Source organism: Thamnophis elegans, chromosome 5, assembly GCF_009769535.1.
Source record: "Thamnophis elegans isolate rThaEle1 chromosome 5, rThaEle1.pri, whole genome shotgun sequence".
NCBI lineage: Eukaryota > Metazoa > Chordata > Lepidosauria > Squamata > Colubridae > Thamnophis > Thamnophis elegans.
The window spans coordinates 39832517-39893464 of NC_045545.1; the positions used below are offsets into that span (position 1 = coordinate 39832517).

The 60948-nt window shown below is 38.1% G+C and overlaps 1 protein-coding gene across 2 annotated transcripts; it reads left to right on the plus strand.

Moving 5' to 3' along the window:
* The first annotated feature begins 6226 nt into the window (after positions 1-6226).
* Positions 6227-60590, plus strand: LOC116509707 (phosphatidylinositol 3-kinase regulatory subunit gamma). Of its 2 annotated transcripts, none has more exons than XM_032218970.1 (11): positions 6227-6449; positions 6691-7021; positions 44836-44947; positions 45990-46088; positions 49829-50009; positions 50964-51089; positions 54174-54316; positions 56154-56330; positions 57096-57170; positions 57665-57835; positions 58475-60590. In XM_032218970.1, exons 2-11 carry the CDS (start codon positions 6916-6918, stop codon positions 58671-58673), a joined length of 1389 nt encoding a protein of 462 aa, XP_032074861.1. In that variant the 5' UTR covers positions 6227-6449; positions 6691-6915; the 3' UTR covers positions 58674-60590. The 2 variants fall into 2 exon arrangements, with proteins under 2 accessions (XP_032074861.1, XP_032074860.1); XM_032218969.1 differs by having other exon boundaries at positions 6694-7021.
* Positions 60591-60948: the final 358 nt, after the last annotated feature.

Consider the following 60948-nt stretch of genomic DNA (forward strand, 5'->3'; position numbering starts at 1 on the left):
ATTTAACCACTGCGCCACCTCGGCTCTCTATTGATCAGACATTTATGGGAGTCTAATATCCATTGTACATAAAAGATGAAAAACTGTAGCTAAGCTAAAAATACAGCGATAGGAAATTAATTACAGTGAAAATGACCTGACCTAAATTCAGTGAACATTTCTAGGGCTAGTACAGGACATATGATATGTTCATAATAGGTCAATAACAATTCGATGCAAATTATGTCAGTTTTCCTATTATTTATTATATTATAGTGAAAAGGACATATTATTACTAAATAAGCAATAATTACATGATATCTAAAAATATCAACAAATTGTGATTTTAAAAAAAATCAACATAAAGGCACTTGATCTTGCATGGATGAATCATATATGGAATTCAAATGCAGGCTCTGAAGTTTATTTTTATTTTTAAAACATGTAATCCTGCTCTTTCAGCAAAATAGCTTTTATTGTAGTTACACATATAATTAATAACAGTAATCAGTTAGAACTAGATGTAAAAAGTAATAAAAATAATATAAGTTGAATCCTTCTTCTATGGAAAAATGAGACCAGACATTGAGTGGTGTGGAAGCGATGCCTCTGTTTTACTTTCATCTCATATGAAGTAATCTCCACCTTGCAAACATATTTTTTGCCTAGTAACTAGTATCCAAATTAGCATAAAGTAAAATATATTCAACTAATGATTAGCATTATTCTTTCTACCTAGGGTGTATAGTCTACAAGAGCAGTGGGAGTTATAAAAACAGTCTTAAAAAGATATCAAACTTGCTTAAGAATTTTATATGACTGTGTTGTACAAATATATACTGAGGTCCATATATTAGAAAGAGTATCTCATCAATGTTATCTAATCTCAGAAATATCTTTGCATTAACTGTAGTTTGCATTAGAGAATGACAAGTAGAAAAACACTGAAATAATTTCTGAAGAATGTACAAAAAAGAAGACTTGGTAGCCAATCAGAGATTCACTAAACAGTAATTAATGATACATAATTTATTTAGTGGAATTATTTTGAATCAAACTCTGAACTTTTAAGCAATTCTGTAAATAATCAGTTTAGTATAGCAACATAGTTCTTTTAATAACTTTCTAAGTGAATTATTTAAGTAGTAGTTTTAAACTTCAAATTCTCTACTGGCATGATTTTGAAAAGTGAACGCAGGCTTCTAAATATTCAGCAGAATATTTGCTCACTTTAATCATACATCAAAACTTAGCAAGAGGCTTATTCACTCACTATATCTTGTTGCTTTATGTTTCCAGAAAAATATGATTGGAAAAAGTATGGATTTCTTAATTTTCACAGCAATAATCTACAGTGCATAAAGAAGCAACACTTTTAATGTTTGAAGAAACATGTGGACATTTCTTTGCAGGTAAGTTGAACAGAGATGTACAGAAATACATTCTGTGAATTTTGCACGTATTTCAATCAGGAATTTTCAGACAACTATAAAATTATAAGCTGCGCCCAACCCTGTTCAACATCACTTTGATTACACCTCTTGCCAAATAGATGCATTCAATCTACAATCTGCTCCATTATTATTCAGACATGTCCAAGACTCCTGCTTTTTTCTCAGAGTTAATTTATTTAGACCCACCTATACTGTGGTCATAGAAACATTCTAATATTAAATTGAGATTGATTAGATGTTCAGCTTGCACCTTTACTTTTGGTTTAGCCACAATGAGATAGCAAAGGGTATAAATGCTGCGTAAAGTTGCAATGTATTCCAAATATGCTTTTTTACAGTTACTATTGAATTCAGTGAAATTTACTTTGAAATAAATATACTCAGGCCATAAATTTGGGATACTAGCAAAAAAAAAGTACATATGTATATGAAGGAGGCTGCAGTTCTGCATTCAGAAGTATCTCTCTGTGAACTCAAATTTACTTCTGAGGAAACATGACCAGGATTATCTTAGTTGTCTCCTAACTATCAATCTATTTCAGACCTGTAGGGTAAAATGCAGAATATCTTCTTTTCTATCTTTAGTTATTTTAATTGAAGATATTGTTCTTTCCAAAGCACCCTATTTAAGGCTCCATGATTAATCTTTCTATTTTTGAAATCTCAAAATACATTAAAGAAATCTCTCTGTCCCAAGACGGAATTCAATTGAAACCGTAGTGGGATTTAAGATTATCCCGCTAGAACCGAACTTGTCACTTTCCATAGAGTTTTATCATCACCATCTCTGTTGTCAAGGGCACCAGGGCTACTAGGAGGAGTGTGAAACGGTGGAAAGCGAGGCTATAGTGTAGACGGAGCCATCTGACGTGGTCCCCGTCAACACTGCCCTCCACTCACCATTCAGGTACTTTCGTATCTCTTATATGGGACGGTCCGATCAGGAAGGCTACCAATGTCCAGGAGTATTCAAATTTCATGGCTGCCATTCGACACGTATAACTTGGTCTATTTGTTCGCGTTGCTGCTGAAACACCTTTGGATAAAACGGGACAGAAAAGAACTGATTGAGGACAAGGGGAGATGGGCTCCGTAAGCATTTTCGCTCCTACTTCTACGCGCCACCTCCCCACCACCACCGCCCCGCGCGCCTTCATCCTCCTTTTCGGTCCCGCTTAGTAACCGAGACTGCCAACCAATCCTCAAACTGCCAGCCGGCTCTGCGGCTTTGCTATTGGCTGCTTCTGTTGGAGGCCTTTTAGCGAATCCCCGAGCTCGTTGCTTCTTCCCAGACAAAAGACAAGCGAGGGGGCTCTGGCAAACGGGGCTAACTAATACGCGCTCTACCCCCTTCTCCCTTCCGACATTCACTTTCCACGGCCACCACCCCGCCGACCTGGCGTCCGTCCTGGAAGTGAGCCAGGAACGGAATATGCAACTTTGCCTTTTCTTGAAGTAAGGAGAGCAGAGAGGAAAAGTGAAAATGCACAAATATATTTAAAAAAACCTCCTCCCTACCGAATAATGCCGCTGTTCCATATACTATAATAAAGCAAGCAGGCCCTCTTCTGTAACAAAGAACTTGAAAGTTTTAACAATGTATCTAAAGCTATTTGAATATCTGTTTAAACAACTAATCTCCACCTTGAGCATAATAAGACATCTGGACTTAAAAATACCTAAACTCTTTGTTTACTAACCCTAAACTAGTAGAAATATTCAAGGATAGCAACAAGCTGGTCCTGGAATTGAATTTTCTGACAACTGTCATTGTTAAACTAAAGCAGATCTCCTCAAGAGACTTTGATATAACCTTGGTAAAGTGAGGATATTAGCTAGAAGATATGTTAAATCTCAGTTACTAATTAGAACCTAATTAGAATGAGTGCAGGTGTCATTGACTTTACTCCAGTTGTAAATAATAGCATGATAGGCCGCCACTTCCATCGTATATATTTTGTATAACATTAAGTAAAATAAATATACATGTACCAGATGTGATTGGGCAGATAATTCTTCCATATGATAACCTTATTACCACAAATAATCCTGCAAAGCTTGGCTATGGATCACAAATATTACAGTGAATAACCATGTCAATAATTCATAATGTGCTGCAAGAGAATTGTGGTTATGGGTTATGGGGAACATTCTGATTCTACTTATACAGAATATATCACAAACATAATGGATGAAAGCAAGTGTTGTTGATACACTATTCTCCAGTACTTTATAGCCATTCTTCCAAATATAATGCTTGGGCAATGTCTTATGATCATATCATGAACATGATTAGATTTTGAATTTTAAGGGGCACAGCACTGAAATTTAACAAACCTCAGTATCTGAATAGGGAGATCAAATGTGTTTGTGTGTGTGTGTGTGTGTATACATATATATATATATATATATATATGTGTGTGTGTGTGTGTTTATTTGTGCTGATAAATAAATAAAGGGAGACTAGTATAGATCTATTTCAAGCTATTTAGCTCACATCAGCTAGCCACACCCTTACTGGGATTCGAACCTGTGCTGTATTGCATCTTAGGCAAACGTCTTAGCCATCAAGCCACAGGTCTCCTCCTTATCAGCTGATATATGCATATATGCATATATATGTATGCGCGCACACACACACACACACACACATATATATGTGTGTGTGTACATATATATATGTATGTATGTATGTATGCAGGTCTTGGTGTATTTGGGTCTTTTCCCATGTAAGATTGAGAGTACCTTGGCGACATTTTGCCGCGGTCCCACACGCCATCTTCAGGCTGGTGCCTTCGGCTTCGTGTTTGTGCGAGCAAAGCTGCTGTCTTTCTATAAATATTGAGGGGGGGTGGAGTGCTGGCTTTGTTGCTGTAAGCGGGTTGGTTGGCTGTGTTGTTACTTCTTGATTAGTTGATGGAGTTGACGTATGCAGATTAGTCGGCTGTTTTGTAACATCATGTGTGGCTGAGGTACTAGTTGTGTGCTCATTGTTATTTTGTGTTGTAAAGACCTGGGTAATGGGCTGTGTGATGACATCCTGAGACTTTGCGTTGTAACCTCCTGGGTTCTGTGATGTAATGTCCTGAGCAGATGGCTGCAATGTGACATCCCGGGCTTTGGTTTGGCTCCGAGTTTGCCGTCTGCCATGTATTCATGGCGTGTGTCAGTTTGTTTTGTGTGGGGGGTTGGAGGAGGGTGCAGCAATGAAACCGCTGACTAATCTGCATACATCAACTCCATCAACTAATCAAGATGTAACAACACAGCCAACCAACCCGCTTACAGCAACAAAGTCAGCACTCCACACACACCAATATTTATAGAAAGACGGCAGCTCCGATCATGCTTTGCTCGCACAATATATATATATATATATATATATATATATAGATAGATAGATAGATAGATAGATAGATAGATAGAGATAGAGATAGAGATAGAGATAGAGATAGAGATAGAGAGATAGATAGATAGATAGATAGATAGATAGATAGATAGATAGATAGATAGATAGAGATAGAGTAGAGATAGAGATAGAGAGAGATTTTGTAGATTTTCACGGGTGTAGGTATGCTGGTCTTGTTGTATTCGGGTCTTTTCCTGTGTAAGATTGAGATTGTCTTGGCAACATTTCGGCGAGGTCCCACTTGCCATCTTCAGGCTGGTGTTTTCGGCTTCATGCTTGTGCATTTTATATAGATATAGATATAGATATATAGATATAGATATAGATATAGATAGATATAGATATACATATAGATATAGATATAGATATACATATAGATATAGATATAGATAATCAGATTCTGTGCTGGAAAGTATTTTAACTAATATAAGGTGAACATATACTTTTTATATTTTGTTTTTATATTTTGGAAAATCATTAACATATTCTGCCAATTAATCACACTACTTAAATTTGACAACAATCCAAGGAGACAGCACTATCATAATGAAACACCAATCCTACGTCTTCAGAGTAACCCAACTGATGAGAATCAGATTTATAGTATTGATAATATATACATAATTCCATACTGAAATATTAAGCACATTCCAAGTTGTCCCTGCTCTTTGTGTATATTAAAGAGCTATAGAGTCGCCCGTTCAATAGAACATCATCATCTGCAAACAGTCTGAGCCCCAGCAGCAGGCACACAACCTCCGAAATATTGTCTATATACCAACCGAAAATGCAGGAAATATGTGGTGAAAGATAAACCTACCATTTACTTTGCATTGTCAAATCATGACAGGAATCAAGTGGACCCTTTGGGGAGGGGGAGTTTGCATCTTTTGTGTGCCTTCTGAGAAAAAATGGGGGGGGGGGACCAGGAAGAAGGATCTCCTATCTCTGAATATGCTGGCTGGCTCTACCGCTGAACAGGGGGTATACATTCACATAACGCAGACGGGTGATGGAGGGGCATCTGTCGCCAGCTGCTCCAGCTGGAGGCATTGCTTCCTCACATCACTGCCACTTGCACTACACACACACACAAACACACAAACATATATATACACACACACACACACACACGAGAAATCTCAAAAACAATTCGAGGTAAAATTGGAAGCCGACTCTCCCCGCTTTCTAGCAGCTTTTGTTTCCTGGCACGGCCAAGGTACTTCGCCAGAAGCAAAAAAAAAGAAAGAAAGAAAGAAAGCCCTTCGGCTCAGTCTCCAGGCCGAGCACGAGCGAGTTAAACCGAGGGGGCGTGGCCTCGCTGTCGCTTGGCCCTGTCTTTTCCCACCTCGGAGGCGGGGCTTATCCCCGGCACAGAGGCGGTTAGCGACGGTTGGGGCCTCCGTGCCTCTTTAAAATGAAAGTGGCCGGGGTTGGGAACAGCCGAGCACCAAAGTGCGCGCGAGAGCTGAGGCTGGGCTTGCGTGGAGCGAGAAGCCGGTCGGGAGCCGCTGCTTGCAGCAGTGAGAGCCGCCGAGCGCTGGGGCTTCGAGGGGGACGGAAGCGTCGCTAGACCGGCGGCGGTGGCGAGCTTTGCCCCTGAAGAGGTAGAAAAGCCAGGCGTTTTCTGCCTTGCTGGCTTTAGGGAGATCATCGGGGGGGGGGGGGTTGTTATTAAATCAGCATAGACCTGTCTTAAAACTTTGCTTTTTAAGAACAAGCCACCCCCCTCCCATCTTCCAACTGCCTCCAAGCAGCTCCGTTTCCCCAAATTTCGATCTCTTTCATCTTAAAACATTCTCTCTTTTTTTTGTCTACCCCCCCTCTTTTATTTTGGATCTGCGAAAGAAGATGAACTTAGCGGCTCCGTTCCCTCGAAGCAAAGGGGAAATTGAAAGAGGGGGCATTTCTTTTGCTTCCTGAGAGGGGAGTAGTTTTCCTGAAGAGGAAGCCATCGAGCTATTCTTAAGAAAGTTTCTTCTCCAGTGCCAGACTTTTATATTTTTAAAAAAGTAAAAGAGTCCCGGCAAGAGAGCTCCCGAGCGATCGTCGCCCACCTGCCTGTTTGTTACAATGTACAATACAGTGTGGGATATGGATCGCGATGATACGGACTGGAGAGAAGTGATGATGCCCTATTCCACGGAGCTGATATTTTACATCGAAATGGACCCTCCAGGTAAAGCAGTTTTTTTTTTACTTTGTGTTCAGGTTTAGAGTGGTGGTGCTTTTTTCCCTCCCCCCAGTGTCAGCCATCTGCAGAAGTTCATTGTTCTCTTTCCCCCAATGGTGCAGGCTTTAGCTTTCCTTTCTGAAGGTCTGTGCTTGAATGGAAGCCTGTAAACTTTTGCTCTTCTTCTGTTGTAGTCACCGTTTTCAAAGGACTATATTTTGTAAAAATGGAAAAATGCTCTAAATTCCAAAATATTGGGCATTCGATTTTCCTGTCCTTCAAAGTTCTAATTACCCAGATTGCATTGTAATCTAACCTGCAACCTTTTTAAAAGAGTTGGTTGATGTGCCAGCTAATTAAATATTTAGTTGTAAATATTTAATATTGCTTTTTTCTAACACTTTCTGTTTTTAGTTTTCAATTCTAAATTAGGTGTTTTGGGCAAAATAATAATAATAATAATAATAATAATAATAATAATAATAATAATAATAATAATAATATCTGGTGTCTAATCCTGTGCTTGTTTATTTGAAAAATCTGTCCCAATAAGTTCAGTGGACTTTTAAGACCAAGCAAGCATGCATATCATCACAGTTTAAGTATCTTAGAATAGTTAAAGACGTTACAACATTTAATGTTGAGTATTTCCACTGTTTGAGAAGTATTGTTCTTACTTTGCTCTCACATAGTGCTTCTTTTGTGCCTAGGAAGGAATAAGATACAAAAGGAGCCAGAGGTTGGTTGACTCTCTGGTGATGTGTTTAGAATTATGATTGTGAGAGTTTCACAGTTCTTGAAGCTTCTGCTTTGGTAAAATCCTCAATATGAAAAATGTATCTGTATACATTTTCTTAAATATCATTTTTGTTTAGAAAAATACAATATTGAAATAAAAAAATTAAATAGAGAAAACATTCTTGCCATTACTTGGTATAGCATGGGGGGTGCAGATGTGGAATCATTATATTGTAAAGCAAAAGTAATAACAGAAATCATCCTTGTGAAGCAGATGTAATAGTATTGTACAATAGACTTTAACCATGGTGATGATGCTTTCTCCTTCATTCATTTCTGTAGAGAAAAGCATTCAGTAGGTTACTAAGAAAACTTAATTGGCTGAATGCATGTTAATAAGAGAATTTTTGAGGTATCCAAAGTTTATAAAACTAATGCTTCAATATTTCAGTGAGATTTAAGCCTCTGATTCTTATAAATTTTCTGGTTTTTTTTAAAAAAAATAATCATCTAGATACTGAAAAACTATCACTCTGGCTCTTTCATTAATATAGTATTATATAGTCTCAGTGTTTGAGTCCCATTGAATTAAGAAGAATTTTCTTAAAAGTAATTATATGTAAGAATGTTGCTGATAACTAAATCAAATGTGCTTAGTTTTTCACTGTTTTCTTACATACCATGAACTTTACAGGCAATTATCTTTGTTTTATTAATATTTGGAATTTGATAGTTGTGGTACAGTATGGTAACAAAATTAGGTACTATGGAAGTTTAGACTGTCAGAACTCAGACTATCAAAACTCTAGAAATTTTTATTTTAAGATATTATTTTTAATATATATTTCCATTTCAGTTAAATCTCACTTTTTAAACAAGGATACATCACAATGCATCACTGAGATCTGCAAATGCATCTAAATAATCCAACAAAGCTAAAATTCATTGTAAAGCCAGACTGTTACATTTATAGTCTTTCTGGCATACAAGCTTTTATAACCTAGAGAGAAAAAAAAGTTGTATTTCTTGGAAATAAAATGCAAATGAAGCAGATTCTGCATGGGATAATTTTTCAGTGTGCACTTCAACTTGAAGATGTCTTAAGGGATAATACAAGTTTAGATAGCAGGATGTAACAGCTGGTAATGGAGAGTGGCATTAAAGTACTAGTTATAAGTTCATATTTTTAGCTATGAGCAGGTAATACTGCTTCTAATAATAGAGCAAGCAAATGATTAGAATCCTGCTTATTCATAGTCAAATTTTGATGCTTCATCAGATATTTATCTTGTTTCTTTAAATCCATAAGAACAAGTAACTTGTTTCATAGGTTTTAAAGAAATTGTGTTCTCTGCGGGGTCCATCTGTATGCAGCAAATCCTATGGCTGTGTGAAACAATACGGTTCTTCAAAATAGTTCTTATGCTAGGTAACTAGATAGATAGTTGCAGTTCTGATAGGCAGCATGGTATATCTGTATCTATAGGTGTATCCTTAATGCCCCTCAACTCCTTATGTTCTCTGAATTTTTTAGATTGTTTGAATTAAAAATGGGAAGCTGTAATGTGAAGCTCCAGTCTGGGGCATCATATTTGTTTAGAATAATTTCTCTGAGCTGAGTAGGTATTCAGAGGATTAATAAAATGATAGATAGTATAGCTCAGTGTTTTGTTTGGAAGTTTGCTCACCTGTTCAGAAAAAAAAGACAAAGATAGGTTGGAGGGATAGAGAACGTTCTGGGGAATAGGGGAATAGTGTGGAGATCAACTTCATTTCCTTCTGTTCTGGTGAAATATGTTCTGTGGCTGATTATGAACTACAGCTAGATATTTAATGAATAGGCATACTCACTAGCCATATTAATCATTTCGTGAACATGTCTATAATATGCTCTCAGAATTCCCCCCCCCCCAGAAAAGTTCATTATGATCCATTTATTTGGGTTTAAGCGTTAGTTGTCTGTTGAATGCATGTCTTCATTTAAGCTTTAATTTAATAATACTTCTCTGTAGAGCTGTATTATTTTTTTCAGATCTGAGATGCTTTGGTAGGAGGGGAGTTTTTGTCAAGAAGGTGTTTCATTATAAGGTATAGATCAGAACCTAGAATCATGTACTCTGTTTTACTGATTTGTTTAGAAAAAAGTTTTTGGTTTAAAACGGAATAGTTTTACTAAAGTTTAATATTAGACTTCTTCAGCAAAAAACCACTATATTCTGCATATCAGAGGACTTAGTTGAGTGTTTATTAAATGTTTGAATAGTTAGTACAAGCAGGTTCATGGTAAATGAGATGCAGATCCTAAAGTTTTTTTTTTTAGGTGGATAAGTCTGATATAGAGAAATAAAAACTAAATGCGCAGAATAAAGAAAATAATATTGGAATAATCGTAATGACTATTTGTGAGAATAGGATATTTGTCTGTAAATTATCCTTTAAACATGCATGTTGAATCCTTTAAAATTAAGACTTTTTAAAGCACAGTTTAATGCAGCACATGAGTGGAGAAAAAGGATAACCTGAGTAATTCCACCCCTGATGTCTTGGTTGATTAATTGTTCCTCTGATACCTGTATGTATGATGCAATCATGAAAACCAGTAAAAGCCATATTAGGGATAGATGACTTGAAATGGCCCCATTTCTCTGCTTAATCATTGCCATCTACTTCAGATAATGCCGGACTAGGGCTTTATTGGATTTAAATTTGTATAGTTAGGACAACTTCATATTTTTTTTTAAAAAAAGTCTATTGTAATATTCCTCATTGTTGGTTTCTTTTACCGCACTGTACAAATGGTTTGTGAAATTCAAGACTGAAAAGATGTAGGCCCAATAGTAGTTATTTCCAGTAGTTAGTTTTCTAATAGGTGAAAACTGTTGTGTATTTTAACTGAAGATTTCGAGGATGGACAAGAAATCCAATGATTTTTTGATAGAGAAGCTCCACTAATTTTAGCGAAGTAAAAAATGCATAACTTCAGAGCAGTCTGCATTGCTGATGACGTAATTTACTTATTTACAAAAACGGTATGCCATTTCAAGTACTGACACTAAACAACTTCCTACAGTACAATGAAATAAATACAGTAGAATACAAACTAATAATTATTGAATGAGAAGATCAATTATCAATATCAAAAAAGTTACAAAATCTGTTATAAAAATCAAAATATAAAAAATCTGTTACCTGTTATACCAGGTAACATACCTCTGATTTAAACAGAGCATAAAGCTTATTCCATAAAAACTACATGAAACAGCAGTATTTTAACTTCCTGAATTTTAACAGGAAGAGAGCCGTTAAAATTTAAAAGCAAAATGTTCCAGATGTTGAAGGCCATCTCAAAAGAATAGCATTTTTGGAAATCTATCCCACCTCTTTCCCAAATGGCAGGGAATTATAATTTCAAATCTGCTTGTTGAAATCAAATGAGCAAATTTTACATGATATCAAAAAAGCCCAGGACCAAAATTATATAATCACTAGACAATCTATGACCCATTGGATTATCATTTCAGATATATTTCCTTATCTAAATAGAGAAACAGAATGACAAGAAGAAAAAAAGAAATGGGAATGGGGACCACTTTTGACTGCTTGCTAGCTAGTCTGCAGCTGACTGCCCTAAAGCCGCTGATGTGGGACACTCCTTCCCAGTCTCCAAAGAGCTAGTGTGGGACTGGCCTACATGATCTCCAGAGGCAGAAGGAGGACCCAGTCCACCTGGCCTCCAAAAAATTATGGTAGGACTGATTTACTGAATCTCTGGGTGGTAACGGCACAGCAGCATTGAAGCAATTTCAGTGTTTTCAAATTTCAATTCTGTGGAAGTCGTGGTCGCAGATTTCAGATGTATTCTATACGTTAGCCCATTTGCGGTATCTAAAATTGTAGCTGTATGATGCACTGAAGCACCTTGTTAATGATTACAGACATGAGAATTTGAGTAGTGCATAGACTAGATTGTACTTGGAAGCAAAACTGTAGCCAGTGTAGCTCCCATATTAAAGATGCAACTTGGCTGTAATAGCCCTTCCTTACTACCATGTTTCCCCAAAGATAAGACAGGGTCTTATTTTCTTTTGACCCCCGAAATAAGTGCTTGGCCTTATTTTTGAGAAGGTCTTATTAGTTTTGAGGTGCAGGAGGTGGCGAGCGTGGTCACTACATGGCTGCTGCTGTGTTGCAATATTTTCAGGAAAGGCTTATTTTAGCACATGTGCTTAAAAGCCTGATTGGGCTTATTATCCGGGGAGGTCTTATTTTCAGGAAAACAGGGTAATTATGAGCAGTTGCATTTTTTACCAGCTATAGTCTCCGATCCTCAAAACTAGTCCCATATAGAGTGAACTGTAGTAGCCCAATTACAAGATGAGAAGGATGTAAAATATTGTTCCTTATGCTTTTCATTCCAAGAACAGCCTCACCTGGCATGCCAGCTGAAGCTAGCAAAGACTTTCTTGCTTATGGTTTTAGCCGGAGTTAGCTGCAAGTTAAAGAGCACTTCTTTCATTATTAAAAGTTTTTTATTTTTTATTTTCAAAACAAACACAACACATAAAATCTTCCTTTTTTACATACTGTAGTTGGTTACAAAAGACTTTCGTGCATCTCTTCCACAGTCATCAAGCATAATTCATATTAACTCAAGTATTTTAACTCAGATATTTATACATGTTTCTGTCATCATACCTCCATTTGCATTTGACTATAGTTGTTTAAACATCCTTCATCATAAAATATACCAAGATTTAATACATAACCACATACTGGCATTTCATTTACTATTTCTAAAATCCTCCAATGACACTAAATCCTTATGTCCTATTCTAGCTAAACATGCATAATATTTAATAACAAAGTTTTCTAGCCTTCTTTCCAAATCACTGTTTACAATTTACATATCATTTCCTTATGTTGTACACATACATACATACATACATACATACATACATACATGTTATTATCATTATGCCTCCTTTATTTGCATCATATCATTTTTCCCCTAGTAATCAAGACTTAACTGAATCTAATTTAATTCTATTGTTGTTGTTGTTGTTATTATTATTATTATTATTATTAACTTTTATATATAATCCAAAAGGGTTTCTAATCTTCCTTTCATGGGTACCATTCAATTTTCATATCCAGTTATTACTTATCATAACACTACACATTGTATACATTATTATCATTATTAATTATTTATTTAACTATATCTATTATCACTAAATTTTACTAAGTTTAGCTAGTTTTAAATTATACATCTATCAACCTGTATCTTTCCAGTAATAAAACAGTGTCATATCTTCTACCATTTGCGGCATCAGTCCTCTAATCATCTCCTTAATCAACTTTGTATGGACTCCTCTTAGCAACTCTTTGCTTATAAAATCTCTCATGTAATTTCGAGTTTCCTTAATCAGCTTATCTTTGATTATCGGTGGTGTTATCAAAACTATTGCTAATAAGATTTCTCTCTTTAAATCCATAAATTCTTTTATTTTTTCCTCTTCTGTATCTTCCCATCTGGGGTAGGTTTCCCTTCCATTTAATTCCTGTTTCAGTATTCCACTCTTTCCGTTTTCAGAAACTAATCAATCACCATAAATATCAGCAATTTTAATTTCTTTATATTCATTTTCCTCTTCGATTTTTTGGATTTTAACCACCACTTTTTCCATTTGATGAACATCTTCAATATCTCCGTCATATTTTACTGTTAGATGCACTAAGTAATCTAACTTCTTCTCTATCCTCTCACTTCTATTTGATAATTTCTGTATTTCACCTTTCTCTGGTTAAAAATCTACTTCAAAGGAACATCTGTGTGCTTTTCTTCTTCTTTTTATCACTCTCTGTAAACAAGTTGTGAGTCCTTGAAGTGCCAAGCCAGGATAATCAGTGAAAAAAGTATTTCATTTCCAATACACTAACAACCTCTAGCCTCCAAGTAGCAGTGTTACAATATTACAATGTTACCATTTTTTGTTTCTTTTTGTATCTTTTTGTATTTCAAATTTTAAAAAAAGATCCGATTCTTAAATGAGTTAGAAAAACAGCCACAGTACTGAAAGAGGAGAGTTTTAGTCCACAGATTACAGAGAATAGTCAAAGAAAAAAAAATAGAAGAAGGAAACTTAATCCGTTCATTTTAAAAGACTTGCATAAATTCCATCTGTAAAAATAGCATTTAAAAAGTAAGATAACCCACTGTTCAAAACCAGTCCAAATTTAATTCTGCCTCTTATTTCTTCTGTTCTCCAATTTAAATTAATTTTAAGTTTTTTTATAGGCAGTCACTTTTAAAACAGTAAAAATTCCTCACCAGCTGAAAACACTTTCTCTTTCCATATCCTTCCATTTTGAAGCCGCCCCGACTTCATCAGGCATTTGGCTGGATTTTTTGTCACTGGCTTGAAGAGCTTCTCTTGGATCAATCAGAAACTTTGTGATGTCCCTGTGATCAGCAAGATGTATTCTTTCTGTTCACCGTCTCTGTGGGACAGTTTAGGTACGTTTGGACTACCCAGAGACAAAAGTATCGAGTGCGATCTCAGAGCATTGAGATCGCACGTCGTGTCATCATGACTTCGGCTCCTCCAGTTCAGGAGGACTTCTATTGCAGATCATCTTTTGCGGAACTTCAAACCTGCCCAAAGTTAAAGATGGAGTGGAATACATACTGTATTTTTGGATTATAAGATGTACCAGAGTATAAGATTCACCATGATTTTGAAGAGGTAAATTAAAAAAAAAAATTGCACTCTGCAGATCTCCCAAACTGTCTGCATGCCTCGTTTCCCCCCCCCCCAAAAAAAGGACATGCAAAGCTTTGGGAGGCTTGTAGAGTGTTCCTGGGACCTGGGGGGGGGGGCAAAAATAAGCAAAAACGGCCCATTGTTTGCTCGATTTTGCCCTCCCCAGCCCCCAGGAGTACTTTGCAAGCCTCCCAAACCCCGCATGTCCATTTTTGCAAAGGGGGTGGAGTTTCAGTAGGCCAAAAATGCTGTATTCAGTGTATAAGATGCACCCGGATTTTCACCCTCGTTTTGTGGGGGGAAAGGTGGGTCTTATACTTAACAAATAAATAAAAATAAATAAAATAAATAAATAAATACATACATACAGTATGTATGTACATACTTACATACTGTTTATTATATATCAGCCAATGCCAGCGGATGACCTCTCTAGCAAATTTATGCAACTGTTAAACAATATGAGAGAGGGCTAAACCCTAGAGCACTCCACATTGGAGGAGCCAAGAGCTTGGCTTCTCTTCCACCAGGGCAGCTTCTTGAGGAAATGATTCAATCTCCAAGTGATGGTGATCTTTTTTAGGTCAGATGTATTCAACCCTTGTTTTTAATGACCATTACTTTAGGCATACCATATTTTATCTTCTGGAGGTCTTCAATATAAAATAGAATTTTGTCAATGAATATAATTTGTTCAGAGGCAATTATTGCAAGGATCAAGTATCAATAGCTTTAATTACCTAACTGCCCGCTCTACACTCTTCTTAGAACCTAGAACACACCCAGCAATCCAGCACATAACACCACCATCCCATTTTTAGTGTAAATATAACATTTGTATCCCACTAATTTCCAATTTAATAAAATTTGTATGCCGCCCACTCCTAGGGACTCTGGGCGGCTTACAGACAGATAAAAACATTTAAAAATTTAAAAATAACGGTACATTATTAAAATTGCACATCATCCATTCAGTGTAGGTGGGGCTGGACATTAATCAACAGCCCCAGGCCTGTCGGAACAGCCAGGTCTTGGTGGCTTTACGGAAGGCTGGGAGAGTGGTAAAGGTCCGGATCTCTACGGGTAGATTGTTCCACACGGCCGGCGCAGCTACAGAGAAGGCTCTCCCCCGGGGAGTCGCCAGCCGGCATTGTCCGGTCGACGGCACCCGGAGGAAGCCCAACCTGTGAGATCTGGTTGGTCATTGGGAGGTATGTGGCAGGAGGCGGTCTCTCAGATAGTCAGATCCTAAACCATGTAGGGCTTTAAAAGTAACGACTAGCACCTTGAAGCGGGTTCGGAGACCAATAGGGAGCCAGTGCAGCTCGTGGAGGATGGGTGTAACATGGGTGTATCTAGGTACACCCAATATCACTCACGCGGCTGCATTCTGGACCAACTGCAGTCTTCGAACACTCTTCAGGGGCAGCCCCATGTAGAGCGTGTTACAGTAATCCAGTCTTGAGGCAACGAGGGCATGACTGACCATTCGAAGTGCCTCCCGGTCCAGATAGGGCCACAACTGGTGCACCAGGCGAACCTGGGCAAAAGCCCCCCTGGTCACAGCTGACAGATGGTGTTCTAATGTCAGCTGCAGGTCCAGGAGGACACCCAAATTGCGGGCCCTCTCTGAGGGGTGTATAATTTCACTCCCCAGGCTAAGAGGTGGAATGTCTGGACCATCTTTGGGAGGCAACATCAATAGCCACTCGGTCTTGTCTGGATTGAGTGCAAGCTTGTTCGCTTAAATGCCTGGGGCGGAACCACCTAATTGGTTCCCCCTCCCTACAGTGGGGGATTGGTTTCCAAAAGTCAAGCCTCAATAGGAAGTGATCTGACCATGACAAGGGCAAGATCTCAATGCCCTTCAAATCTAGATCACGTCCACTGTTCCCTCGAAGCTGCGCGGCCGCGCACGTGGCAACAAAACACCGCGCAGCAGTTTCCAACTGCCGCACAGTGGTTTTTGTGAGACGCCTTCCACCATAATAGGAGAGGAGAGCCAGCCTGGAGACAGCAATCAGTTCTAGGTCCACAAGGCAGAAAGTAAGTAGCTCAGAGAAGGGGTGTGGGGGTTGGGAGAAGGCATGGGATGGGCTCCCAGCAGCGGCTGCTCAGATTTGCCAGAGAGGGAGGGAGGGAGAGAGAGAGAGTATCCCTCCTTCCTTCGGCCCAACACTCTTGCTGGCATCCTGGCCAGATGAGAGGGACTGCAGAGGGTCTCCTCGAGTCTAGGGCACCGAGTCATTCAATGGGAAAGTTGCCTCTTGGAAGGAATGACCCGGATTGGCTCCTGCTTCATCTCTCCTGCTTCGTCTCTCCTGCCTCTTTGCTTCTCCATTCGGTCTTTGGGTGGCAGATCGAAAGCGGAAGCCAATCTGGGTCATTCCTTCCAAGAGGCAACTTTCCCATCGAATGATGCACTGCCCTAGACTCTAGAAGACCCTCTGCAGTCCCTTTCGTCTGGCCTGGATGCCAGCGAGTGTTGGGCTGAAGGAAGGAGGGATACGAGAGAGAGAGAGAGAGAGTGTGTTAGTTAGTTAGTTGGTGGGCAGACTTAGCACTTTGTTAAGTTTGTTTCTCTGTGTGTTGTGCATATATACATATCTCCATGGGTGCAATTGTGCAAGCATTTGTTTTCCTCTTTAAAAGAATTTTTGGATTTCTCCTCACCAAACCTTTAAGACTGAAAGAGTTAGAGTTGAAATATAAAGAGATTGTCAATTGCCATACTGTTAGATTGGTAGGCAATTATGGACTATCTTGATTATATCCTCCTTAGAAAGAATATGCTACTGTATGGTTGAGAAAAAGACCAAACATCATTCCATGGAAATCAAACAAAGTTCATATGGAGGGTTTCTTTCTACGATGGGCTTCTTGGGTCAACAGTGAATATCAGTTATCAAAAATGTAGGTAAAAAGTTAAGCAGGCAATAGGCAATTACAAAAAGGGAAGCCAACTTTCTGAATTCTGTTTCTTTGACTTAGTGACTTATAAATAGTAGACTAATGTTCTGAAAACATGACCTAAATTTCTATATATTTTAAATAGCTGTAAAGCTATGCTGAAAAAGTTGTTCTCAAGGTATTGTGATAAATTCAATAAAAAGAAAGAAATTCTTGATGAACTTAAGGAGGAATGAGAGTATTGGATAGTAAATGGACAAATAAAATTACCAATCAAAGAGAATATTTGCACCTCAGGGTTGAAATGAGATGTTCTCTCTTCCTCTTTCCTCTTCCTCTCTTCTCTCTCTGTCTCTCTCATCCTCTTTGTCTATCTTCTCTTTCTTTCTTTTCCATTCTTCTGTCACTTTCTCTCTCCTTCTCCCTTCTCTCTCCTCTTTGTCTCTTTCTGTCTCATCCTTTCTCTTTGTCTCTCTTTCTCTCCTTCTTTCCCACTCTTCTGTCACTTTCTCTCTCCTTCTCTGTCTCTTTCTGTCTCTCTTCCCTCTTTTTTCTTCCTCTCTTCCTCTCTCCTACTCTTTTATTACTTTCTACCGCCCAGTCTGTCCCCATACTTATCTTCGACTGATCATGTTTGCAATAATTTACCTTCTTTTCTTAATAGGCACAGTTCCTTTACCAGATTCCTCGCTCACTCAAACACACACACACACACACACACACACACACAGTCATGCACAAAACCATTTTTCTCCATTCCAATTCAGATCCTATAAATCAATTGCTCTGTGAAACATCAGTGAAAAAAATTCAGGTGCTCAGACATGAAAATGTGCCGCTCAAACACTATACTTTTCCGCACACACTGAAAAAAAATTAGAGAGAACATTGATCACGTCTCCACTGCTCCGAGAGAAACACAAGGTCGAGCGTGTGACCCACTGTATGAGTCGGACCCTGAATTACCTGGGTCAAGTCCATGGCTGTCATGGAAGCCATGAACTCCCGTGCTCCATCAGAGCATTCACCGAGCGACGGCAGGTTGAAGTCCCCCAGCGCTATAAGCCTAGGGAACTCAACCGCCAGCTCGGCTACTGACTCAAGGAGCACAGGCAGGGCTGTTGTAACGCAGTTGGGAGGTAGGTGCGTTAGAAACAGACCCACTTGACCCCCAAGGTCCAACTTCACCAGCAGGGACTCACACCTGACAGTCTCTGGAGCAGGGATCCTACGAGGAACTAGTGACTCTCGGATGATGACTGCCACTCCCCCACCCCTTCCCTTGTGTCACGGCTGGTGGAGCACCTGAAACCCTTCTGGGCACATTTCAGTGAGGGGGACTCCTCCCTCATGGCCCAGCCAGATTTCAGTAATACATGCCAGGTCTGCCCCCTTGTCTAATATTAGCTCCCGGACAAGGGGAGCTTTATGAACCACAGACCTGGCATTTAGCAACAGCAGCCTGAGACCAGGGCCCTGACAACTCTTGCCATCTGGTCCTGGAGTGGAGCTATCAGGGCCGGAAGGAGGGATCGCTGTAACGTAGCGAACCCTCCTTCCCCGGTAATGGCTAGCCCTGTAACTCCCGTCAAACCTGCCTCTCCCAACTATGACCGGGATGCACCGGCCATCCCATCACCCGAAGACCCCTCTTTCCCTCCCGTAGCCTCTGTTCTTCCCAGCAGGCCGTTTCTGCCATGCATTCTGGGATGAGAGGCGGATCCGGGCCCCCATCCACTTCTGCTACAGCATTCATATTTCAGCATTCTACTAGCATTCATTTACTTAATTAGTATTTGGATGGGAGACCACAGGATATATTTGAGGTGCAGAGTAAAACAAAAAACAAAATCAAAGAAGAAAGTAATGGCAAACAACTTCTATATTGTTTGCCTGAAAAACTGTATGAGCATGTCTGTGAAGTCACCAGGAACTAAATTTAAGAAAAAGCTTTGTTTAGACTAGAGGGATCTGTAAACTAGCTCTCTAATCCCACAGAAATTAGCCATGTCTGTAGCAAGCCTAACATAAACAAACTAGCCTTTTCCCAGTTGTGTTCCTCTACAATTAGTATGTGAAAGTAGAGACAATATGAATATGATTTCCAGTTACTTCTGATAATCTTACCTTTAATTCTATTATATATTTAAATATAGGTACAAACTATCTTTTCTGAAAGGTTCCTATACATATAATATGTTCATCTAAATTCAGTATTGCCTTTTATTATAATTGAACTTTTTGCCAATATTTTATCCATAAACTACTTTCAGTCTTTTTTTAAACAGTAAGTGAAATGATAGACAAATATTTTAAATACTATAGAATAAATACATCGACTGATGATATAAATTGCCCAACTATCTTGCTTCGTTAATATTTAATAAAGGGAGGTCTCAAATAATCTTTTGGTTGTGGTTATTAGTATCATATATGAGAGAAGCTACCAGATCTTTTTACAGTTTTTACATTTTTTTACACATTTTATTTACTTAGAACACTTACAAATAGGAATTAACAGTACATTTAAAGGGCTTTTATATATTAATAGCTGCAGTTTTCAATCTTTTGATCAAAAAATTACTGCCATTTAGAATGATGGGATATAATATAAGTTGACTTTTTTTCTACAACCTTCATAGATACTTTTTAACTTTGATATTTTATTTTAAATAGCTATTTTGCAGCTCTTGAATAAAAATCTTCAGAGGTACCAAAATATATTGATTGTTGATTAAAAACACTACTATAGTTTCAATGCAGAGTTTAGGATCTCCTTATTTTATCTTACATGTTTGTATTTCTTCAATTAAAAGCATTTTAAGAACTGAAACTATTGAATGTCCACATAGTGTTAGTTAGAATTAGGAGTTTCCCCAAATAGTCTGCAAGCTCTGTAAACAATGGCGCCAGCTAAGCTTTAAGAAGGAAGTTGGGTTTATCTTTTCTCCTTCCTTCTCCCTAGAGGGCACAACCAGATTCCGGAAGCTTCAATGCTAATCTAAAATCATTGCTTTAAACAGAAGAAAATGTTCATATTAAAAACAGAGGTCAGTTTCCTCACTTTTGGAAGTTCAAGTTAGCTCCATTTGAAGTTAAAGCCTCTGGGGTTTTCAGGAAACCAATCTGTTTGATGTTCAGTTGTCCATAGTTTGCAGACATACTAGTTCCTCTAAGGGAGATATACCTTCTGAGGGAGGCTCACAGATGTGCAACTCTGTTTGTTTGGTTGTTAGCCATTAATTTGCAAAGTTGTTAATTATTCTCTCACAACATGAAGCGTCTCAGTATCTTCCAGCTCTCCCACGCTTTCCTGTGTTCCTCTCATCCAAGGACAGAGCTTCTTGCAAATCTTCTACAATGTTTTCCTTTCCTCATAATCTTTTTTTTATAAATCATGGCTTTATAGAGGGCTAGCTGATTCATTCAGTCAAACATTATTTTCAAATCCAGATGAGAAAGCTGGTGCTTCTTCTCTACCACATCATCTTTTCCTTAGTTCCCAAATAGTCTAGTGGTATGAGTTACTGAAGATTAGTATATCGGAGAAGAATGTATCAGTTGAACTTGTCTTTGGAACTTGGAGCATTTTTTCATTAGATTTATTACAAGGTTTTTGGAGATGTGTTTCTTTCTTTTGAAGTATGGATTGCAGGTCAAGTTGGAACTTTAACTACTTTCAATAAAGTTTTTATCATAAATGACAGCACCTTTCTCTTTTAATTCAGAACAAATAAACTGTCATCATATTCCATTACTTGAATCATGCATAGTGTTGAACTGATGGGGTTAAAGTGCTAAAGACCAACTCATGAGCTGTGGATTTATTGATTGCATGGCCTGCAACCACCTCAGAGTCTCATAGTTGAAGCCTTTCATGCCCAATAGTTATTCTACCACCTACTTAAATAGCTATGCATTCATAATAGGGTATGTAATTCCTCATGTAGTAACTTCTGACTGATTGCCATTAGGCTGTGCTTCTGGGTGGCACCTGCTCAAGTCTTCCAACTTCCAATGTGTGCATCTACATTAAAATATAAAGAGCTGTGAAGAATTGGGCTATTTAGTATTGAAGTTTGAGCAAAGGTGGATTTTGACCATTTTTTCACACTTCCTAGACCATTGCACTTGTGTTGGTTTTAATTTGTGAGTTGGGAGGAGCATTTTACTTGATGAACTGTCTATACCAACCCCAGAAATGTCCAGATATTTAATATGCCAGTTTTAATTTGATGGCCATCTTCCATGTATGAATATTTCATAATTTAGACCCAGTGCACTATATTACACTGAGAAGGCCTTGTCAGTTGTACTAGAAAGAAGCAAAAGAAATACTTTTATGTCCAAGGTGGAAATCTCATAACTTAGTTTTTCACTCATATAGCATTTTCTGTTGCTCCTTCTTTCTTATTCTCATTTGGTTCAAAGACTCCTGCATTTTCAAAATATATTTAGTAACATTTGTAATGGGTTTGGGATTTTTCTCTCAGCTGTCTTTGACCATTGGGAGATATTCTCTGGCTTGTCATGCGTATAATAATTCAAAAGGGAAAAACACCTAAGAATGCTTTTGGTACTTCTCAATAAGCAAATGAAAATAAATCCCACCTGGGTCATTGGAGCTGATTCCAATGGTGTACTTTATAATGGTACTCATTCCTTGTACTCTAATTTTTCTTACATTTTTCTGCAAGCTGCCCAGAGTCACTATGAGCGAGTTGGCAGCTATATAAATTTTCCAAAATAAATAAATAACATAAAGGAGTTTTATAACTTCACTAGTAAAGTTTTTTTAAATTGGAAATCAGTTCCTTCCACATTCTAATCTGTAAGAACAATTCAAACAATGCCAACCAGACTGCCTGCATGGACTAGTTCTGGTACCTAATAACATAATTACATAGGCTAAACCCTCTTTGATTTTTTCATAGACATCTTGTTATGCCCGTAGCTTTTCACTGAAAGGGAACAACCATCACTGGATAATTTATGTTGTACTATGTTGCATTGTTTGTAGAAATTGTCTATCACAATTCTCTATCACAATTATCAGCTGACACCCACAAACCTCTCCAGGCACCAAAACATGTAAACTATATAGGGAGTTGCAGTTGCGAGTTGAGCAGCTATAACGAATGAATGAATGGAGATAGGCATAGGCATAGCCATTGCAGTCCCAGAGAGACTCTGTCCATCTCTTCTTTGACTCCAAAGGTCAGGCTGAAATTTTTCCTGTGGTGGTCCAATTGCCCTCTTCTGTTCCTCGTATCTTCTGCATTTCCAAGGTTTCTCACTTACACTTTTCTGTGGATCTTCAAGTGTATCAAACAATTGACATATTTGGTAATAACTGAGAAATCAGTCGGGGGGGTCATTAAAATCTTTAATAACATACTATGTTCATAAGGCAATTAAGGATACACTCCCACTCTCAAAAAAAATCCTTTCTCCAACTTCTGCTGGTAACCTCACTATCAGATAAAGTCAGTACTCTTTGAACTCAAATCTTTACACTTCTCTTGGGAGAAAGTTTTAATAGAAAACCTATCCCTGATAAAACTGGAAACAGCCTGTATCTAAAAATGCTTCTAATGACTCTTGGCTGTGGTGACCACCATTTGATGTTTAGTTTCTAAAAGATTAGGTGCATCATTTCATTTCACAGAGTGAACATTCTTTTTTAAAAAGGTTACGGTCCTGTCTCATAATTTAATAAGACATTATTCATTGTTTCAGCTACTTAACCTCTTGCTCCCTTATCAGAGTAGTGTTTAATATGTTCAGGGATATTCCTAGTCAGTCAGATCTTACAGATTTGAGTCAGGTAGCCACCTTTTCTATAATCGTACAGTTTCTTCCCATTTGTTGGTTTATGATTTTCTTTTAACCTCCAAGAAGTTCCTTTTCTTCTAGAAATATTTTCCTTTTGAGGGCCAGTTGTATTTTTTTTCCTATAAAAACCCCTAGGATTAGATTTGCCACCCATGCCACCTTGAAATCTTCAGCCAGTTCCAAAGCACAAGTACAGAATGCTGACATACAGCCTCCAATAAAATGGGCGCAAATTGGAAAACTATCTGACTATATCTTTGACAAGAGAGCTAGTGACTTTCTCCACCATAAGATTTTGCAGAAATTTTACCATTTTCTAAGAAAAATCCTTTTGTAAAGAGTACTAGATGTGTGAAGATTAGATGTCATAGTTGCTGAGTCCACATAAATTACAGAGAACACAATGAAAAATATATGTGTTTCTTTAATAAGATTCAAAAAATCTCCTAAAATTCTGTGGTATGAATCATAACTGTATTCAGTGAATTTGAGCTCTATAGATTTCTTTAGTCAGATAATGAAAGTTAGCTTGTGAAACATATTTTTCTGTTATTTATCTTTCAATTCAACTTAAGACAGAATACTCTGACTTCACTGTTTTGTTGTAAATTTCTCCAACATTAATAGAGAACATGTCATGACATATTATATAATAATTGTAGATAACAGGTTGTTGGTCTTATATGTTTCCCATTATTTAAGAATTTGTCTTTTTTTAAGCTTGATACACTACAATTTTCTACTATTGATATGATATGATTACAACATTCAGAATGTCATTATGTTCTTAGCAACTATAGTTCCATTATTAGCTTCCTGATTTGTAGAATTAATGTATTTTGTTAAACCTAGATCCTAAAATTGAAGAAAGATTTTAAAATGTAGAGTTTTAATTGTGCCGTTTTTAAAACATACTAAGGAATATTACAGTATGAATGGACAGTAGCATACTGAACAAAAAGTCATTTTAAGTCTCTTAAAGGCAATGGACTTTCAAACAAAAGTTGATGGATATTGTAGAGTTATATTTTGATTTGTGTTGGATTTCATAATTCTTGCCTGTGGGATTGTTAAAAGATACTGTGAATCTTTCAAATTTCTTTCTTATACCACGAAAATAGAAGGGATGATTACAAATTAGTGTACTTCCTAAATCAGAGATGTAGTATGGCAGTGGTCCCCAACCCCCGGTCCACGGACCGGTGCCGGGCCGTGGAGTACCTGGCACCGGGCCGCGCAGCGGCCGGGGGCCATGATCGCTGCAGCGGCCGGGGGCCATAGTTGCAACTTTGTAGTCCTCATGAACGCGCCCTTTCTCTACCCCCCCGCCGCCCCAGATGTGCGGGGCTGGGGGGGCGAGGGGAGGCCCGATCTCCCCCCCGCCCTCTTGCTCTGCTCGCCCCGGGAGGGAGGGGGCGGCGGCGGCGGCCTCGGCCCGAACTTGGGATGCTGCTGGCGGAGGCTGCCTGGGAGACGAAACTTTGTCCGCGGACTCACCCGGCCCGCCTGCCCCGTGGAATGACGAGGGGGGGGCAGGAGGGGGCGGCGGCGCTGCATTTTCCTCCCAAGGAGAAACTAAGGTTGCGGGGGGGAGGGGCGCAGCGCGGCCGTTTCGGGGGAACTTGGGGAGCTTCGCTGTTCCGAGAGGCGCTTCGCGCGCAGCCCCACCCAGGTGGGAGATGTTTTCCTCCGCCGAGGCGGGGAGGGGGGGCTTTACGTAAGACTCGCGGCGCAGCTCTGCCCCCCCTCCTGGAGTGTCACCTGCCTCCCGCCCCTCCCCCCGCCGCTCCGCCGAAGCGCTTTTTGTGTCAGGCCGGCGGGGCTCTCGGGGGCCCTTCGGCTGCAGCCTGCCTTCTCCCCCTCTTCCCTTCATGGAGCGCGGCGCGGAGGCCCACCCCCTCGGAAGCAGCCGGCCTCCGCCGCGCCAGCCGCCCGCCCGCCCGAAGTAGGACCCAGGGCCATCTTTTTCCCCCGCCGAACTGCAGCGAGGAAAAAGGGCTGCCCGAGCGAGCGGATCGCGGGGTCGGTTCCCCCTCCCTTCCCCCGGCGGCCGAGGAGGAGGCGGCGGGGCGGCCTCGCGGGCTGTCGGCCTTGGCGTGAAGGAAGCCCCCCCCGCCCTGCAGAACGCGCGCCCAGGATGGCCGCCTTCCCACCCGCCGGTCCAGAAGGCCGAGGGAGGCTCGTCTGACTGGTCCGCGGCGATAAAAAGGTTGGGGACCACTGTAGTATGGGACAGCTCATGGGTGACCCTTTCTAAAATCATGTACACACCAGAAAAGCAGTTGCAATATCAGTCTTGGTGCTGCATTATAGGTCTTTTGAATCAGTGGCACATTAGCATGTAGTAATTCATAATGGCATCAACTGCATGTCAAAAAAAATATTTTTGAAATTCCAGTGGCAAAATTGAAGCTTTGGTTATCTTTTGGCAAATTGTACTTTTGGTTATTTTACTTATAGTAATGAAATAGCCATATGATGATATTTGTTAATCAGAAGTGGATTAATGTTTTGGCAAAATAGCCAATTTGGAGCAATTTTTCTGTTTTTGTAAAATGAACTACTTCTAGCTATACTCAATATACTATACTCAACTTTTAATCTGGGTGAAATTAAACAGCATTTATGGCATTATGTCTTCTTCAACAGATAGCGAGTGTGTCCTAATAAAACAGCGAGACTTTGATATCTTTTGTTTGTGATAAGATAATCAAATGAACACTAGAGTGGCAGGTTTTGGCAAATAATTTCCAGAAAATCAAAATTACTATGAGTTCTCCTTAGAAAAATCCTATGGAATTTCTCTGTATTCATGTTTGTTTTAATCAGCATAAAGCATTCCCCATTATATTATTGACTAGATCATTTATTTTATTTTGTCATAGCAAAGCATGGCTGCTACTTGGAAACTAGTAAAAGTTATGTATATATTGATTTAAGGCCTGTAACTGCACCTCAGCCCAGTCTATCCAATAAAATAATTGTTGTATTGTGCAGAATGCTATATATATGTTGTGTTGAGTTTCTAGAAGATAGGAATTCATTAACTGCATTAGAGAAATGGCAAGTTCTTTTTCCAGGGAAAAGTTGTTTAAAAATCAGAATATAAATAACTTTTCAAATGTTAATTTTATTTATCTCAGTGACTAATACACATTTAGAAAGCTGACAAATTCTGGTATCATTCTTCACAAATTTCATTTAGGGAACTTCTATGCCAGTCTTAAGTAACTGAGATTGACTCAGCCTTCCATCCATCAGTAAAATGAGGACCCAGATTGTTGGGGGCAATATGCTGACTTTGTAAACTGCTTAGAGCAGGCTGTAAAGCACTGTGAAGTGGTATATAAGTCTCAATGCTATTGCTATTCTTTAAATGTAGTACGCTATATATAGCACCATCTCCCTCCTGATGTCAAGTTGCAGCTCTTACCTCTTTAGATTTAGATGTATGCAAAATCATGACTTAACATTCTCCTTATATATGGGGCTTATATGAGGAGAATGTTAGTTGGTTGTGATTTTGCATTCATCTAAATCTAAGGAGGTAAGGGCTGCAACTTGACTTCAGGAGAAAAAAGGTGTTAGTCATTAAAACATTTGGTAAAACAAAAAAAATACATTTTAGGACATCATAAGACAGCAAATGTGCCATTATTCTCTTATACTTGATTGAAATAAATAAAGATTGGATTCCAGTTCCTTTTCTACTACACATTGAGGGAAACCATGTTTTAGGACTATTTATTTTCTGCTTTTCTAAACCTCTTATCTGGTAGAACAGGATGCACAATAGCATTAAGACCACTTTTGTGGTCTATCAGATTGTACTTTTTACCCTAAAAGATACCTCTAGTGAACATTTTCACTGTTCTCACCACTTTTGTGGTCTATCATTCTTATTTTTGATGATCAGGCTGTGGAGAAATAGAAGAGACCTAGCTGAAAAAATTGCTACAGTACTATCAAGAATCACTTTTGTCAGTCTTAAAAGTCTGAAAAATGAAGTGGCAGAAGTGTTGTCCTACTGTTCCATCGCTCCTCAAAAAACTACAGAGGAATGTGTGTGATACTAATATAGTAATATTGCAGGAAAGACAAAACCTGAAGACAGAGACTATAATGGTTCATTAATTATTTTCAGAATTAGTTGAAACAATTAGAGCAGTTCTTCATAAGTGCAAATTAATGAGAACAGTGAAAATGTTCACTAGAGGTATCTTTTAGGGTAAAAAGTACAATCTTTCATTGGCTTCTTTATTATAAACAATAACATCTTGGAGAATATTTTGAAAAAGACAACCGGAATGTTTTATGATTATTGGATTTTAGTCAGCCACAATTATTTTATAAGTGTTCATTTGCAATGAAATAATAAGATTCCAAATAGCAAATGCTTCAAATACATGCATGTAATATATATCTTGTCTTCTTCCACCAGTTTTGTTTTGTGCAATAATGTGGCTATTTGGCTCTGAGTGTATACTAATACTGCTTCAGTCCTTCTCATCCTAGGGATGAATATATTTTAGATTGTAGCCTGAGGGAAAAGACTCTTCTTTTTATGACTCTGTATACTGCAATGAGAGAGACTAAAGCATGAGATATTAAATAAATAGTACTTTCCCCCAATTGAGGCATATTCAGTCATTTATTTTCATCTTATTTAATGTTTTATTTTACAGCTTGCATTTTATTATATTGACCTGCAAGATGTTTGGAAACCTGCTTCGGAAGGGTATGTCTTAAAAGGCAGGAATGAAATAATAAATAAATTGGTTCCTAAAAAAGACTGACTTTAAAAAAAACACCTTGTAATATTGCATTGAATGGAATAGTTTTGTAATAGTCAGAAGGCTACTAATCAGCATTGTACAGTTGGCCTCTACCTGGAACAAGAAAAACTGATTTGTCCGGAGATTGCTTAATGCACTTGGAAAAGGTAGTATGCCTGAAGAAAATGACTTGAGTTAGGGTCACAGCAAATTTGTATTTAAGGTATCTATATACAGTAATAAAAAAACCAAATCACATTATAATTTACTGTAGGGTCTTGAAAAAAATTCACAAAATGATTTTAAAAATTATGTATAGCCTATTTTTCATGCCACTTTTGCAAGTTAAATTGCCCTTCTTCCCCTCGGTTGCTATGCAGTAAAGATACAGATATCCTCCATGAAACATAGAAGATAGGTAATAGCTTTAGTTTAAGCTAAAGATACAAGTCTCTATTGAATATCCAGATTACTTTTACCGTAGGGATAAACAGGCAGAAGAGACTAATTAATATTATTCTAGGTACTGTTATAACTATTCTTTCTTAATCTCCAAGGACTTTTTCCCTTATATGAAAACAAATTACAATAGTTATAAAAATGAGAAAAAAATTGCTGTTCTAATTCTTGATTAGCCTATTGTTGACACGGTTCTACCATTAAATACAAGTATTCTTTTTCGCTCTTTCCCATTACTGTTTTGATTAGATTTGTTTTGTTACAAGGTAACAAATACACCATAAGCATTGTATAAAGCCATCTCCTTCAAACATTCAGTTGCAAAAAAAAAGCAAAGAAAAAGATTATCTTGTTTCAGAAGAACATGAAAGCAAAATAGCTGAACTAAATGTTTTGCTTAGCGAGTTTTGAAATGAAAGGATGCATAATAAGCCAGTGTGGAGTATTGGTTAGATTAAGCTTAAGAGAGCTGCACTTCCAATCCACTCTTTAAGTTGTTCATGTAGATCCTGTTATTTAGCTGGTTTGATATTTTGATGGGAAATGCTCATGTCCAGAGCTGGACTGTTGGCCTCCTAACTTTTGAAAATAATCCATACTATGTATGAAGCAAGAAATATGGAATTTATTCAATAAATTCTGGTACTTAAAGAATTACAAATATGATAATGTTTTGTTTGGATACAGTAAAATATGTGTGCCTTAATAATTCTTTCATTTTGCATTGGTAAGTAGGCTTGATTATTTTGCTATGATGGAATAATACTCATTAAATCTCAAAGAAATAATTAGGTGGCTACTTTGGTGAATATATTGCTCCCTATTTCTATAATCAGATGTGATTCTAGAGGATTTGGAACATTGTAGATGTTATCACTTGTTTACTTAATATTAATTTTATATCATTATATAAATATGAGATATTAAAGGGATTTTTTTTAGTTTCTTTAATGAAACAGGAAAATCCTGAAGTGTGCAAATAATATCATTATTTAACACACCATAGTCATAGCCATAGTAATAGTTACTCTTGCTGATTGACACAATAACTGTTTAAAGTTTGTTGCATTGTGCAGCAACAATAAACTTATATTGTGCCTAACACTTAACTTGGTTCATCAAATTGTTTTCCTAAAAATGGTAGTGATAACTGTAAATTCTGCCCCTTTGTATGCACTAATTAAAAAAAACCCTATTGATGAATTTTAGGATTCAAATTCTTGAAACAGAATAAATTCTAAACAAAAGCTAGAATAAATTCTAAATGAAAGCAAAAGTAGTCAGCACTGTTATGTTTTATCACATAGTGTGTAACAAGCCTGTGTTACTCTTCTTCACAATGAATTGAACTCAAATGTTACAATATAGTTAAACACAATCACAATATATGGATTAATCTACAGAATAAAATAAATGAGTGCCTTCTTTTATAAGTGTAGAATTAATTTAATAGCATTTTATCATGTCCAGTTATTTTAAGCTTTTTAACATGTATAACAGTCAAATTGACAGTTAATACTTAACTAAAGGTTAGAAGTATTAAATAGTCATGTCTGTTTTCTTTAATATGTAGAATTCACGGTTAAAAGACACAGATGTCCATGCATGACATGCACCATCTGTACAGCCTTGTAGGGCCCAAGAAGAAGAACACTGAAGCTTTTCTGTGATTGCTCATTCGAGTGTCCTGGCGCTTTGAAGCAACAGTCTATATACAGCTTAATAGTAGTTGACAAAGCATCTGAGTAATTTTAGTCATTATTTTAATTACTTGTTTAACTCTTTGTACTTAATATTACAATTAAAATTATTAAGCATGATAGTACTTTTCATAATAAGATATTGTTTAATTTTGTCTTTATCAGTGTTGCAATGTAAAGTTGCAGAAATATTTCTTCTATAAAGTCTATTGTATGATTTAGAATATTTTCCATACTGCCATTATTAACTCCCAATTCCTCCAAAATAATAATGCCATACTGTATTTATCTTGTTTTTTGCCAATCAAAAAAACACAGAATATGCATTTTCTGTATACATGTAAAAAACCCTCCCTTTTTACAACCTTGTGATGCCTTAATTCAGGGAAGAGTTGAGGTGACTGGTTGGAACTGAGCTGGCTGGGTGCTCTTCCTGACGTCACAGGGAGCTCACAACATATTTTTTTTCTTTGTGCCCTAGGAGAGAAACATTGGCAGCTACCTAGGATTGAACTCTCAGCCTTCCAAGTTGGGAGGCAAGCATCTTCACCACTTCTTTAAACCCTGATTTTCTCAGGTTATTTTCTGCATATTTAGGTATAACAATGTGCAGAAAACAAACTGAGAAAATCAGAACTTAAAGAGGTAACAAATAATAGTTTAAACAATTAAATCAATTTCCCATTTTCTGAGCTACAACTAAATAGCAACAACAGCCCCCACTCCACATAAGAGGGAAATTTAAATTGTTAATATCCCCCACTTGGTATTAATCCATATTGAATGTATTTGGTCATTTGTAAGGAAAGCAAATCTGATCGCTATGAAATACCTTTCTGGTTATAAAGTTGCCTTTTCTCCTGTATTTAAAATCATTTTATAAGGGATGATCATGATAGAATACAACATATTTTACCTGCAACCTCTAATCATGAACTCCATACTGCTGTGGTAAACTAGTGAAGGGAAGATACTTGTCAATAGGCATTTAGAGGCTATCAGAAACAGGATGCTGAAGCTAAAAATCAAGTAACAGGATGAGGCAAGAATTCTTGCCAATGGGAAAACAAACAACTCTCAATTTCTGAAGAACATCAGCATTGTAGAAGATAATACCTGTGTTAGTTTCAGTGTGATATAAGCTAAACAGAACTAGGCAAAATGTGGCTCGACACTCACAATACAGTCCATACTATGAGAACTCTGGAGTTTAAAGCAGATTCTACATTATCATAAAAGTTAATATGGAAATGTCTTGGTTATCCTAGTAATTCCAAGCTTTATAGTCTAAATGAACGCAATAACATATTTTTGGAACTTAGATTTCTACTGTATACATAATATTAAGGAATACCACTGGGAAAACTTGCCTGACCTTCTGTTACATTTATATACCACTTTTCCTCTAGGAACTCAAGGGGTGTATATCAAAATTCCATATTATTTCCTGACAAGAATAGTCATAAGAGGTAGGCTGAATTGAGAGTGACTAGCCCAAACTAACATAGTTGAGGATGGTTTTGAAATGGAGTCCCAATTCAATCCCTTAACCACTATACCACTATCTTTTTAAAAAAATAGCTAAATCCAATTTTATTTTATCACATTTTACACCACTTCATCTGATGTATGGAGTGAGGTGCTATGAGAGGGATTTTTCATTGCATGAATGTGATGAAGTGGCCTGAGATCTATAAGTGTGAGTATAAAAATATTTTTAAAAATAGTCAGAACAACTAGCCAAGTAAAATCTTCAGGGATTCCTTTACTGTTACCTTTTAAAAATTACTACAAGATTCAAGATGGTGGCGTGCTTAGATGTGCGACTTTGAGCTCCTGGTGCCACAGTAGAGTTAGGCAAAAACTAGTCTATACCCGCAGGGAGTTATTAAAGATTGGATCTTCTAGCCGACTAGATATTACCAGCACTTCCAGCAGTCTCATAACATACCGAGTGATATAGTAAGACTGCCAGGCTCTCCGTGGATCATTGTTGGGCCTAGGAGGCGGCGAAGAGAGTGAAAGCAGAAGCAGGGATACAGAGCTTGTTTGCTAGTTCGGTTACTTAAGCAGCTTCACAGACAAGCATTACCAATCATTTTTCTAACCAACTCTAGATCCTTTGTCCACAAAACTGATGAACTAGAACTATGGATGGCAGCGAATAAGCTCATTCATGACTGCTGTGTGATGATCATCACAGAGACCTGGCTTCATCCACTTGTACCCGATGCATCAGTGGAGCTAACTAACCGCACCACACACCGCTTTGACAGAAACAGCAACTCTGGTGAAAGCAAAGGTGGAGGACTTTGTATTTACACACATAATAACTGGTGTACTAACAGTAGAGTTGCTTATACTCACTGTTCTGCAGATGTGGAATTCTTAACTGTCATTTGTCAGCCATTTTATTTACCTAGAGAGATTTCTGTTATAGTTATCACTGCTGTCTATATTCCACCTGATGCAAATGTTAGTGCAGTGCTCTCTAAGTTACATGACGCCATCGAGAGGGAGCCCTGAGGACGCTTTTACCCTGAGGACGCTTTTATTGTGGCTGGGGATTTTAATCAAGCCAGTCTAAAGTCTGTTCTCCCTAAGTTTGTGCAGTATGTGCAGTGTACCACCAGAGGTAAGAATACTCTAGACCATATGTACTCAAACTTAAGACAGGCATATAGAGCAATCCCCCTCTCCCATTTGGGTACGTCTGACAATATCTCTCTGCTACTGTGCCCAAAGTATATCCCCCTTAGAATAAGAATACGATCAGTCTTGAAAACTGTCAAAATCTGGCCGGAGGGAGCACTCTGCCAGTTGCAGGACAGCTTTTAGACTACAGAGTGGAACATTTGGAGCTGCAAGAATTCACTGACACTGTACTCTCATACGTTAAAACATGCACAGACAATGTAACAGTGAATAAGCGCATCAGAGTTTACAGTAATTGTAAACCCTGGATGTCAGCAGAGGTACAATCATTTCTGAGAGCCTGAAACTCCACCTTCAAGGCAGGAAATGAAGACAAATACAATGAAGCCAGGGCAAACATGAGAAGAGGCATTAAGGTGGCTAAACAGAAATACAAACAGAAGGTAGAAAAATATCTGGAAGATAATAACTCAAGACAGGTGTGGCAGGGGCTACAAAACCTAACGAACTATAAGGGCAATATGAAAAAAATAGCCAATGCTAATGCCCTGCTAGTACAGGAGTTAAATAGCTTCTTCACCCGCTTTGAGGTCAAAAGATCAGTCTCTGTGGCTCTAGCCCAAAGGCCACCTCCAGCCACTCACCTTGGATGAACATCAAGTGAGAGCTGAGCTGAAGGCTGTAAATCCCAACAAAGCTGCAGGTACACACGTGGTGTTGGGGAAAGTGGTAAAAATCTGTGCTGACCAATTAACGGGTCCTGACAAGGATTTTTAACCTCTCCCTGCAACAGGCTAGAGTCCCATCATGCTTGAAAGCAGCCACAATTATCCCAGTTCCGAAGAAAGCAGCCATAAAAAGCTTGAATAACTATAAACCCATTGCACTGATGTTTTTAATGATGAAGTGCTTTGAGAGACTGGTCCTACAACACCTCAGGTCCTGTCTTCCACCAAATTTTGATCAACACCAGTTTGCTTATAGAAGCAACAGGTCGACAGGGGACGCCATCTTCACTGCTCTACATATTGCACTGAGCCACCTTGAGAAATCTGGGAATTAGAATGCTTTTTATAGACTATAGCTCGGCTTTTAACACCATCTTACCAGGAATTCTCATTGAAAAGTTGACTGACCTGAATTTCCCTCCCCTCACTTGTAAATGGATCAAAGACTTCCTGACGGATCATCCACAAACAGTAAGGGTTGGGTCCTTTACATCTTCCACGCTGAAGCTCAGCACAGGCTCCCCTCAGGGCTGTTTGCTCAGCCCATACCTGTACTCGCTGTATACACATGACTGCATATCCTCTGATCCATCCAACATCATAATAAAGTTTGCAGACGACACAACAGTGCTGGGTCTCATAACTGGAGGGGACGAATCAGCATACAGGGAAGAAGTCCAGAAGGTATCCGCATGGTGCTCAAGAAACAACTTACATCTAAATACTAGTAAGACAAAGGAGATGGTGCTAGATTTCTGGAAGCACAGAGAGGAACATGCCCCACTTTATATAGAGGGGGGCTGTGTGGAGAGGGTTTCCTTTTTTAAATTCTTGGGAGTGCTTATTAGTCAAGATCTCACCTGGAAAAACAACAAGCCTCTGGTGATTGGAAAGACCCAACATAGACTTCATTTCCTTAGAGTCCTGCAAAAAAATCAGGTGGAACAACGGCTGATGACCTCTTTCTATAGGTCCATCATAGAAAGTATCCTCACATATTGTATTACAGTATATGCTGGTTTAACAGCTGCGGACAGGAAGGCACTACAAAGAGTATCAATTCGGCACAAGAAACCATTAGTTACCCTCTGACACCACTGGATGACATGGCCAGATCTTGCTGCTTTAGCAGAATAAGGAAGATACTCAGAGATGATTCACACCCTGGTCAGTGTCTCTTTGCACTTCTACCATCAGGCAGAAGACATCAAAGTATAGCCAGCTGAACAAACAGGTTTAAAGATCGTTTCTATCCTTGGGCTGTGAGACTTTTAAATACAACCACAATCACTAGCACATGCTACTTTTTTCTTTTTTTTTCTTTTTCTGTTATAATTTTGCACCAGTGAGTTAAAACCAATTTCGTTGTATTTATGTACAATGACAATAAAGATTATACTTATACTTAAAACAGATAAGGCTTGTTTCCTGACTGCCTCATTTAGTAGCTGTTTGAAGTTACAGCTATGTTTAAAAATAGCTTTATGACCAGTCCTCATATTTATGACTACCCTGCAGTATTACGCTCACCATTTGCATGTTTGAAAACTGGCCTGTGACAATCATAGTTGGTAGAGAAGGCAGAAGTAAAATTATAAATATCCATCACGTGATGTTTCACTTAATAACTACAGTGATTTGTTTAACAACTGAAGTGAAAGTTAGTTTATAAGCCCATTATGATAATGTGATATTTCACTTAGTGACCATAGTGCTTAGCAATGGAATTGCCAGTCCCAATTGTGGTTGCTAAGTGAGGACTAACTGAGTGTAAAATATTAGTATGACTACCTTTTAGTAACTCTTTCTTTTTGCTGTCTAAAGCTTCAGTTTGTTTCATATTTTGAGATAATAAGACTGCAGTCTTGTGCAAACTTTATTTATACATAAAAGGCCACTAAATGAAAAAGGCCATTATTTCTATGTAGATAAACACATTCACAAAAAAATGAATTATTGAGCTACATTATGTGTACAAAAAAGGAAAATAATTTGAAAAGCTTGAGCAGCTGTGCTAAAGCTTCTTGATAGAAACTCATAAATAGTCAGCATACTGACATCGCTAACATGTGATTTTAAGCACGTTTCATATTTGACTGAAATGCTCTTTCTTTCAAAATTCAGTTTACGATTTTTAGTTAGAATCATTGGAATTCTGAATGCAGCAGGTTGGTTGGTGATGCTGACTTTAAGAATGGGAGTACGGATGCAGATACATTTTAAGAGTCTTATTGTATTGTACAAAGTTGTGTTTCTTATTGTCAGAAATCATCTAATTTAGCTTGCATATGCCTAGCTAGCTCCCAAAATCTGAAATTGATTGTATTGATTCCCAGGTATAGAAAAATAAATAGCTGTCAAATCGTAAACATGGTATGCAAAACTAGAGATGGGTATTGTTATTCAAACTTGCTTTTTTGTTGTACTGATTCCCCCCACCCCCAAGAAGAGTAGTTCAACTGTAACATCAAGGCAACTCAGGGGTAGACAACATTCCTGTCAATGAAAATAATTGCTACATTTTTTAACATTGTGTTTTCAAATAGATCCATACATTAAAGAAAAACTAAAATACAGTATAGTGACCATAGTGATCTCCAAGGGAAAAGAATTATTTCTACATTTATTCACTATATTCATGTTTTTATATAATTTATATTTATTGCATTAAATGAGGGAATCTTATTTTTGAAGGAAAATATTTTTCCATGTACATTCTTTATCCTCCCACTCTCTGCCCACTACATTAAACTGTTCTATATTTGTCAACTATAAATTATATTTTAAGGTTTATTTTAAAGTGCACACACTATGTGGCAATAATGTTCTTCATCAGTGTAGTTTTTGACAATTACTTAAAGTTGTTGTGTGATACTTCTAGAGCATTGATACCGGTTGTCCTACTACTGCTGTATGCCAAAGACTAGAGATTTGTTAAATCAGCAAATCAGATACTTTGTTCACAATGCTTTATGGGAGAAATAATCTAAATTGCTTTATACATCCACTGCTTGGTTCAAACAGATGCTAATTTAACCTAGAACTGACAAATTTTATTAGCTGGCCAAATAATAACTAAAGTTGTATGTGTCTTGCAAATTTAAGAATTTAGTCTTGAGAGCCCTTCATGTGATTCTTCCCACTTTCTATGAATAGTAAGTACTGTGTTAACTTCCAGAAATCTATCTAAAGTAATAAACTAATATAGTTTGCTTTGAAAAATATGATCATTTACAGCCAATTCATAATGCTTTATTTCCAGTGATTTTCAGCAATACGGATTTTTAAAATACAGATTTGCAAACTCAAATTATGCTTTATTTTAACTTTTAAGAGTGGGAATAAGGCTGCTTATTTATTAATTTTGGAACAGTAGATCACTAATGAAAAATGATGAGTTTGGGGTTATACAAAGTTGCCCAAAGATGTAGTAATGTTTTCTTTAACATCTCCTTTGATAAAAAGATATTCCATGTTGACTTAGATCCAACAGCAAGATGTAAGATTTTTTCTGGGGAGGAAAAAGAGTTACATGTTCACTTTCCATCAAGCATTGCCTTTAGAGGAAGTTGGTTCCACCACAAAACCGCGATGCCCTTATCCGCGCCGACATAAGTGCAGAGGGAAATCCGCGGCGTCCGAAGCGCTAAGAAAAAAACGACCCTACCGCCGCGACAACAGCGCGGTGACAGAAGGGCGTTCTACATGCTTCGTTCTTTGCCTCCAAAGGTAGCCCTCCTCCTCCAGCTGACAGCGGCAGCAGGCATGGGGCAAAGTGGGCTGCCCAGCAGCAGCAGCCCGTGGGAAGGGTCCAGCTCAGCCGCGGGGGGCAGCAGGAAGCGGAGGAGAATGCGGCAGCGGCGGCGGCTGAGGCTCTCCCGGGCCGGCGAAGCGGGCTTGCCCGGTGGCAGCGGCTGCCCATCCAAGGAGATGTTGTTGAGGAAGAAGAGGGTGGCCTGCCTCTGCCGGGCAAGCCCGCTTCGCCGGCCCCAGGAGAGCCTCAGCCGCCGCCACTGCTGCGTCCTCCTCCGCCGCCAGCGTCGGCGGCCCTGCTTGGGCCCCCCGCGGGCTTCCTGCTGCCCCCCGTGGCTGTGCTGGACCCTTCCTGCAGGCTGCTGCTGCTGCTGGGCAGCCCGCTTTGCCCCGTGTCCGCTGCCGCTGTCAGCTGGAGGAGGAGGGCTACCTTTGGAGGCAAAGAATGCCCTTCTGTCGCCGCGCTGTTGTCCCCGCGGTGATGACGCGCGGTGATGACGTCGCGACTTTAGCAACGCGATTTAATCTCCGCTATTTTGCATAGCGCGGTTTTGTCGTGCCACGGAGGAAGTTGTGTCCCTCCAAATCTTGTTTGAACTAAGTTATAGCAATTTTCATATTGGCTATGCTGGCTATAAATTGAATTTTGAAATGTTTGAGAGCCAAAAGATCCATATCTCTGCCACAAATAGTTTTCCTGGTACACCTGAGGCCAAAGGACCAAAAGTACCTGTACTTCTCAGCAGATTGGGGAGAAAAATATTTCTGCTTATTCCTTAGGAATCTTCTGCCGTGCCTGTTTGATACCTTTATTTGAGTTTTTAAAAACTACACAAAACCAGAGTTCTATAAACAGTGTTATTTTCATTTTTGCCTGTTTCAGTTTTTTTACCTTTTTATTATATTGTATAGTTTTCCTTTAAAGTTAAAGGGGTTAAAATTAAATTTAGAAGTTTTGTTCTCAATTATTATTTATATTGTTTTTAAAATGCAGTGAAATAATGTGTACTGGTAATTTGAAAAATTGGTACTCTATTAAATAAAGCAATGGGATGTTTTGCCCGAGTTTTAGTTCTATTGGACAAGCTTTATCTGGACATATTTGCTTTTGGGTTCTTAGCATCACTTGATAGTCACATAACAGCTAGTATTTGATTGGTTTTTCCCTGTTAGTAAAATATTGGAAGTTGGTTATTAAAAATGCCAAGTTCACACCTGGCCTGGGAGACAAGAGAGAAAATCCACAACAGTTAATAAAAGCCTCTGCTGCTTGTATGAAAGCCATTGAATGCAACTGCCTAGATTCTAGAACTTTCACATGCAAGTTTTTTCACATGTAAATGTTATTTTTCATAGAATTTTAGAACTGGAAAGAAACTTTTACAATTACTTTAACAAAGGAGCCATTCTGAATCTGTATTTGGAAACTTTTTCAGGGTTATGTGGATTATAAAAGATACAATAAAACTATGAGTAAGTTGTTACTGTATGTAAACTGTTTACCATTAGTAATTTAGTTATGCATTATCAACCTGAGCTGAAACTCCTGGCAGCTTTATAGATAAATGCCAGCAATAATTTATAGCTCTTTCAAGCACATTCCAGTAATCTTTTTTGATCCTATCCATCTGTCTTTTCTGTTGCCTTCTCATTCTCTCACTTTCCTAAACTTTCTTTGTTTCATTCAGAACCAATTGATTAATTTTGCCATTCATAATGCTCTCAGTAAACATCTCTAAATCTATAAATTGAAGGTGACCATATTTTTCATCTCAACTTTTTTTCAAAGTTTTGATTTTATATTTCTATATTTATCACTGGAATAACCGTTAGTTTCATTTGTTTGGATGCTTTGTGGAGTGGGGATCATATAAATGATCATATTTTAATTTGTTGTTACTTCCTCCTTAGTAAATCTCGTTACTTTTCCTATGTCAATGCACACTATCTTTCCTTGATCCCAAGAAAACTAAAATATATGTCAAGTTTTGCCCTCAACTACAAGTTCAATAAACAGCTTTTTAAAATATTTAACACCAACCCAAATTTTTCAGTTTCCATTTTGAACTGTTCTCACATTAACAAAGTTAATGTCAGTTAACAAAGTGGTGTCATCTCAGATCCTAAATTGTTAGCATTTTTATCTCAAATTTTGGTCCAAGCCACCATCTTCTATTCTTCAAATGTATTTGCTGTACAAGTTAAATAGATATGGGGACAATGTGTATTCTTTCTCAATCTATTCCTTATTCTCAACTAACCTGATTCTCCATTTCAGTTCTTATAGTAGCTTTCTTGATCATTTTAAAGCTTCCTCAGAAGAATAATTGTGTCTTCGGATACTTTGATTAGCTGTAATGTAGGACACGTTCTGGTATGATCTACACAAAAGCCTTACTGTAGTCAATAAAGAAAAGGTAATTTTCTTTTTTTACTTTCTCTTCCTTCCTCTGTAATCCATTTTATGTTTGTTATCTGATCTTGTGTCCCTCTATCTTTTCTGAAAACTGCCTGTCCATTCATTTTGCTATCTCCCTTTATAGCTTTGTTCTTTGTAAAATTTTAAGCAAAAAAATAGTATGACAGGTTAGTAATTTCAAGGATATATTTTTTGCATCTCTTCTTTAGGGTGACTATATAATCTAGTTTTTCATCACTAGTCCCTAGAATATTATTTCACATTTGTTGAAATTTATTGGACTTATCAGCAATTTAGCTGTTTCTTTGCCTAAACTTTTAACAGTTAAATAAGAGCAGGTACCTATTGCTTACCTATAGGTCAGCTGGATTATTGCCTATGATACCAAAGGTTTTGTGAATGGTTTAATGACTATATTCCATTTACTGTATTAATCTTTCTGTATTTCTTTTAAAAGGGGGTTGCTATTTTAATTTAATATTTTTGGCGTCTATTAGGTAATTATTATTTTTACTCTTTAGTAGTTCTGTCTTGGCTATACTGTAAATATTCCTATAATTCTTTTTTCATTATTATTATTTTCCTTGTTTTACATTCTTGATTGAGTTACATTCATATTCCTCTCTTGGTTGATACTGAAAGTTATTCAATTACTATGCATCTTTGTTCAGTTCTTTTCTGTGTAAAATTTTGGGAATATTTTTTTTCACTTTGTTGTTTCTAATGTCTCTACACATAGCTCCTAGAGTCTCTTTCACTTGTTAAGCATATTTAACCCATTATTTATATTTACCATGAGTTTGAACTGTGTATTGTATTTTTCAGCTCAAATCTTTCTGGGACATGTTTTATCTTTCATTTTCTAAAGGTAATCCATGTAGTTGCCACCTAAAATTGATGCCATGTTCCACATTCTGTACCTGCATGTATTCTTATCTAATGTTCTCTTTCATATTATATAGCTGATTTAGTTGTCCATCCATGTGGTCAAGGTTTAGTAATGTGTTTAATTTTTTCTCTCTTAAATAGATTTGTTTTCTCTTAAACACATTTGTTTTCTGTTAAATACATTTGTTTTCTTTTAAATACATTTGTTTTCTTAGGTGTTCCCTCCCCCCCCACCGGTTGCATGAGGTTTATCTTTTTAATTTCTATTTTTCATTCTCTGTTTTTGTGTTTTGTTTTTTGGTAAGGATGATTATATTCAAATGAAATTGTTGGCTACTTTTGGCTCACCAGAGTAACCAGAGCAGCTCACAGATTATTAAAAATAGCCTGCTAACAATAAAGCTGCCTTTAGCAACATACAAGTCCTTTTGTCTCTTTATGAACTGCAAAGAACTCGGGAAGTATTCTTATCCTTCTAAAGAGACAAATCCAGTACATTGCATTGGGATTTGTAACAGATGCTGTAAAAGATTATGAGAGAGGTTTCTGCTCTGGTCTTCTTAGTTCTTTGGCATCTACATGGACCATTGAGCAAAGCTCAGTTTTCAAACTCTGTGGCTGCTTAGATTATGACTTTGTATACTTGCAAATTATTCTTTGTATAGCAAGTACTAAATTGCAACTGGCATACTTTATTCTTAATTCTCTCAATCCCTTTCCAGTTATAGCAGGACATAGTTCAGAGTAACTGTATCCTAGCATGCTATTGTTTATTTCATGGAATCATAAAACTAAAATGGGCCATTTAAACCAATCAGTCTAGCCCTTGTTCAGTGCATAAATTCAATTAAAAGTGGCCATAACTGTCCAGCCTGTTTCAATACATCCAGGGAAATGGAGCTCACATTCTTATTGGTTATTGATTTCTACTGTTAAAGTGCTCTTACTGTTGAATTTTTCCTAATATTCAACAGAAATTTGCCTCCCTGATAGTTAAGACCCCTATTCCTGGTTTTATATTCATAATTTATAGTACGCTCTCTCCACAGATAGCATGTAAAGCAATTTTTCCTTAAATATCGTATATTTATATTCACAGTTTGTTCTGTGAAACAGTGATGGTTTCATATAGAATTAATGTGAACACCCCATATTTATATAATATTATATAATTAAATATAATGTAATGCAAAATTCTGGCATTTCCACTATGATTGAATGTATGATTGATTCACGATCACTTTTTGTGAGCCCAGTGCCTATGAGATATGTGATGGGTGTCTCAGGATTAGAACTGAAATTGAAATAAGAATCCTAAATCTGTCATATCAATAATTATTTTAAATTTATGGGAGCAGAAATATTCAAATATGTTTTATTTATGTATCTGAAAGATATATTGACATCTTGTGAGTCTGCAACATTATCTTTTGTAATTTGACTGCTCCATAGGCACAGAATGCTAACAACTAACATTGGTGTTTAGAAAATAGTTGTACTCTATCACAGTTCCAGTTACACTCTTGTTCTAAATATATAGGAATTCATTTTAAACCTATCCCCCCCATGCACCCCCTTTTCTAAACCTTGTGTTATGCTTATCTTCTAACTATCATCCACATGGCTAATAAAGATACTTGTTTTCACTCTTCAAGTCAAGTTTAGAAACATATTTTGAGATAGGAAACATTTAGAAACATGAAGCTGGAAGGAGCCTCAGAGGGCTAGTCCACTGCAACAAAGTTAATCTCTAAAAAGATACAAAATGTTAACAAGGCAAGTCCACTAGCTTTAAGATAATCAATTCCATTTTTGAATAGCTGCTGCTAAAAAATATTTCTTGAAGTTTAGTTGAAAACCCACATCTTAGGACTTGAGTTTGTTTTGTTTTCTGCCCTCTGGAGTAAATAGAAAATAAATTTGCTGTATTTACATTAAAGTCCTAAAATATTAGCATGCAGTTTGACCTCAGCATTGTTATTTGTTTTCCCTTTAGCTATATTAGTGTGACTACATTACAATTTACTTTTCCTGCTCATGAACATGCATAGCTGTATTAAAAGCATCAAGGGACATTGTTTCTCATAGGCCATCTATTTTATCTTAAAAGAAAATTCCTGACCCAGTTAGGATAGAGCAATTTTAAATGGAAATGTCAGGAGCTTTATGCATCCAAACCATGTGTTTTTGGCAGTGTTCTATCAAATTTCTTAGGATGCAGACCTCACATGTTTTCTACAAAATGTACCGTATATACTCGAGTATAGGCCGACCCGAATATAAGCCGAGGCACCTAATTTTACCACAAAAAACTGGAAAAGTTATTGACTCGAGTATAAGCCTAGGGTGGGAAATGCAGCAGCTACCGGTAAATTTCAAAAATAAAAATAGATACCAATAATGTTTTTGAATATTTATTTCAAAGAAAAACAGTAAACTAGCGGTGTATTCAATGAAATACTTCACTCACCTCATGATGCTGATGTCCCGCTGTGATGATGATGTCCCGTGCAGCCGCGGGAGCGATGTCCCGCCTCCTATGACACACGGCACAGTGATTCCTATCATTGGATCACTGTACCAGAGGAGGTGGGACATCGCTATGTGGCTGCTTGCCATAACAAGGAGGAGGTGGGACATCGTTGCAGAGCGGCAGGAGGGGGAGGAAGGGGAATCGTAAGACAGCCCTGCATTACATTAGAACGTGAGGAGGGGGGATGGTGCGGTGCGCGCTGCGCGGCAAACTGACACAGAGGGAGGGGAAACTCACAGGGGCACTGGGCCATTCACGAGTGTCACCCAGCGGCATGGCCCCGCCCCTTTTTCTCCTCCATTTCGGGCAAATTTTTCACTGACTCGAGTATAAGCCGAGGCGGCTTTTTTCAGCCCAAAAAGTGGGCTGAAAAACTAGGCTTATACTCGAGTATATACAGTACTCCTGAAACTAAACACAGCTTTTATTTTGTACAATATATTACATAGTGCTAAATATTTGCGGGAAAGGATTTAGGAAATATTTTATTTGAGATCTTCAGTGGTTTGGGTTTTTCTTTTTGCCAGTGCTGTATTGAAAAGACATGGTTCATCACTCATAAAATTGTATCCCTTTGAGTCAAACTTAACTCCCAACGATTTCATGGATATGTCCAGTTAGTTTTCTTAGCAGTGATATAAATGTAATTTGCAATTGCCTTTTCACATGTGGTATCTTTTGTTATTCTATCTGGATATTAATCAAAAGTAATCAGTTATGTTTTTGAAGTCAGGGAGACCAGTTCTGAACCCCCTTCTCCCCCCTAGTGTGTGTATGTAAGTGTTCATGCATATTAAAGAATCTTCCATGGCTCTTTTTTAATTGGCTTTCCATTAATCCTAGCCAGAGAAGTTCTGGTTTCAGTTGAATGTTGATCTTTAAAATTCTTTGTATTATGTATTTGAATCCAAACATTTCTGGCTTTTTTACAAGTCTACTAGTCATGATTAAATGACCCTTCTTACTGTCCACATTTCCAAAATTTGAAGTGCCTTTCTACATTCAAGACATTTTTTTCTGGAATCAACCAACAGCATATAACTTTATAAAAGTTATCTTTTAAGTTATAACAATGTAAATGTCAGTCCTTCTAAGCACATATATTGCCCCACTGTTCCATCAATACGTTATATCCAGAGTCTTAGCCCCATTTTATCATACAGTGCTTCTTCCATTTCAACATACAATTCATATTACTCAGAGTGACCAGCCTTTTGACTAGCTGAAAAAACTGATTGAACTCAAAATGTTGTATTATGGCAAACATAAAATGTAATTTATTTAATTCAAGAACTACCTAATTCCAGAATAAAATTTGCAGATGAAATAGTTTTATGTGTAATCAAATAACAGCTAAATAAAATGTATGTTAAGTTTCAGGAATGACACTTTTGTCTTTAGTTCTTGCACGTTAATAATGTTTAGTTAATAATAGTGTCTCGTTGCCACTTGAATCCTCTCTTTAAATTTTTTAGATTGTACTATGCCAGTGGTTCCCAAACTTGGCAACTTTAAGACTTGTGGACTTCAACCCCCAGAGTTCTCCAGCCAGAAGAGCTAGCTGGAGAATTCTGGGAGTTTAAGTCCACAAGTCTTAAAGTTGCCAAGTTTGGGAACCACTGTAGTATGCGGTCAGAAATAATAGACCAAATTTCTCTTTCAGCTCTTCCTCCAAAGCCCTCCAAACCAATGACTCCTATCAATACAAATGAAATAAAAGAGAACTGCAGCTCACCATTGCAGGAAGCGGAATGGTACTGGGGAGACATCTCAAGGTAAATAATATTAAATAATATGCAATTATGTAGGTAGTATTGTAAAGACAGTAAGCTTGATGAAAAGTTTTTTTATTCAATGTTAAAATTACAATTTTGCTACTTGTTAAATCATAATGAAATCAAAAAATTGACACTTTAATTTTTTTAAACTACATTTTCATAAGTAAAAACTGATTTTTACATTAAAATGAAATGTCTAAAATAGCCTAATTTCAAGTGAATTTGATCTTAAACCTTTTTGCATTTAACATAACTGTCCAATTTAAAAAATCAGGAGGAAAGGTATTTGATTAGATAATGCAGAGTATATGATTCAGTTAGTCATGTACAGTGTACTCTTAGAGAGGTTGCAGGAAAGTAGCAATACTTCTTTTCCACTGGCAGAGCTACAGTTCCTGTTATAGCCACGTTACAAATAAGAAATATTGTGATCATCAATAGTTTGCATATCTCATTTAATTAAAAATATCTTTTGCCCAGTAACCGCTACACATCAGTGTCATTCTTTAATCATTGATTTTGTAGTTGTCTTAAATTGCTTCATAAAAACAACAAAAAATAGGCTTACTATTTAGGTAAAGTCCCATGCATCATAATCATTTATTACAACCAAATATATGTTCAGGAAATAATCAGTTACAAAACAAAAGTTGATACATTGTATACATTTAAATAATGTAAAATTATCTTTGGATTAAAGTAATTTAAAAGTATCAACAGTAAATAACCTGATGTGAAGCAATCCTTAGTTACTGCACTTATCGGTAACTATAACTAATCAGACGTACCTAGTTCAAATATTAGCTTGGGAGTTTGTTTGTTTTTAAAAAAAAGTTTAATTAAAGCTTCAAACCATATAAGTAAATTCTAAAAATTGACTGCAAACTATTTTAGGCAATAGTGTTCTGAAAGTTTTAAGTAGGAAATGTGTAATTGTTTTAGAAGGAAACAAGATTACCTTAGATGTTTTTGCAATTAACATTGCTATTACCATTAAAAGTAAAAGTAAATGCATTTTATTTATTTCTTATATTTCCAGAGAAGAGGTAAATGACAAACTCCGAGACATGCCAGATGGAACATTCTTAGTGCGAGATGCATCGACAAAGAAACAGGGAGACTATACACTCACGCTCCGGTAAATAACTAGGATATTATCATATAAGTTGTCCTGTCTGTTCTAAAGTTCTTTTTAGAGCTTGCTAGTAAATTGATGGGTTGCAACCAGTGAATGGGAATGGTAAATATTCTATATTGTCCTAGAAAGTTCTTTTATGTACGGTATGTGCTGAACTATAAAAGTGCCGCATAATACGAAAGAGTAGCATCATTGTGCCAGAGCGTTTGCAAACTGTATGAAAATTGGCAGCCTAGCGCTTTTTTTCTTTCTTTCTCTATAAAACCAAGTTCTGGAGGTGATGGTTTCAAAGTAGTTTCAAAGGATGTCAGAAATCTGAATTAAAAACAGGGTTTTTAGGATTTGAGCTGCTTTTCATTGTCTTGGTTGTTATAATTATCCTTAGCAGTTTCCTTATAGCTGTTGTTTATACTTCTTTTTTGTCTCAGAAAGTTACCTGAAGGCAAACTAAAGATCTCAAAATAAGCAATAATATACAATGGTTTTCTTTAACAGTAATAGCAACAACAACAACAATAACAATAATAATATAGCAATCTTTCCTTGGAATAACTAGCACAATACCTGACATAACAATAGTTGAAAAGAAAAAAGTATGGTTGAAAAGTATGAACGAATTGAAGACCGCAAGAAAAAATCACAAAGTACCAGGACTTGCAAATTGAAGTTGAGCGACTGTGGAAAAAGAAATTGTGTGTTGTCCCGATTGTAATTGAAGTCCTTGGAGCAATATGTAAAAGGCTTCCTCGCTATTTGGAAATTTTAAATTTATCAGACTTGAACATTCTGATTCTACAAAAAACCACCCTACTTGGAACAGCTTATATCCTCCAACGTTACCTTAACAGTTCCTAGGTCCTTGGTTAGGACTTGAGCTGTTGAGCTATCAACCAACCCTAAAGGCTGTGAATCTCGGTTCCACCACAAAACCGCGATGCCCTTATCCGCGCCGACATAAGCGCGGAGGCAAATCCGCGGCGTCTGAAACGCTAAGAAAAAAACGACCCTACCGCCGCGACAACAGCGCGGCGACAGAAGGGCGTTCTACATGCTTCGTTCTTTGCCTCCAAAGGTAGCCCTCCTCCTCCAGCTGACAGCGGCAGCGGGCACGGGGCAAAGCAGGCTGCCCAGCAGCAGCAGCCCGCAGGAAGGGTCCAGCTCAGCTGCGGGGGGCAGCAGGAAGCCCGAGCGGGGCCGCCGACGCCGGCAGTGGAGGAGGACGCGGCGGCGGCTGAGGCTCTCCCGGGGCCGGCGAAGCGGGCTTGCCCAGCGGAGGCAGGCCGCCCTCTTCTTCCTCAACAACATCTCCTTGGATGGGCAGCCTCCGCCGCCAGCGCCTCCCCCGGAGGAAGAGACAGGGCGGGCGGCGGCGGTGGCTGAGGCTCTCCCGGGGCCGGCGAAGCGGGCTTGCCCGGCAGCGGCCACCGCCTGTCCAAGGAGATGTTGTTGAGGAAGAAGAGGGCGGCGTGCCTCCGCTGGGCAAGCCCGCTTTGCCGGCCCTGGGAGAGCCTCAGCCGCCGCCGCTGCTGCGTCCTCCTCTGCCACCGGCGTCGGCGGCCCCACTCAGCCCCCCCGCAGGCTTCCTGCTGCCCCCTGCGGCTGTTCCTGCCCCCGCGGCTGTGCTGGACCCTTCCTGCGGGCTGCTGCTGCTGGGCAGCCCGCTTTGCCCCGTGCCCGCTGCCACTATCAGCTGGAGGAGGAGGGCTACCTTTGGAAGCAAAGAACGAAGCATGTAGAACGCCCTTCTGTCGCCGCGCTGTTGTCGCGGCGGTGATGACGCGCGATGATGATGTCGCGGCTTTAGTGACGCAATTTAATCTCCGCTATTTTGCGTAGCGCGGTTTTGTCGTGCCACGGTGAATCTCACCAAAGATTAACCACAATATAACACTTGCCTTTCCTTGGAATAACTAGCACAACAGCAATATAGCACTTAGACTTATATACCACTTCACAGTGCTTTACAGACCTCTCTAAGCGGTTTACAAAGTCAGCATATTGCCCCCAACAATCTGAGTCCACAGTTTACCAACCTCAGAAGGATGAAAGGATGAGTCAACCTCGAGCCAGTGAGATTCAAATTGACTTCACAAAAAGTTAAACGTGCAGGGGAAAGGAAGTAATGACATTTCTCAGTCTTTTATATAGTTCCAGTCTCTTGATATCTCTCACATACAGGTAGTCCTCGACTTACAACATTCGTTTAATGACAGTTCAAAGTTACAACAGCACTAAAAAGTGACTTATGACTGTTTTTCACACTTATGACTGTTGCAGCATCCCTGTAGTCACATGATCAAAATTCAGACATGTGACCTTCTGACAGTAAAGTCAATGGGAAAGCCAATTTAACAACTTAACAATTCCAATGACCTACTTAACAACTGTGGCTAGAAAGGTTTTAAAGTGTGGCAAAACTCACTTAATAAGTTTCTTATTTATCAACAGAAATTTTGGGCTTTATTGTGGTGGTAAGTTGAGGACTACCTATATGTTTCATACATACTACTGCTATAGCCATGCCTTTAAGAAAATAAATTCTTCCATTCAATCCTGACCAATTCTCAGAGATGGCCTGAACTATGGCCTGCAGTTTTCTCGGCAAGGTTTTCAGAAGTGGTTTGCCAGTGCCTTTTTCCTAGACCTGAGAAAAAAATAACTAGGCAGGACTAGTTACTAATTACTTACTCATGGTCTCTCAGTTTCTAGCTGATGCCTTAATCACTACTTCAAATTGTTCTCAAACCAAACAAACTCAAATCAAAGGTGATTTTCAAGGAGTGGTGTTTTGCATTGAATCCTTCTCTCTTGTATTTAATTCCTAATCTCAATTTACCCTCATAAATTAGATCTATTTTCTTATGGGATTTGTTTGTGACTATCTTTCATTATTTTTTTAAAAAAATTGTTTTTTCTTTGCTTCTTTGTCCTCAAATACAGTGCTTTATTTTGCTTTCTGAAAATTAATGGCGGCTTTTGCAGGATAGGTCTAAAAAACAATGCAAAAGCTAAAGGTTTGCTTCTGCACTCTGCTTCAAGCATTTTCTTGACAGGCCATTAATATTTTTAGTTTTGTTACATAAATATGTGCAACAACCACATGATTAAAAACTATTGAGAATTATATTCTCATATTTATCTCAGCTGTTTTTAAGATACTAATTCTTCAAGAAAAGTATATTACAGTAAAATAATATCTGGAAATGGAAAGGATTGAATTTTCCAGGTTCACCCTACCAATTGTTTTAATATATTGAATACAGAAGAATTGTTTTATTTGCCTATAGCAACGCAGATATACAAATGGTTGCAGTATATTTGAGGCCAGCTAAATTATTTTCCTTGTAGTTCTGTAGAACATCTGACCATATAATTAGGCAAAGAAGGCAAATTGTGCCTTATAAACTTTCTCAGGTTTAAAGAATAATGTTTTCTATAAAATTCATAAACTTCCTCTACCAAATTTTAATTTAAAATTTTAATTAAGCATGGTGTTCTTAGCAGCTAGTAAGGTTTGGGTGTGCCTATACTTAGGATGCATTTTCATATATTTTTAAAAAATACTAATATTAAATAAATGAATTAAGTGTTATAGATAAAAATGAAAAATTATGGTGCTAAATAATTATGCAGGAATTGTTCTATTTGGCTTTCTATTCTAGCATAAAGTATTTATGATTTGTATGCATCATCAATGCAATGTGCTATGTACTTAATGATTGTTATTATCTACCTTCTAGGAAGGGTGGCAACAATAAATTAATAAAAATCTATCATCTGGATGGGAAATATGGCTTTTCTGATCCATTGACATTTAATTCTGTGGTGGAATTGATTAACCACTATCATCATGAATCTCTTGCCCAGTATAATCCTAAACTTGATGTGAAGCTGATGTATCCTGTATCTAAATACCAGCAGGTAAGTTTTCAAAGAGCGTATAGGTAGATTTCATTGAATGTTTATTAAAAAAATAGGCTGGGAGCAATTGTTCTACTCTTATTTGAATACTTTAATTTACCACAGCTAAAATATGATTGTTTCAAGAGCTTTTGCTTTAAAGTACCCATTTCATTAATTATCTAATGTAAAAATAAAAAATTACTATTTCAACGTAAATAAATGCAGACACTTTTAAGACTTGTTAGCAAGAATTTATCTTTGCGCCATAGCTATCAATTATTTGGTATCATTTTAATAGTCTTCTAATATAATTTCACATCGTTTTTTTTAATGAATCTTGATGCAAAACTAAGATGAACAGATTTTATCTACTTACCATAAAATCTGCATTTGATATCTTTTTTTAAGAAAACAAAGATCCCAACAGTTTCATTGATGAAAACCTACTATGCTTTGTAATGAGATTAAACAATTAATTAATTAAGAAGTTAGTGCTGGGCATTTATCCTAAAAAAGTTGATCTCCCAAAAAATCCCAAAACTATATTGTCTTTAGAGCCAAGGTGGCGCAGTGGTTAAATGCAGCACTGCAGGCTACTGCTAGATCAGCAGGTCAGCGGTTCAAATCTCACCGGCTCAGGGTTGACTCAGCCTTCCATCCTTCCGAGGTGGGTAAAATGAGGACCCAGATTGTTGGGGGCAATATGCTGACTCTCTGTAAACCGCTTAGAGAGGCCTGAAAGGCCTATGAAGCGGTATATAAGTCTACTGCTATTTAGACGTATAGATTTCCTTAGTAATTGGAACAGTCAACATTTAAAATCTGGGTGGAGAAATGTTGGTAATTGAGAAGACTTTGTACTATAGGATTAAGAAAATTGATGTGTTTTCCCTGCGGTAGTTATACACCGAAAGCAACATCTGAATTTCTTTTGTAGAAAATTATATCTATTTTCTGCTCTGATGTATGCAGGATCAGCTGGTAAAAGAAGATAATATTGATGCTGTGGGCAAAAAGCTTCAGGAATACCACACTCAATATCAAGAGAAAAGTAAAGAATATGATAGATTATATGAAGAATATACCAGAACATCACAGGTATATTGCAAGTTGATTTACATTCTCATGGTGACCTATGCAAAAAATAGAATTTGACAGTAAATGCCCATGCAAACCAAAGGGGTGTTTGATTTTCAATATATAGTTTTCCCAGTGGTGGGTTGCCAATTTTTTTACTACCATTTTAGGCGTGTTTGCGTATGTGTGTATCCAGGTAGGCAGAGCCTCTCATCGCCGCTACTACTGGTTCGCCTGGGCCGAATCAGGAGCAACCCACCTCTGAATTTTCCTCACTATATTCTGAAACACACGTGTGACAATTTGACCACCAAAACAGCTATGGGAAGGATTTTTTTAAAGCATGTTTTGCTTTTTTCTACCCTGCACATGCCATTTTACTATATATCAGAGGTCAATATGAAATTAGAATTTGTGACTTACATTCCCTCTAAACTGAGATTATATCATCATGTATATGAAAAGTCTATGTTCCAGGTGGGAACTATTCTTGCAGAATGCAAGAATTACAGGATGGTTCTTAGTTTTGGAAATAAACCACCTGGAACAGGAAGCATTTTTATGTGTGCTAGACATTTTGAGATACAACCACATCTGGAATGCTACTTCCTGTTCCCTATTTCTAAAAGAAACCTCCCAGATTGGCACATTCAGGAGAAAAATATGCATTGTTGCAAAACATATTAGAAAAATTATTACATCATTTATGAAAGCTCCTTCTCATATCTTATCACTATTTCATGCAAATAGACCTGTTTACTTTATTTTTGCTTTTCAAGTTGCTTCCCTCCAGGGACGTGCAGTCACTGGAGGCAGGGGAGGTGGGGCCTCACCAGTCTCAGGAAGAAAAGGAAAGAATTTTTTAAAATAATTAAAAAGGCCAAGGTAGTTGCTGCCAGATTCTAAGTCACAGTGACTTTGAGTCTGCTTAGTGTTAACTGTAGGGGGAGGCTAGAGAACTATGGGCCTCCTTTGCATAAGGAATTTTTCACCTTTTAAGAGTTAAGCAAGGGTTAAAAAGCGAAAAATTTCTTATGCAAATGAGGCACGTGATTCTCTCGCCTCCTCCTGCAGAGGGCTTAGAGGCTTTTTTTAAAAATTTAAGCAGAGTCATCCACGTGGTGACTCTAGCAGCAACTATCCTAGCCTGCCTGGCCCTGGCTAGACCAAATCTTGCATTTTTGATGCAGCTGGAAGGTATGTGGGTCAGAGGGAGGGGGCAGGGGGGAGGAATTCAAAGTTATTGTAATTTGTAAGTAATGTTTTATTGTGAGTAATTTGTGTGTGTGTGTGTGAGTGTGTGTTTCTTTCTTCACTTCACTCAAACAAACTCTCTCTCAATTTGAGAGAGAGTTTGTTTGAGAAGAGAGGGAAGGGGCAGAGGCATGGAGGGCAGCCTTGTTTGAGAAGAGAGGCGCAGCCCTCTCCCCCCCACCGGGAGCCCCATCCTGCTCCCTTCTCCCCTTTCTTCGCCGGCTGCCACCTCGCCCCCCCGCCTCCTCCATCCCCGCTGCTGTGTCCGCCAGGTGTCTCGTGTTTATGGCGGGCATAAACGTGAGACGCCTGGCAGACACAGAGACGGGGACGGAGGAGGCGGGGGCAAGGTGGCAGAGCACGGCAGTGGCGAGAAGCAGCACCCCCGCTGCTGTGTCTGATAGGAGTCTCGCATTTATGCCCGCAATAAACGCGAGACGCCTGGCGGACACATAGGGGGGACGGAGGAGGTGGGGGGCGAGGCGGCAGAGCGCGGCAGTGGTGAGAAGCAGCACCCCCGCCGCTGTCTCCGCCAGGCATCTCACATTTATGGCAGGCATAAACACGAGACGCCTGGCGGACACAGAGGCGGGGGCGAGGCAGCAGGGCGAGGCGGCAGAGCATGGCAGCAGCGAGAAGCAGCACTCCCGCCGCTGTGTCTGACAGGCATCTCGCGTTTATGCCCGCCATAAATGCGAGATGCCTGGCGGACACAGAGGGGGAACGGAGGAGGAGGGGTTGAGGCAGCAGAGCATGGCAGTGGCGAGAAGCAGCACCCCCGCCGCTGTGTCCGCTAGGTGTCTCGTGTTTATGGTGGGCATAAACGTGAGACGCCTGGTGGACACAGACGTGGGGACGTCCCCGCCACTGCCACGCTCCCCCGCCTCGACCCCCCCACCTCCTCCATCCCCGTCCGCTGCGGGTGTTCCCTCCCCCCAAGCCGTTTCATGAACTGCCGCTAATGAAGAATCGGGCCCCCACCAGCCATGGCATGATTCAGCCTCTGCTTTTCTTTTCGAGGTGCCTTTCTCCGCCTCCCAAACACCCCCCCAAAAAACCTCCCACTTCCAACCGGTTTCCCCCTTTTTACTTATTTTTTTTAAAATAAAGGATGGCATTGCCAAGCGGAGAGCGACATGCCAGGGGGAAATGCCAGACCGACCGAAGCTTTAATGGGCTATGGAGGTGAAGGGGAATTAATTGGGTTGGCTCTTGGTTGGCACCGAGGGTGCCCCGAGCGGGTTTCATGGGGAGAGGGCGTAGGGCGGGGGCTTTCCTGCAACTGGCTGAGCCCTGAATGGAGGCGTCTGTTTTCCAGCTTCTTTATGGCTTTGTCAGCAGTGGGATCGCTTCATGCGGGCGCAATTCATATGCAAATGGAGACGCGGGGAAGCAGGGAGGTTGGCAGGAGTTGAAGAAAAGAGGAGTAGGCGGGGGGCAAGGTGGGGGAGCGCGGTAGCGACGGGGACGTTCTTGCTGCTGCCGGGCTCTTGCCTCACCAAACATAATCCTCACCACACGTCACTGCTTCCCTCCTTAAACTTTCTTGTGCTTCTACATTAACATCTAGAGCTGGAGGGTTCATATTTGGTTTTGGGGGTTAGTTCTTCATGGTTGAGGCCACTTTGATTTCTTTACTTACATAGTTGATTTTTTCATCATGTAAAGTAACAAATCTGGATTTGAATCAATTTTAAAAAATTAAAGTGTTAAAAAAGCTTTTATAAATAAATAAATAGTGTGCTATAAACTATGCTATATTTTCATATAATGGTAATACATAAGAAGTCATTCGAATAGCTATGCTTCTGGTTGTAAACTATCATCTTTTAAATGGATTGCTTTGTGTAGGAAATTCAGATGAAGAGGACAGCAATTGAAGCTTTTAATGAAACAATTAAAATATTTGAAGAGCAGTGCCACACCCAAGAACGGTATAGCAAAGAATACATTGAACGATTTCGAAGAGAAGGGAATGAGAAAGAAATTGAACGGTAAGTCTACCAAATACTATACCTAGTAATAATATTTAGTTCTGTATGGTAATTACATTGTCAGCCCCATATTGTTTAATTGTTTTCACTCAGCTCCAAAGTAGCTGCATTAAATATTAAAGAGTACCTAAATAACTAATCTGGAGTCATTACATAGGTATGCAGTTTCCAGCTATGAATTACAGGAATGTTCTTTTGAGTTCAGAAAGTTTAATGATTTAACATAGTCTTTAAAAAATATTTTGAATTTCCATTTTCTGAATTAAGGGACAAACAATTCAGGTATATATTAATTGTAATTTTAAAACTTAATTATACTGTTTGAAGTCAACAGAATCTTTATAGGACAAAGATACAACCAAGCAGGAAAATTTAATAATACAATCGTGTGAATGATGTTTTTACATATTCTAGAGGTATAATTATAGCAGCAGAGGAATACTCAATTATATAACTGAATTTCCTTTTAGTTCAGATTCTGATACCATATGCCAAAATCATTTTTACACAGCATGTCATCTGTCTTCCTCATAATATCATTTAAATATTATCTGAAAGAAGGAAATGATCAGACTGAGAAGAAATGAGCCCCTTCTTGGTAACAGGAATGTTTGAAAGCTGGGGGCAAGTGTCAGCTGCTGACACTTGTTTCTTGTAAAAGTCTCTGTGTTCATCTGATCATTAGCTTGGTCATGGATTTTATCATTTTATCATTTTATTGAGATTTATAGGCCGCCCTTCTCCCTGAGGGGACTCAGGGCGGCTTACAATCACAAGGGGAGGGGATGCAGTACCAAGAGACAAACAATAGTGAACAAAATAAAATGGTAAACCACAACATGCATTCAACAGTCAACACTCGGGCGGGTAAATTGGAAACCTATCCCCAGGCCTGCTGGGAGAGCCAGGTCTTGAGGGCTGTGCGGAAGGTCTGGATGGTGGTGAGGGTACGAATCTCAACGGGGAGCTCGTTCCACAGGGTCGGAGCTGCAACAGAAAAGGCTCTCCTCCGTGTAGTCGCCAGTCGACATTGACTGGCGGATGGAATTCGGAGGAGGCCCAGCCTGTGCGATCTAATCCGTCGGAGGGAGGTGATCGGCAGAAGGCGGTCTCTCAAATATCCAGATCCACTACCATGGAGTGCTTTAAAGATGGTCATCAATACCCTGAAGCGCACCCGGAGACCGACAGGTAGCCAGTGCAGCTCGCGGAGGATGGGTGTAATGTGGGCGAACCGCGGTGCGCCCACTATCACTCGCGCGGCTGCATTCTGGACTAACTGCAGTCGCCGGATGCTCTTCAAGGGTCTTCTTCAAAGACATTCTCTATGATCTCTATATCAGGCTTAGCATCATATTCTCAGCCCACTTTCATATTGGTGCTAGGACTTTCCTGGATCGAGATATTTCATCTTGTCAAAGACCCAGCATTGGAGGCTGGCAAAACGGGAAGAAGAGATCTCAGTGTTTCCCTCTGAGATCAGAATTCTGTCTTCAGTCTCATCACTTCTATCACCTGAGACACATCAAAGCAGTTTGTAGGGATCTAGGTATATTCTAGATACTATAAGGATTTTGCTTGATATAATGGAAGATAATTTAGCTGATTGACGTTGACACAAGTATATACTGTTAATAAAACTTTAAGGCTTTTTTTTTTTTTTAAAGGAGGAATTGGAAAGGGGATGTTTTCAAGTCAGACAAGAACTATTGTGGAGTGCATGCTATTGATTTGGGTGCTATATGATAATGGATAAAATATGTGCATACTTTAAAATCCAAATTTAATATTTTAGTTTGAGAAATATATCTGCAACAAAAACACTAATTTTTTATAGGATTATGATAAATTATGAAAAATTGAAATTACGCCTGGGTGAGATTCATGATAGTAAGATGCGACTGGAACAAGATTTGAAGAAACAAGCACTGGAAAACCGAGAAACAGACAAGAAAATGAACAGTATCAAACCTGATCTTATCCAGCTACGCAAAATCAGAGATCAGTACCTTGTGTAAGTAAGCACAAGCTAAACACCTAATGGTTATTCTCTACCTACTACAACACCAAGTCTCTACTTTAAATCCAAGAGAATGGTAACAAAACTAACAACATATTACAAAAGAATTTTTAAATGTTAAATTGTTGTTAATTAATATAAAAGGTTCCTGATTCAGAGTGGGATTCTAATTAGAAGCAAAAAGACCATGGCCAACGAGGTCAATTTCCCCACTAATGTTTTTCTCTACTAATAACATAGTATAATATAAGTGAGTTTCTTGACACAAAAGAATTATAAATTTAGTTAGCCTTTTCAGCACTTGTTCAATACTATTCTTGTTCCATATTCTCAGACAATTTGAAATGAAAGGCAATGCAATGTTCATAGACTAATTAGTTCAATTATGCCATTCTGCAATATGGTGACTTCATGTATTAGTGTTATGATGATTGGGGGCATCATTGAATAAAACAGCCATTCTCTCTCATTACTGAGGGAAGAAGAAGGAAGGGCATGTTCTTACATACCACAAATATTTTCTATGCCACAATCAGCTGTTTTTGTCAGGAAAGAAAATGCCACATAATGTACAAACACACAAAAGAGGCACAACTGTCTTCTTCTCTCTTAAAACGTTGTTGGGCATAGTTCTGTGATAAAACCATTTATATTGATAAAATAATAGGTCTAGTATCCATGGGATCTTGGAGAGGCATTTGATGGAATGATCCAAATCATTATAGAAAGTTAATAACTAGTATTGTCTCTCTTTGGCAGCTGGCTTAATCATAAAGGAGTAAGGCAGAAACGAATTAATGACTGGCTGGGAATCAAAAATGAAATTGTTGATGAGTAAGTGCAATTGTTTAATGTTATATTGCTATTAAATTGTATTTAAAATCCTAGTAGAGGTGTGTGCAGATCTGTGCTAGAATAATGTCATCACCACATAAGTATGTATATTTTCTTAGTCAAAGACCACCATGTCTAAAATCCATAAGAACTCTGATATTTTCTGTTTTATATACTATCATAAAAAATTAAAAAATTTTATTATAACGAATTTTTACCATATGTAAAATATAATACAAAAAATGTAACTAATGCTTTAGTACCTTCAGCTTTCATTATTTTAATTATACAGATGCACATTTAGATATGAGATGACTGATACCTACTCCACAGTTTGTGCTATGTTTCTAACAAAAGTTGATGGCAGTAGTGTTGAGTACTCTTTTAAGGAAAGGCTTTGCTGATGTTTATATACATTGTTTTATTCAAGAATAAGTGATCCTATTATAAAAAGTAAACCCGCATTAAGGAAAAAGGATTTGTTGTTTTCCTAGTACATATTTTATGAATGAGGAAGATGAAAATCTGCCACATTGTGATGAAAAGACTTGGTTTGTGGGAGACATCAATCGCATCCAGGCAGAAGATTTGCTTTGCGGGAAACCTGATGGAGCATTTTTAATTCGAGAAAGTAGCAAGAAAGGCTGCTATGCTTGTTCTGTGGTGTAAGTATTGGCTTTATGAATTAACCTGAAAGCTCTCAGTACATTTGCAAAGTGTAGAGAAGCTTGCTTTGGAGTGTGAGTGGTTCAGTCCATCCGCTTTTTGCTTTAAGGATGTTTTCTTTTTTAGTTCTTAAAAACTTTTTAAAGATAATACCAGCATGTTTTAACTTGACATTTTATAATGGATTTCCCCAGCCACCATTCCCCTAATGTTTCTCTTTTGGGTGAACTTATTGTTTTATAGAATTAGAAAATCACTAGAGCAAGCAGTGAAATACAAATCTTTTAAAGAAATAAGTGATATAATTAATTGGCATTTGAGGCTGTTTTTAAAAACTGAGTTTTTCTTCATTCTCACTCAAATTCTTTTGACAAAATATTTCATAGTTCCCCTATTGGTCTAAATTCTCTTACTTAAAAGCAAAACTATTTTGGTAAAAATTATATATATATAATCTCTTAGATACAGCTCCACATTTGTTAAAAGTATAGATGTCTTAATGGTCTGAAAATCTTCTTTAAAATAGCTTGGATTACAGAGCTAAAAAAAATATTCTAAAACTATATGGTCCATTAATTTCTGAATCTTTTTCTTCTAGCTGACTTATCACATTAAATGTTGTTTCTTTTCCTTAACAGAACTGAAGGCGAAGTTAAACACTGTGTGATCTACAGCACTCCAAGAGGTTATGGGTTTGCAGAGCCATATAACCTATATAGCACCCTTAAAGAATTAGTCCTCCATTACCAGCATACCTCTCTCGTCCAACACAACGACTCTCTAAATGTCCGTCTTGCTTATCCTGTCTACGCACAGATGCCCTCCCTTTGTAGATAAATTTTAGGAAGATGAAGTATAGGTGAAGTGTTGGTTATCTCGAATTTCTTTTCTACAATTTTTATTAGAACCCAGAGGGCATTCTTTCTCCTTAGACTGCTTGTTTTGCACAAGAAGTTATATGATGAATGTGAATCGGAAACTTAGCAGCAACAGCTTCGGGATAGGTACCATAGTGCTACCTGAAGATCAACTGTGTTCATAAGGAGACTGCCTCTTGATTTCCCAAAAAAGAACAAGAAAACTCTATCAAACTCTGTCTTTAAAAATCCATTGAAACAAAATTGTAGGAACATTTTTGCCTGGCACCATCAATGGAATTTCTACATGGATTTTTCTTTTCTGAGGTATTGGTAACGTCTTTCAGTCTTAAACTCCAAGAAAATAGAAAGGTTCACCTAAAGAAGCTTTTCCGTGTTAATTTTAGCAACTTTGCTGCAAGTTAGAATAACTTACAAATGAGGGCTCATCTTGATGTAGCATGGTATTTGGTGAGGAGACCAAAGGAATTTTGGAGGAAGTTTCAGGTTCATTCTTAAAAGAATATCCTCAAAGAAATGTTGCTTTATATATTACCAACCATAACAAAGTTTCAGTTTCAACAGCATTACCAATCTTCAAGTTTAAAAAAGCAAACTTTATCCAACAAAACTTCCCTCATTGCTGGACTGAGCACTTATGGGCATAATTGCATTTACAATCGCACACTTGCCAAAACTTGAAGAGAAAATTGTGAAAGCTAAAACTTTCTCATGTCATTTTTATAACTGACCTGATGTAATTGCACCACTTTTTCCCCATTAATTTTTAACATTTTTCTTTTCCTATACCTGTTTCAGATGTTATTTTTAAAAGATACTAAGCTTTGGAATGTATACCAGAATGAAGCAGGCTCTTGGCATGTTTTTTAAAAGGCTTAATAATTTTTGCTGTTTTGAAAACATAGTTTGATTTTGTTTTTATAAAAAAAAAATCTTGAAAAGTGCAATGGATTGCTTCTCAGTGGCTTGCTAAACCAAAAAAAAAATCCCTATGAGTGCAGTCTATATATTGTTGAAACTGGCTACAATAATTTTACTTGTAATATGTTTGATTTGCACCCTAAATCATTAATTCCATTGCACAGATTGTATACGTATTCTTATGATTCATTGTTGTTTTACCATCAAGCAAATATTTGGGTAACTGAATTTTGTCAGACAGCTCAAGCTATAAAAAGTGGTAGAATTTATCAGAACATAAACAGCTGTGCTTGGTTTCTGCTGTCATCAGATCCATCTAGACTCTGTGTAACATCAGATAATAATAGCAAATAATGAGAACTGGATCCACTAGACTGAGAATTTGTGTTCCTAAAAATGCTGTCATTTTGTCACTCCGCATATGATTTTCTTGAATTTTCTCTGTATACTTGAACTAGAACAATTGCTTACACAAAGGAAGGGGGAAACAAGCAAATTCAGCATGAAGTGCATGCCAGGGGATTGGGACATGGACCTCTTCTGCTTTACCTTGCTTTCATGACATCTTGAGCCCCTGGACTGTTACAAATGTTTACATATAGCAAAATGCACTACAGAAAGCATATGTATTATGCAGAAAATGAAATTGCTGAACAGGAATTGAAAAATCTTGAGTTCTAATTATCAGCTGGAGGGGCCAAAGTAGACTGCTTAATATGTCCCAACAGCACTTCTGATTTGCACTAATCTACTGCCATTTAAGCCAAGAGCTGCAGTAGTGTCTTCAGAAAAACAACAACTGGATTGACTGTAGTTCTTTGTGAAAAGAACTGTAGCTGTGTAATCCCTAGGATTGACCCTTTCCCATCCTCTTAAATAAAGCCTGGACACCACACTTTCCTTTTACTCTGCAAAAAGCCTCTACTGCTAAATGTGTCTTTGGATTTGTTAGTTTCAGAAATAGCAGAGATTCTCTGGATGCCAGGCAGGTTGTACCATCTGAACTGGCACTTGCACATTTTTCAAGTATTGGTTAGGCTACAAAAGTCATATCTCAACATCAGTGGAACTTTTCTGGGCCTTCACTAATCAGTCTTGCTATTTCAAATATAAACATAAAATGGATTGCCAGTATAAAATCTACCAATTCCCATTATTATGAATAAATTTCACCTTGTTTACCCATTGGAACTCACTGGAATTTGTTGATTTCAGTAATTCTGAAATGTACACTTCCTTTAAACATTACCTATTTCATGTACACCTCATGCGCCACCTTGATCCAGTTTATGAATATGGCTCTATTCCACTCT

Excerpts from the sequence above, each read along its gene's own strand:
- LOC116509707 (XM_032218970.1), top strand. The coding sequence starts at position 6,916 with ATGTACAATACAGTGTGGGATATGGATCGCGATGATACGGACTGGAGA. Across the intron at positions 46,089-49,828 it reads GACTATACACTCACGCTCCG|GAAGGGTGGCAACAATAAAT; the intron begins GTAAATAACTAG and ends TCTACCTTCTAG. Across the intron at positions 56,331-57,095 it reads ATCAGAGATCAGTACCTTGT|CTGGCTTAATCATAAAGGAG; the intron begins GTAAGTAAGCAC and ends TCTCTTTGGCAG.